General features: G+C 39.3%; 3 protein-coding genes and 2 long non-coding RNA genes across 5 annotated transcripts; 1 reads left to right on the forward strand and 4 right to left on the reverse strand.

Moving 5' to 3' along the window:
- Positions 1–4,657: 4,657 nt before the first annotated feature.
- LOC143419131 (uncharacterized) lies at positions 4,658–5,629 on the reverse strand. The gene is made up of 3 exons (XR_013099110.1): positions 5,335–5,629; positions 5,124–5,208; positions 4,658–4,788 (listed from the first exon to the last, which is right to left on the reverse strand). It is a non-coding gene; the product is annotated as an uncharacterized LOC143419131 (long non-coding RNA).
- Positions 5,630–6,814: 1,185 nt separating this feature from the next.
- LOC143419132 (uncharacterized) lies at positions 6,815–10,726 on the reverse strand. Its single transcript, XR_013099111.1, has 4 exons — positions 10,636–10,726; positions 8,202–8,461; positions 7,442–7,530; positions 6,815–7,327 (listed from the first exon to the last, which is right to left on the reverse strand). It is a non-coding gene; the product is annotated as an uncharacterized LOC143419132 (long non-coding RNA).
- Positions 10,727–19,244: 8,518 nt separating this feature from the next.
- On the forward strand, positions 19,245–29,909 carry LOC101476121 (uncharacterized). Its single transcript, XM_004571777.3, has 2 exons — positions 19,245–19,497; positions 27,038–29,909. Exons 1-2 carry the CDS (start codon positions 19,326–19,328, stop codon positions 27,814–27,816), a joined length of 951 nt encoding a protein of 316 aa, XP_004571834.2. The 5' UTR covers positions 19,245–19,325; the 3' UTR covers positions 27,817–29,909.
- Positions 29,910–41,710: 11,801 nt separating this feature from the next.
- Positions 41,711–50,942, reverse strand: LOC101475827 (uncharacterized). Its single transcript, XM_024802842.2, has 12 exons — positions 50,801–50,942; positions 49,546–49,902; positions 49,229–49,453; positions 48,202–48,555; positions 46,515–46,724; positions 44,362–44,619; positions 43,493–43,753; positions 43,137–43,397; positions 42,920–43,001; positions 42,766–42,826; positions 41,987–42,210; positions 41,711–41,902 (listed from the first exon to the last, which is right to left on the reverse strand). Exons 1-12 carry the CDS (start codon positions 50,907–50,909, stop codon positions 41,839–41,841), a joined length of 2,466 nt encoding a protein of 821 aa, XP_024658610.2. The 5' UTR covers positions 50,910–50,942; the 3' UTR covers positions 41,711–41,838.
- A 7,196-nt stretch (positions 50,943–58,138) lies between these two features.
- LOC111501121 (B-cell receptor CD22-like) lies at positions 58,139–63,965 on the reverse strand. Its single transcript, XM_076884595.1, has 10 exons — positions 63,664–63,965; positions 63,233–63,433; positions 62,803–63,135; positions 62,461–62,685; positions 61,646–61,900; positions 61,245–61,397; positions 60,946–61,030; positions 60,687–60,744; positions 59,029–59,285; positions 58,139–58,835 (listed from the first exon to the last, which is right to left on the reverse strand). Exons 2-10 carry the CDS (start codon positions 63,417–63,419, stop codon positions 58,772–58,774), a joined length of 1,617 nt encoding a protein of 538 aa, XP_076740710.1. The 5' UTR covers positions 63,420–63,433; positions 63,664–63,965; the 3' UTR covers positions 58,139–58,771.
- Between the last annotated feature and the right edge of the window lie 8,124 nt (positions 63,966–72,089).

Here is a 72,089-nt window from a genome sequence, read left to right on the forward strand (position 1 = left end):
CTTTAAGTTTGAGACCCACATGCAGTAATTCCTGCAATACTACTTCAGTTTCAAACTTTGAATTTTTAGCTTCTCCTCTTGATTTTTCTGCCTCTTCTTTTAATTTGACATTTTCAGCCTGTATCATTTGAAATTCGTCTTGCAGGTTAATCAGCTGTACTGAATTGTGAGGTGAAGCACTCGCCGATCCTCTTCTCGTTCTCCCTCGATTCATTTTGGCCTTTTAAACAAAGGAGCCAACGTTTTGTAGAGGAGTGAAGTGAAGTTTTCGATGTTTTCTTCGTCAACTGTCGTTTGTCCTGCACAGAGATGCTGTCTCTAGCTGTGTCTGGATACAATGAAACATGCTGTAACTAAGTGCTTGTGTTGCACAGTTCTACTGAACATTCCATTCCATGCATGCTCCGCCCACATGGTCAGGAATGTCAGGTGCTGCATCTCCAAATGCTGCTCCCGTTGCCTAGCAATAACAGCTGTTTACTTTTTGGGGTCTGGTTCATTGTTTAATAAAGAAAACATGTCCAAGTATTGGGTGCTGAGGCTCAGCGCATATTCTAGCCTGCTGTGTGGGTGGGCAGCTAGAAATCACTGGTGGGCAACATGAGTGAGGAGAAAACTGGAGCAGCCAAGCAGGGAGCTGCAGGTTGCTGGTTTGAGTCTCTGTTCAGATGCTGGTGTCTCCTCTCTCTGAGCTTTTAGTAAAGTCCCACACCCAGCTGCTCAAGCCAGGCAATTTTGTAAAAAAACAGTTCAATGAGCTGTCATCAGAAACAAATGCCGTGGCAACCACTGTGAAGAAAACACTGCAGGCTCTCTGACTGACTTTACAGCCAAAAACAGGGGCCCCAAAAGGTGGAGAAAAGTGCTGACGATTCTAAGGGCCCATGACTGACAGAGGCCCGAGAAAACAGAACAGTCAATACTTTTTTTTTTAAAAGAATATTTCTAACTAGTTACAATAACATTATATTTGCTTCACAAAGTACTTATAATTGTGTATATTTCCTAGCATTAGGTTTTTGGGGGGCAATGATGAATAAAATCCAAATTTGCCTCTGATCCCGCCTCCCCACTCCTTATGATTTGGTTTGGTCCAGGTGGATGCAATCAGGTGATGGTGATGAGTGAGATAGCACTGATTTTCTTTCCGATGTGATACCAAGTAAAATTCAGGCTGTTACTGATCCAATACTGATACTTTGTACAAAAAGTATTTACCTTCAGAATGAATACAAGACAACTCTGAGTTGGATTATTTTTTTTCTACACGTACATACATAAATACATGCATACATAGCAAGTAAGGGAGGAAGAGAAAGACCAAAGGCAGACGTGTACCTGAAGGACAGAGGGCCATGACAGAACAGGTCAAAATCCACTGATGTAAGAAGCTGAGAGTCAGAGGAGAGAGAGGAAACAAAGACAGAAAAGGATTCATTCAAATAGGAGCTAAATGAGGTTCTAAAATGTACTGAATCATATGATATTTTTAGTTTTTTGCGCCATTTAGGTTGCTATTTTTACCATTTTCTTCTTGGAGCAACTGTAACCCACATAATTTCCTTAGGGTTAATAAAGTATTCTGATTCTGATTGTTTCAGGATGACCTGCCATTATCCAATGACACATCTGCTTACCTGTATCTGTTGCTCGTTTCTCCTCCTCTTCTTTTCTCTTTTTTCTAAACTGAGGACCTGATGGATTTGAACTTTTCTTGTCCATCTTACATTGGTTTTAATTTTGCACTCCAGTATGAACAGCCATCCCTCAACCCATGGATCAGCACAACATAACCTAATAGACCTACACCTTAGTTCACAGATTCACTTTGTCTAAGGTTTATTTCTGAGATTTCGCACAACCCAGGATTCAAATCATGAATAAATAATGGGCTTGGATTTACAACATTATAAATGAAATGTGCTCTATATGGAAGCAGCCGGCCCCCCTCCCCTTTCGAAGGGTTGTGTGTGAGACTTTAAATAATCAAACTTTAAATTTTAAATTGTTATTGAGCCCTTTACCCCGAGTCCTAAAGTGTATATTTATTTTCTTACTCTTCTTATATATATTGTTTGTTTACTTGCACTGCTGTAACTGGAGCCTCGTTGTCTCGTCTCTCCATATACTGGACTGTAGCGGAGATGACAATAAAGTTTACTTTGACTTCAGCAGCGAGCAGGCGCACCGAGGGCTCTCGCGCTCACTTTTCGTGTATAGAATTTTGAAAAAGAACATCGGTGCAGATTATAAGTCTGTATCATGATGTCTGGTGTTTTTGTGTTTGTTGGTTTCTTTTTATTCTGTTTTATTTTGCGAGTTATTAGACGCTGCTCCAGACAGCCCTCTCCTCCCTGTTCCGCAAGCAGCAAGCTCACCTCGCAAACGGAGGGCGCCCTTACTCCCAGCAAATGGGCGATAGAAAACCAATCGGTGCCTGTACCATTCCCAATATGCGCTGGCTGACGTCGGGGCAGCATGAGTACGAGCATTTTTTTTTTTTTTTTTTGCCGATGCCCGTGATGCCGCCCCCCACCACGATGTCACCCCGGGGCGATACGGGCGACACCGCCCATGTCGCCCGTATCTAAAACCGCTACTGGTTGCGAGTATCATCATCATCATCATCATTTATTTATATAGCACTTTAAAAACACACCTGGTAGACCGAAGTGCTATACAATACTAATATGCACACAGTAATAAAACCAGACATAGCAATAAAATAAAAAATAAAAAAACGTGTGTGAGAGAGAGACCACGTGTGTGTGTGTGTGTTTGTGTGTGTGTGTGTGTGTGTGTGTGTGTGTGTGTGTGTGTGTGTGTGTGTGTGTGGTGTTGGGGGGCCTTGCATACACGTAAGCTTACACACAGTCAGTGTACACTACTTCTACTACTACTACTACTAATAATATTAGTAATTAAAGCAGAAAATGTAAAAAAAAAGAAGAAAAAAGTTAGAAATGATTACAAGACTCATTTTATTCAGTCAGAGTTAAAACCTGCATAATAGTATTAATCAATAGAGTTAGGTGTCAGTGCACAAACTGTGTGTGTATGAGAGAGAGAAATGTCTTTATAGCCTTCATTTTTAAATAATGCTACGAGTAGACTTGGTGTCCAGTTTAGAGGTATTTTAGCCTGCCTTGAAGTTACAGTTTGCAGGCGTTACAGTTATTATCATGTAATATTTTAAAACATATTTAAAACTGTGCTTTACTAAAATGCAGGATCTATCATTGATAGGTAACCAGAGAAATAACACTAGTGAAATTAACAGTCCATATATCCTCTGGTATGTCATGTGTGCTTTTGCATGTGGTAGAAATAATCATAGTGGGCCACCAGGGCATATTTTGGTCCCAGTCCAGCCCTGGTCACTGTATAGTAGGAATAAATTATTTCATTATTTACAAACACCTGCTGGCAGCAAAAGGAAACTACTATTTGATTAGCAAAAAAATACTCAACTCTTTAGATTATATGTCATTTATTTTTCTTTTTTCTTTGTCAAGTAGAAACTTTTATAAGCATGTTAGCTACTGTTTATAGAGCCACTATATGTTTTTAGCTTGCACACAAATGCTTGTGTCTACTAATGCTATGTGCACAAACATTTCAGATGCACATTGTTGCTATAAAATGGCATCCTTTGGCCTCACATCTAACTTTAACAGTAGAAGACAAAAAGCATGCAATAAACTGCTAAACCTTGCATTCACTGACAGATCTGGATTAATCTACATTAATCTAAGAACTAATTGAAAAATCTATAGCCATGTTTAGATGTGCTTCACAGTCAGAAGAATTTGTGCTTTAAACCTTAAATCAGGGGACTTTTCTAAATGCATCAAGCATTTGAACAGACTAAATCATAGGCAGATTCATCCAGAAATAGTAAAAGAAAAAGTTGTGATTTTCGATGGAAACAAACGCCCTTTATCATCACCTTTCTACATGCCACTGATTTTGGTTTGTCTCCTCTCTCTTTTGGGACTTTTGTATCATTTTTCTTCTCCCATATTAATTGTGTGTATGCTGGTGTCTTTAATGAAGCTACAAGCCCAGCAGTACATACTTCTCTCTCCTTTAGGAGGTAACACATGCATGCAGAATAAGGATAATTTTACCCCAAACATCAGGAAAGGTGTTTCCATGCACACCAATCACATTAATAAACAGTATAAGCCACCTGTTTTGATCAGAAAGAAATTGTGATGTGAACGAGCTTGATTGGGTTAGAATCATCCAATTGGCATGAAGCATTTTTATTTCGGTCACATTCTTAATTGATTTACTTGTGTCCATGTAAACATGGCTTGCGATACATACAAAATGATCCTCAAATATATAGAAACATAATCATTGATTGTTCATGATAATATAATGTTCATCACTGATTAATGACGAACGTGTACAATCTGTAAGCTGCAGACAGTTATATCATAGTATTCTGCATTTAGAGTTGACAGGATAAGATAAAGATAGTTTTGCAGAAATACAATTTGTACCCCATGAGGTGGCCTTGGCTGCTACACCAATGTTCTCTGATTCTATGCAAAATAAAATATTATTATTATCATTGTCATTTTTGTGTGCTCCAAAACACAAACGCAGCACAATATACCAGAAATATCTATAATGTATGGAAATTGAGGGGGTGGTCAGCACATCACAGAGATGTGGGTTTTAAGGTTCTGGTTACTCAAGCAGAAACAATGATTGGTATGATTATCCAGGAAGTTGGTGATTGATGTTGCTCAACTCCAAATTAATTTGTTGTGATATCTGCAGGCAGACGGGTAGAAGAGACACAAGAAAAAAAAAAGTGTCAGTCAGATTTTAAAATTGTCTTTAAAATTATGATGTAAGCGTATTTCTGGACAAACTTACCAGTAAAAATATAATACAAAAACCATTTATTAGATCACTACCCAATGTAAGGTTTACGCCACAGCTGCCTAATCAATAATAATATATGTTTTAGTTAGTTTTTGGCAGATTTCTGCATGATTTGTTTCTTTTTGTTTTTATGATAGATGGTCTAATAAATGTGTTAAGCACTGTGCATGCGTGCATTATATTCACACTTATATCTTTTTAAAAAGATATTAAAACATTACCATGGAAAAATTAGCTTACGACTTGGCTTTCCAAGTCGGGTTTGTATCGTACAGAGGAGCTGGATCTGCTGCTGCTTCTTGGTTTCTGTAGGTATGATATTGATGTAATATGTATGTTGACCAGTGATCAAAAAAAGACAAACATTATTTAAAAAAACAACAAAAAAAATCTACTTTTAGTCAGATAGATGTTGTGTGAGAAGGAACTCACCCTGCTGTGGTACTTGCACTCCTAAATGTGAGCATCTCTGCTTCTTCCTCCTTTTCCTTCCTGTGACTTTTGGTCAGAGATGGTCTAATTTGGGTGTGAACATGATCTGCCTGATGTTGGGAAAAGTGGACACTAGCATAGACAATGTCATTACCATGGAAAAATGGTAATGTTGGCCATAGCTGCAGACATTAGAAACATAACTATTTTACACGCATGGATTATATACAGAGAGAACTTAAGGTAAGTACAACTTATAAGGAAATTTTACTATTTTGATTTTTCTGAAGCAGAGAGACATATTGCACATTACAGTTATTGTTGGTTTATTTCCTGTTCATGTTAGCGTACCTGGGTCGTTGACCCAGTGTTTTGGTTTTTATGTGTTTTGGAGCCTTGTTTTACGTCCTGTGTATCTTTTATTTGCTAGTTTAGTTTGCTTATATTCTTGAGCTTATTCAGTATTTATGGTTTTGGTTGTCTGAGTGAGTAACTGGGCCTGTTTATATTTTGATCTCGTCCTCTCTCCTTTGTGTTTCCTCGCTCCCTCTCTCCTCTGCCCTTCCTCCACTCCTTTGTCAGGCTCATGTCAGTCTACGTCTCATGGTTTCCTGTTTTATTGTGACAGTCTTCCGTCCCATGTTCAGTGTGAATAGTTTAGCTTTGTCCATCTCTTTGTGTCTAATTTGTGTTCCCCATATGTTTTGCCTCCCCTCGCCATTCCATGTGTATGTAAACCCTCTGTTTCTCTAGCCAGGCTACCTGTTTAGTTCATGTGTTTTCCAGTGCGTTTGGTTATCCTGGACTAAATGTAAGAGAAAACGCATTTAAAATGAAACACAAAGAAGAGCATGGTTTGCTGTGAGATTGAAAAGTAATAAACAGTTACTGCCCAATCAGTTATTACTTTAAGACAAGCTGGAAAGTAGAGATTGCAGCAGTCACTTTGAAAGTGTTTTCTTTTTTTTCATTCATTCATGTATTTGTTCATTTCCAGGCACAACAAATACCTATATTGAACATAAAATGCACAAAACAAAAAACAAAAATTGCCTGAAAAAGGAGTGGGACGAAGAAAACTTATTAAATCCCACCCCTATACTCACTCATCAACAAAAAAACAAAAAAACAAAACAAAACAATATACTTCCCGCAGCTACGCCCATTATTGCATACAGTCCCATCAACAGCCCCGGGCGCATACAAGCATCTAAACTGCAGCTCGCAAGCAACAATTAGAGCCTTCATAACTGAATACAGAATATATAAATTATAAATTACATTACCACAGGTAACAGGCAGTAATAACTACAAGTAACAAACACACACATACACACATACATATACATACATATATATCTACACACACATGTACATATATGTACATACATACGCACAGTCTTTTTTTTTTTTTTTTTTTGAATCCATACCAGCAATGGTAAGAGAACAGACATTACAGAGCACACTAAAAAACCATCATTGAGTATACTGTGACCAGACCAACTGTTTGTAGAGAAATTTAAATCTATGAATATTTTTGCATTGTTTCAGTTGTAAACTCAGACTGTTCCAGATTTTCACACCACATACAGACACACAAAAACCTTTACGGGTTGTTCGAGTTCTGGGTAATTTGAATTCTCCAAAGCCTCTCACATTATAAACCTTTTCTCGAATTTCAAATCTAGTTTGTAAATTTGCCGGTAAAAGTTTAGTAAAAGCTTTATACAAAATTATGGATGTATTGTAATTAACCAGATCCTGGAATTTAAGTAACTTTGCCTGAAGAAAGAATTTGTGAGTATGATCTAGATAACCAGCCTTGTGAATTATACGCAGTGCTCGTTTCTGTACTGTGACTAATGGATTAGTTGTATTTTTATATGTGTTTCCCCACACTTCCACACAATATGTATGTATTCTTACTTAGAGTCTCACCTCTTCACTGTTATCTGGTGTCTCTACAGGCTCAGGAATCTGCTGCTTGGAGGCTCTGTCATGTTCATTCATTAAAATCCATTTTAAAAGACAAACAAAAGAACAAAACTCAAAGTTAAGATGAACAAATTTTAGACCACAGAATAATTGACACTAAAGATGCACTCACATGAACCACAGGATGAGAGATGAGTACGAGAGCCAGAAGAATAATGAGGAGACTAGCAGGAACCATAAGAGATGCCATTGTCCATGTTCCTAAAAAAAAGTGATCAAATGCAATTATTAAACCTATTAGAAGTCATTCATTAGCTGATCCCACGTCCTCATTTTAGGTTTGACAGTGTTTTTTTAGTAGATAAAGACGAATAACTTAAACATGAATTGAACTGTGGTTTGGGCCTTGGCGATGGCTCCTGGGCCTGGCAGATCCACGTGTACTAATGAGAAGTAAAGTGAAAGAAGTAAAAGAATTGAAAAAAGGGAGGGAGTGTGGGGCACGAAAACGAGAATGAACAGCTTGTAGAACTGGGGGCTCAAATATGTATAAATAAGAACTGGAAGTGGTGTGTTTGGGGGCGTGGAAATTCAGAATTTATCTCCAACTAGTGTGTTATATATAAATATCAGCAGGATAAATCCATTACAGCATCTGTATTCCACTATTCATAGAACTTAATCTAAGCTAATTTTAATTACTGAGGATAAACCATTGACTGCTGTGGAAGCTCTTAGATATAATTCCCATTTTAAAATCATAAACAGAGCATTTCATGAGACAGCTACATGCATTTTATTACACTGAGACAATCAACATCAACATCTTCTCACCCCACACAGGAATTTAACAAGAACTGGCCATTATTAGAAAAACACAACCAGGTGATGGATGTGGTATGAGCTTAATCAACATGGCTGGTCTAACTTACCTGCTACAGCCTTCAGCTTTAAGGTGGAGTTGTGACGTCCTCTGGTGTTCTGCACTTCACAAAAATAACTCCCACTGTGCTCAGATCTGAAGTCAGTGATGGTGAAGCTCTGTCCGGATGCTTTAGGTGAGTCTTCATCCTCCTTATACCAGGTGTAATTAGCTGTGGGTTAGCATCACTGCTACAGGTCAGAGTCACTGAACTGCCCTCCACTATCTCAGCAGAGGGACTCACTGACACAGAGGGAAGCTTTGGAGCATCTGGGAAAGAAAACACAAGGAGGTATTAGCATGTTATTAATTTGTTTAATGCCATAGCAGCTGCTCAGTGAATTTGAATGATTTTAGTACAGCAGTCACTGTCCTCATCCATATTATGACTTCATGTTCCAGTGGCATCACAATTCATCTTTTAGAAAAGGAAAAAAAGGAATTTTAAAACTTTCATAGTGGTGCCACTAGGAGAATGTTAGCAACCTAGAAAACATGGACAAAGCTCAACACAAGTGTCGCTGGTGGCATTAGAGACAAGTTGATGAACAAATAATTCACAGTGTACCCTCACTGAATGTATTGCATGTATTCAAATAGCCAGTTGAGGTTTTTGAGTTTGCATGATGAAGATGTGATTCCATGTAATTGCAAATTTGTACCACAAGGTGGGGTAGTTAATCTACAGTAGTGTCAAGTCTCATCTTGATTTCAAGAGAAAAACGAGATCTTTGTGGACAGGCAGATGTGGACGGGACAGTGGCTCCTGTCAAAATGGCTACAGTAATGAATGTTGCACTTGATTAGTATTGCAGTTCTCCAACTAAGAAATAAGGGGACTAGAGCCTCTCCCAGCCACAGTGAGAGGCAGGATACACAATGAAAAGTTTGCCAGTGTGTCTCATAACCAGTGTTGGGTAAGTTACTTTAAAATAGTAACTTAGTTACATTATTAGTTACTTCTCTCAAAAGTAACTCAGTTACTTCAAGTTACTCGTTACTTTCAAAGTAACTAGTTACTAGGGAAAGTAACTTTGGTTTTACTCAGAATTCTCTTGTTAATGTGTTGCTTCCATAACTTTGCCAGTCTTCTAGCTTGCTTACTTGCCACAGTGCACTGTGCCACCTACCAATAGAAAGGAAAAGATAATGTGCATATTTCCAGGAGAGAAATCCCACGCCTGGACCGTTGTTGACCGCCGCCATGATTCTAGCCTACGTCACAGTGTCATGTGCGCCTTTTACATCCAACACAAAAACTGCAGTCGTGGTGCTTTCGATTGTACTCAGAACTCGGAAATTCTGCCTTCTGAATAGGAAGATGTAGGCAACACCAGACTGCAGATGAGCTGCATACAGGGCTGGACTGGGACAGAAAATTGGCCCGGGCATTTTGACTAGAGACCGGCCCACCATTATAGGAAAAATCATAAAGCCTTTGAATGAAAATAAACACTGTTGTGACAGTGATGTTCACTGTTTTGATGGTATATATGCATCAATCTATCAATCGTTTGTTGTAAGATTCAGATAATTATTTTTTAAAAGCTAGACATTTTAAATGAGAATAAGAAAGAAAAGTATTTCTTTGTGCCCCCCTTTCCCTGTTAATGCCCTACATGCCCCCCTGGCCACACTTTGCTAGATCCGCCCCTGCACAGTTACCAGCTGTCAGCTACATAGAAAAGGATCCTGGTGTTATTTGTCTCTCAGAAACAGTTCATAACTTCCCTTCAACTCATTCATGTCACCTAAAAGATAAACCTGTTTCTCCATCACCTGTTCAGCTCTGATGATCCAGTAAGGACATCTCCTGGTTTCATCTTCATGTTTCCCTCTCACCAGATAACCAAACCATATCATGACCACCAGCTTTTTTGCAGCTGTGGCTCCAGCAAACATCAGCTGATACTAGAAATTAATATTAAATAAATTCTAACAATAGCTGATCAAGCTTAAACGTGCTGCTGTTGTTTAGCGCGACATCCGCTGGTTTCCTCTTTCTGCGCAAAGTGAGCGATAAACAAACAAGAGAGAAAAGCCCATCAGCTGATCATTGATCAGTTTTCATGACTGAAGTAGAAACGGGAGAGGGAGGGAGGAGAATGAGAGAAGAAGAGGCAGCTGTGCAGCAAAGACACAGAATAACTCCAGCTTTGTGCCTTTTTCATTGTAGCTGAATTACGGGACAAACTGTTCCTTTTCACCTCAATAAGAAAGGCGTAATATTTTCTCTGAATACCAGACGGGACGGTTGGCAACTCTAATAACTTATGAACAAAATAAAGTTTAACATCGTTAACATCATAGCACCACCCAGCTGTATAGAAACTCCGTCATGCTAGCTAGCATGCAGTACGGAAAAAGTCAGAATAACAAAAATAAACTCCACCTAAACTTGGTTCATATCTGACCCAGAGAGACTGCAGGTCATAACTTCTTACCTGAAGTTCAGTTCACACTTGGACCTGCGGCCGCCTCGGGTCTCTTTTCCTTCTGCGTCCCCTTTCCTTCATCCACCTGCTGGCCTCCACCACTTGCTAATGTTACTGAATCTGTGGAAGCTCCGCGACAACCACCACACGAAGTAACGAGTAACGACCCTATCTAAATCCCAGTAACGACTAACGCGTTCCTGATTTTGGCATAATAACTAGTTACCGTCCTCGTTACCACAATAATAACGTAGTTACTGTAACGCGTTATTTAATAACGCGTTAGTCCCAACACTGCTCATAACAAATAGCGAGACAGGCAATTATCTCAAATCCACATTTTCAGCCAATTTAGAATCCACAGTTAACCAAGTGAACATGTCTTGCCTGCAGGAGAATATTCAAAATCAACACCAGTTAGTTTGGATCCAGGAACTTCTTGCAGTAAGAAAAAAGTGCTAAGCAGTGCACGCGGAGGCACTGTTCACGACCAGGCAAGACAGGTAACTGCTTTGGGCCCAAGGACAGTAGAGTGCCCTTGGGAATAGACAAACTTGAAATTACAGCATTGGCAGAGTGAAAAGTACAATGACAGATGGCTGCAAAGGTGAGGGTGAAAAAAAGCAAGACGGTGAGTGGAGCAGGTGATTTAAAACAATACTAAATAACTAAATTCTGCTAGTATGTAATGTAATGTCCACCAGCATCACATTATTTTCTTTTGTTTACTTTGACATGTAACATTATTTAGCTAAGCTAGCAGAGCAGCTTGGTGTGTCCATGTGGCTGTCATGTCACCACGCTAAGCGCATCTGGTAAATGACTTGTTAGTGTAGCTAGCAGCTTGAACATCACCTTGGTATTGGTAAACACAGTCACTGCCATTTCTAAGCTCATGTTATACTTGTTGTTTTGTAGGACACCAGTAATGGAGTGATTTTAAGGATGAACTCTTGGAAAACATATTTTTGAAGTCAACTGATGAAAGCTGTGTGTGACGGAGCTAACCGTCAAGGTGAATGCTAAGTTACTATATTTAGATGCGTGTACTCGTTTAGTGTAAATTCTTCTGCTATATGTGCAGGGTGGTGTGTCTATTTTATTGTATTTTGCATATCTACCTGTGCAGAATCCAGTGCAAGTTTAATTCTCTGCAATAGAACTACTACATTACTCCTATCATATTGGATTAAAATAGTTATGTCCAAAAACATAATAGTGATTTTTGCTTAGGGTTTCAACAGACAATATGAATATAAACTCCTTTTTAAAAACATGTCCCAACTTTTGGGATAATTGATGTAGTATTCTTGACAGTAATACATAAATCTCTAAAGGGAGGGAAAGTGGGGAAAACATTACAAAAGATAGATGTATTTGTAAGGGTATAAAACAAAACTGTATACATTTAGTTACACTCACATTTCACATCAAGAGAGATGTATTCAGGTGTTGATGTTCCCAGCTTGTTCTCAGTTGTACAGTGGTACTCTTCAGAGTCAGAGGGCTGGATGGTGCTGAAGGAGAGCTGTGGTTCTTTACTAAGTTGTGTTTGATTCTTGTACCAGGTGTATGTAGCTGCTGGGTTAGCGTCACTGCTACAGGTCAGAGTCACTGAACTGCCCTCCACTATCTCAGCAGAGGGACTCACTGACACAGAGGGAAGCTTTGGAGCATCTGGGAAATGTATCTATATATATTAAAAAAAAAACAAAAAAAAACACCCAGCTCGCCCCTGCGGGCGGTGTTATCCTTCAAGCTCGCGCCCCAGGGTGGCTGTGGCTACAATGTAGCTTGCCATCACCAGTGTGTGAATGTGTGTGTGAATGGGTGGATGACTGAATGTGTAAAGCGCTTTGGGGTCCTTAGGGACTAGTAAATCTTGTTCTTACCGTTCAGCTAACTCCTCAGGATTTGCCTGGCCCTCTGCAGGTACTTGGTGGTTGCAGCTTTCCTAGCGGCCTCTTCATGGTTCCCATTTGCCTGTGGGATCACCAGGTACTTGTAACTGGCCTCTATGTCTGCAATGTTGCTTTCTGGTAGTTCGATCCCCTCAGTTCTGACTACCTTCCCTCTCTTTGTTATTATTCGACTACACTTCTCCAGTCCAAATGACATCCCGATGTCGTTGCCTTATATCCTGGTAGTGTGGATCAGTGAATCGATGTCTCGTTCACTCTTGGCATACAGCTTGATGTCATCCATGTACAGGAGGTGGCTGACAACCGTAGCCAGTCTTATATAGATAGATAGATAGATAGATAGATAGATAGATAGATAGATAGATAGATAGATAGATAGATAGATAGATAGATAGATAGATAGATAGATAGATAGATAGATAGATGAGGGTTTTGTTCTCCTTGTACCAGGTGTGTTTAGCTGCTGGATTAGCATCACTGCTACAAGTCAGATTGACTGAATCTCTCTCCACTATCATACCAGAAGATGTCATTAACACAATGGAGGTCTTTGGACCATCACAAATTTTAGGTAGATTGTGTGTTGCAGGACGTGGGGCAAGGTATTGTGATAAACCCCTTTAAAACATTCAAATAAAATTGTAAATTGTATTATTTTTTAACTGCTTCTTCACGAGCTATTACTGCTCAGTGTGTCCTAATGCATGACCAGGACTGAACTATCAGCCATCCAGGACCTCTACAGACAGGAAGGCCCTCCAGGTCGACTCTGATCCCAGCCACACACTGTTCATGCTCCTGCCAGGAGGTACAGGAGCATCCACACCCACATCAGCAGATTCAGGGACAGTTTCTAACCACAAGCCATCAGGCTACTGAACTGCTCAAAGTATTTTTACACTAGTTTAAGTGATTTCTATTTATTTATTCTGCTGTTGTTATATTTTTAGATATTTTCTTTATTTATATACATTTTCTTTTATTTTTGCCTTAATTACTTTATCTGCTATTTTGCCGATTATAATGTGCAATGTGCCACCTTCATATGACAAATAAAACTTGAAACTCAATGTTAATAATGGCAAGTATGAAGAAGGTGGGCATCATATGGACTTCTTTTTATTTTGCATTTACATAAATAATTCTTTACTCACATTTTACATTAATGAAGATATATTCAGATATCCTCCTTCCCAGCACATTTTCAGCTGTACAGTAATATTCTCCAGAATCAGAGGGTTGGATGGACTGGAAGAACAGCTGTTTTTCTTTACTGACCAGTATTTGAGCCTTCCTGTACCAGGAATACTTAGGTAATGGGTTAGCTTCACTGCTGCAGGTCAGAGACACTAAACTGCCCTTAATGATGTCACCAGGAGCCGTCCTCATCACTGAGGGAACCTTTGGAGCATCTGGACAACAAAACATACATGAATGTGTTATTAGCCTTTAACTGTGTGTCATTGTCCAGAGCGATGATGGTTGAGCTGCACCAGCTGCTGGAAATTCTGTAAACGCTGTCATCATGATTAACATGATTAAAATTTTTAACTCAATCAACCCATTTGGAGCACAGAATGACTCAAAATCCTTCAAATGTCTCTGTCACTGCATTACGGACAGTTTGTTCAAAGTTTCTCCATTCTGTGCTCCAGATGGGTTGATTACATAAAAAATGTTTAATCGTGTTAACCATTATGATGCCGTGTTAGTGTTGAAAGCCCTAGCAAGAGCGAAAAAGATGATAGAGGGGTTCTGAAACTTCAATTTTTTGAACTTTTCAGGGACAGAGATATGGACATTACTTTTATTTTAGTGCAGTGGTGGTCCTAGCCTGTTTGGCGCCCTGGGCGAACACTCCCTCTGCCCCCCCCCCCCCCCCCCCCCCCCCCACACACACACACACACACACACACACATAAAACATATTATGGATTGTGCATCAACATAAAACTTGTTGGAACCATACTGAATTTCACCAGGAAACACACACATGCATGAAGAGAAAGAGATTATGCATACTATGCAAATGACTACCAAGAGAGAAATGACAATGACTAATTAATATTGTGCTTAACACACGCTCTTTTCTACTCCGGAATATTCTCATCAATTTTCTTGATATTTATTTATAATCACCTCTGTTAATCCTTGATATTTATAATTGAGTGATCTGTATATATTAGTGATATTTCTTGAATGTGTAAAATCTGTAACATAATGTATTGTTTGGAGTTTAGTCTGTTACTGTTACTATTTTTACCATTTCTTCTTGGAGCAACTGTAACACACATAATTTCCTTAGGGATTAATAAAGTATTCTGATTCTGATTCTGATTGTTTCAGGATGACCTGCCATTATCCAATGACACATCTGCTTACCTGTATCTTTTGCTCATTTCTCCTCCTCTTTTTTTCTCTTGTCCATCTTCCATTGGTTTTAATTTTGCACTCCAGTATGAACACCCACCCCCCAACCCGAGGATTACGACAACATAACCTAATAGACCTACACCTTATTTCACAGATTCGCTTTGTCTAAGGTTTATTTCTGGAATTTCGCACAACCCAGGTTCAAATCATGAATAGATAATGGGCTTGGATTTACAACATTATGAATGAAATGTGCTCTATTTGGAAGAAGCAGGCCCCCCTCCCCTTTCGACGGGTTTTGTGTGAGACTTTAAATCATCAAACTGTAAATTATTAATTTTAAATTGTTATTGATCCCTTTACCCCGAATCCTAAAGTGTATATTTATTTTCTTACTCTTCTTATATTTATGGTTTGTTTACTTGCACTGCTGTAACTGTAGCCTCGTCGTCTCGTGTCTCTATATACTGGACTGTATGTAGCGGAGATGACAATAAAGTTTACGAAAAGTGAGCGCGAAAAAACATCGGTGCAAATTATAAGTCTGTATCATGATGTCTGGTGTTTTCGTGTTTTGTTTTTTTTTAAATTTTGTTTTATTTTGCGAATTGGTTATTAGATGCTGCTCCAGCCAGCCAGAGAATCCCCCGCCACCCCGCCCTCTCCACCCTGCGCAGCAAGCAGCAGGCGCACCTCGCAAACGAAGGGCGTACTTACTCCCAGCAAATGGGCGATAGAAAACCCATCGGTGCCTATGCCATTCCCGATATGAGCTGGCATGATGTCGGGGCAGCATGAGCACGAGTAATTTTTTTTTTTTTTTTACCGATGCCCGTGATGCCGATATTAGAATACAAATCAGTGTAAGCATGTAACGGTTATGAGCAGTATGAGGAAGGAAACTGTTCTTGTAACAAGAAACAAAGGCACTGATGAGCAGTCAGGCTTGCACCACTGTAGCCTAACCTTCATTTCTGCTTGCATATGTTTCTACAGTAGAACAACTGAGGCAATGGCTTTGAAGTATCGTTAGGCTCTTTTTCATCTTTGTTTTTTGACCAGTAGGCAACAGGTGAAATGTCTTGCCCAAGGACACAACAACAGAGACTGTCGGAGCCAGGGCTCAAACCGGCAACCTTCCGATTACAAAACGAACTGCCAACACTTGAGCCACGATAACGTATTGAAATTAACACTGCACTATACATAGTATAGGGATATAATACAGATAAATACTTATTGGTCAGTCAGTACCTGTGACAGTCAGAGTTGTTCCAGGTGAAATGTTCCCCCCACACTGTAAAATCTAATTAGTTCACAGAACTCAAATAATCTATGTAAACTCGTTGCCTCAAAAAGATTGAGTAATGTTTGACTTAAGATGATTAAGCTAGGCCAACTTACCCATTTTGAGTACACTGTAAAGCCTCTTTAGTTCCCAGAACTCAACAAAACTATGTAAACTTGTTGCCTCAAAAACACTAAGTATAGCTTGCTTAAGATGACTGTTAGGACAACTTATTCATTGCAAGTCTGCAGTATTAAGAATAATTTGATATTTCTGACTGTACAATACTAATTGTTTACCTACTTACAAACATTTTAAGTTCAACTAAATGAAAAAAACAATTTGTGGTAACCTGAATATGATTAAAAATAATTAACAACACTTTTTGTAATGATGTTAAAATCAGCCCAACTTTTATTTTCAAACACAACAAAGTACAACAGCCAACATACTGGACACTGTTCTGCTGAACAACAAACAATTTGCCATCACTGTTATAATCTTACAATGAAACAAAGTCTCAGATTTAATTATTCTGAAAAGTTTAGGCCTTCAACAACTTTGTTTTATACTTACATTACTTATATAATAAAAATAAAATATTTGTTGTTCTGTCACAAGTGAAGTCTCTGATTTAAACAACACATTTGTTTTGCATTCCAACAAAGGAGCTGGAATGTTGTAATATTTTAAGGATGGCTTGTTTCCAGTCCAGGCATTACAGCCTGAATGACTATCATGGATCGAGGTGATCCAAATTTAAGTGCAGAAGAAAGTCTATAACTTCCCTTAAGTACAGTGGCAGTGGATGTGGGTTGGAGACGCAATGAGCTTGAACCTGCAGGCGACCATCTTCACTGACCACACCATCTGTGACGGAGGACTCATCTCTTCTGTTGTCCTTCAAGCAAACAATTATATTTTTTGGAAAATGAACTTAATTGCTTTCTTAAAACAATTTTTCTGCATTTGGTATAGAACAGATTCCAATTTAGACAATCTCAGGCCCCCTCCCCACCGGAGAGGTGACATTCAATGTCTTACTTGTCAGTCTAGATAGCCCTAACCACCACCCAACATACAATAATGTCATGAAAGCATCATTTTAAAAAGGGCTATGCAAACATGGCCAATAACTTTCATTCTAATGACAGGCTCCGACAACCGCAGCCGACAAATTCCATCCTCCTTTTCCCCAGATTGCCCTTTCTGTATTGGATTATGGGTGTATAGTATTTAATTCTGCTGCCAGAACAAGTCTTCATAAGTTAAATAGTATCCAATATCAAGCGTTAAGACTTTGCTCAGGTGCATTCAAAACAACATCTGCAGCAGCACTACAGGTAGAAATGAGGGAAATGCCATTACAAATAAGAAGGGCAAGTTTACAAGGACATGGTCAAGACCATCCGGCAAAAACTGTTTTCCATACATGCTGGGAAAAAGAGAAAATGAAATTGAAGAGCTTTGGGTGGAGAGTGGGACAGAAAGCAGCTGACCTTACTCTGGACAAGATAAACACAAGTCAAACAGTGCCACTGCCTACAATACCACCATGGATGCTCCCTGATGCAGTGGTAGATTTCACATTGTTAAAAAAAAGAACAAGGAGAAGGGTTTTATCTTAAATTCACATACAGCACAAGAATATTTTAATCAGTATTATAGTTATGTCAAAATCTACACAGATGCATCAAAGAATACAGCCAACCAAAGTGGGATAGCATTTATAGTTCCTGAATTTAATATCAAGGTGGGAAAAGGATCAGTGACGATTTATCAGTGTACACAGGTGAAATGGTTTCCATATTGTTAGCTATCCAGTGGATTGAGGAAACGAAACCACTAAGGTCTGTGATATGTTCAGACTCGAGCTCATCACTGGCCAGCCTGCAAGACAGTCACTCAGACTGCAGACCTGACATTATTCAGACTTATTATGATGGGGCTTGTAGTCACATTCTTATGGGTACCAGCGCATCGTGGAGTTAAAAGAAATGAAATGGCAGATAGGACAGCAAAAGTCGCAACAAGGAGACCGATGGTAGATATGGTTATTAGTGTGAGTAGGACGGAGCTCAAGAGTAGAATACGATACAAAATGAAGGAAAGGTGCCAAAAGCAATGGGAGGAAGAGAGGAAAGGGCAGTGGTTGTACAAAATCCAAAGGAAAGTGGGGGGAATGAGAAGTACAGGATGAAATAGGAGAGAGGAGACGATTATATCTCGACGGAGATTCGTACACACTGGTTTAAATAGCACATTATTATTATTATTATTATTTTTTTTTTTTTTTTTTCTTTGGCCTGTCCCGTTTGGCTCTTTTGCCCTCAGAATTGTTGTCTAAAGGCAAAGAAAGATGCCCAACGGATTTACTTTACCAAACTGACCATCCCAGCCTTGCCGTAATGGTCCATTTGATTCACCTTTTATTGTTTATTTTATTTTCACTTACTGAATACGGGACAGACTTGACTGGGGGAAAGAAGGGGAGAAAGAAAGAGGGAAAGAGAAACAGCTGAGAAGAGGGACGGGGGAGAAGGGCAAAAGACAAAAACCAACAGAACGGGCAGAGAAAAAAAAATGCATATATCAATCACCTGGATCATAGCACATTATTTTTAATAGGTAAACACTGTACATGGGAGTGTGAATGCAGTAGGGAACAGGAAACAACAGAACATGTTTTATTGCATTGACAGAAGTATAATATTAAAAGGAGACAACTGATCAAAAAGCTGGACGATATGAAAGTGAAGTTTGACTTGATTGATTTATTTCACGTGAGCTTTATAAGTGACAGTTATCAGGCTGTATTTCGGTTTTTAAGGCAGACCCATTTCATCAGGGTTATTTTATTTTATTTTATTTTATTTTATTTTATTTTTGTCATTTCGGGCCTCACTCCACACCAGTTGGTGGCGGTAATGCACCATTTTGCTTTTTGCCAACCGCCAATAAACCCTATACAGAAGAAGAAGAACACTCGCGCTCTACCGGAACCTCACCACGTGACACAGGCGGAAGTAAACAAACAAAGGCATCAACACCGTCCCACGCGTGTGTGTCTGATCACAGAGACTGCTGTATTGAGTGTGTGAGCTGCCGCACTAACAATGCCTTCAGTTCAGTATCTGAGAGAGTTTATCAACGAGCGACTAACTGCTGCTGCTGAGCAAATATTCTTGGAGTTTGAAAAAACGATCGTCCGGTACGAGCAAGAGATCGACCGTCAGCGCAGACTGATGGATATCACCTGGAAACCCGAAATAAAGCTGCACAGGACAGGTGAGTGTCACTCTGATGGAGGATCCTAATCACAGCTCTGCGGGACATTTATTATTGTGAAGGCTTTTTGGAGACGTAAGTAAGCAAAATGTATTTATATTCCACTTTTCACACGTTTTCAAACCCCCCGCCGTCTTTCGCTACTCAGGTTACACATGATTTATAAGTCACTTAGATAACTTCAAAATGTTATTGTTTGGCTTTTTTCAGTATTTTATTTGTTCCTGAGTAAATCGGTTTGGCTGAGATCAAAGTTATAGTTTTTACACAGCTGAATAAAGGTCAAGCAGACAACTGATTATCAGTAGTATGAGATGCTCGAGAATATACTGTATAATATAGGCTACGGTATCCTGTTATAGTTTGGATAGCAAGGAGTTTAATAAACTTCACCGAAACAATCTGCAAATTTCATTAAAATTTAATAAACTATCATCTTGTCTTTATTGTTAGTTAGCACATACCTTAAACATTTAAAGCTGTAAGCTAATGATAGTTATATAAGAGCAGATGCATGGTGGTGCAATAAGCTGTACGTTGTATGGCCAATGGATGCATGATCTGATTAGTCGACTAATCGCAGAAATAGTCGGTGAGTAGTCCATATCAAAATAATCGTTTGTTGCACCCCTAATTTATATGCCACTTTTGACAGATAAAAATAAATAAAAAATTATATTGGGAACTACAGTGAACGACAGAGAAAAACTGCACTGTAGGCTCCACCGAGCGAGATACTTAGTGGTGAGATATGTCGAAGAAGGACGGCTTCACCCCATTCTTGGATCGCAAGAAGTCACTCGGAGACACTGAAGTCCAACTTCAAATCTGTATTCCGCAAAGCATCTCCATATGGAGGTGTTAAGCAAGCAACCAGTGCCACTAGTGATGTGTCGGTGGCGAACGAAACGGCTCTTAGAGCTGGATCTTTGAAGTGAACGACGCGTACAAGCTCCGAAGCGCATACAAAATGCAACAGAAGTCCTCCAGGATGCTAGGCGCAGTGTTGAGCTTTTGTTACCTAGTGGCTACACAAGCCAAGAAGTACCAACGACCCGATTTGGTGTGTGGTAGCTGAACCACTTCTTCGCACGCTTTGAGGTGAAGGGACCAGAGGCAACAGCAGCAAAAACATTGGACAGCAGCAGCAGCCCAAGCCTCATAGTGCAGGAATATGAGGTGAGGCGCACACTGAGGGCAGTGAACCCCAGGAAGGCCACCGGACCAGATGGGGTAACCGCAAAGGTCCTAAAAGAGTCTTTCAGCTCTCCTTCTTGTTCTTTCCTCATCTTCACTAAGATTTTCAACACTTCACTGTCCCAGTCCTGCATCCCGCCGTGCCTAAAGTCAGCCACAATTGTCCCACTGCCAAAGCATACTAACATTAGCAGCCTCAACGTTTACCGACCAGTTGCTCTAACACCTGTTATAATGAAGTGCTTCGAGAAACTGGTCCGACGTCACATCATGTCCTGCTTGCCACCCACACTCGACCCGCTCCAGTTTGCATACAGAGCTAACAGATCAACTGAAGATGCCATCGCTACAACACTCCACACCACCATCTCTCACCTGGAAGTGCAGGGCCGTTACGCCAGGCTGCTCTTTGTTGACTTTAGCTCTGCTTTCAATACGATACTCCCGGACAGACTAATAGTTAAACTGCTGGAAATTGGACTTCCGTCCACCACCTGCCGCTGGATCAGAGACTTCCTCTCAGACCGTGTACAGAGAGTTAGAGTGGGGCCTCATCTTTCCTCAGCCCTCAGCCTCAACACTGGCTCTCCACAAGGCTGTGTACTGAGTCCCCTACTGTACACTCTGTACACACATGACTGTGTTAGTTCCCACCCAGACAACACAGTCATCATATTTGCAGATGATACCACCGTGGTGGGGCTCATCTCAGGGGGAGATGAGACGGCGTACAGAGCTGAAGTTCAGAGGCTGTCAGATTGGTGTGCAGTCAACAACCTGGACCTCAATACCACCAAAACAAAAGAACTGGTAGTTGACTTCAGAAGGAGGAAGTCCGAGCTGCAGCCTGTTAGCATCAACGGGGAGTGCGTGGAAACGGTCTCCAGCTTCAAGTTTCTGGGTGTGCACATAGACACAGACCTCCAATGGAGCTCTAACACCTCTGCGGTCTTAAAGAAGGCCCAACAGCGTCTCCACTTTCTGAAAATCCTCAGAAAAATGGACCTGAAGAAGGAGCTGCTGACCGTCTTCTACCGCTGCTCCATTGAAAGTGTGCTGACATATTGCATCGGTGTGTGGTTCTCCAGCTGCACCACAGCACACAGAAAGGCACTCCAGAGGGTCATCAATATGGCCCAAAAAATCATTGGACATCCTCTTCCCTCCCTGAAGGACCTGTACAGCACTCGCTGTCTCAAGAGGGCATGCAGCATCCTATGGGACTGCACACACCCAGGACACCGGGTGTTTAAGCTGCTGCCGTCTGGCAGGAGGTTCAGGCTGCTGAGGTCTCAAACAAATAGACTCAAGGACAGCTTTTACAACAGGGCAATAGCCCTGATCAATGTAAATAGCTGACCTGACTGGATACCTCCCTGGACTTTTTTAGGGGGGAGGTAACAATGTTTGAAACAATAACAATAATATTTATATTTATAACAAGGTGCAATAATAATTAATGTGCAATAATAACAGTGTGCAATACACATACACTTATTCTTCTTTTTATACTAAGTTAATATACTGTGTTGTGTTGTTTGTTGCATTGTGATGTGTCATATCGTGTTGTGTTGTGTTATATGTAGTGCCGACGTAGGACAGTTTTTCCAATTTCATTGTACTACTGTACAATGTATGACTGTGCAATGCCAATAAAGAGTTATCTTATCTTATCTTATGGTAGTAACAGGCAAATGAACTTTTTTTTTTAAATTATTTGAATATATATAAGTGCTTGTGCATAAATACACAAACAATACACATGTGCTTTCAATTGTGTAATTTAAGTGATCTAGGTAGCTCTGGTTTGGAAGTTCAGTTAACGCTAGAAATGTGTTTTGGAGTTTGTACGTGCCTAGTCTCTAGGGGCCAGCATATACAGTATATTTATATATAAACATATATAAATAAAACCACTGTATTAATATACTGCAACAACATGGGAATAGAGCAGCTGCGAGAGAATTCGACATTAATGAGTCAATGTTACGGAAGTGCAGCTTTTGGCTTTCCCCATATTTCAAAAGTGCTTCATCTCTTTGCTATGACTGTCGCCAGGCATAATTTGCAGACGATAATGGTTGTAGCCGCTGTGATGCTTTCGACCAAAACAGGCGCAGCTTGATGACATCATCAACATCCGCTATCGCGGTAGAGCAATTTAGTCAATATCTCTATCGTTGGCCAAATTTATATCGTTTCTATCGTATATCGTTCTGCAAGTCTTGAATTGGAGGCTGGCTTGATACAAGTGCTTGTTTTGTGGTGTAATTTTATAAATAGAATAGAATATGGCCCACACTTCAACTTTTGCTTGAGTGTATTGCACTTCTTAGTTTTAACACCAGGGGGAGCTGCTGTTGATCAAGGCAGTTGCTCCACCCAAAAGGACAATCACAGAAGAAATTTACCCCAAGTTACTAAACATGGCAGTACCAAAGAAGTGAAAGGTAGAAAGTGAGTGCAGAAAATTTCAGACACGGTGGGAGAGTGAATATTTCTTCAAAGAATTCAAGGGGAAGTGTGTTTGTTTGATCTGCACTGAAACTGTGGCAATTATGAAAGAGTATAATGTACGACGTCATTATGAAACCAAACATCAGGCCTATGCATCCTATACTGGTGCTGAGCGAGAGCAGAAATTAAAGCAAAGGGTAGTGTAAGAGCCAATTAAAGGTTAATTTTATTGGTACTGGTAAAATGATTAGAGGAGAAATATATATGTTTGATGTTAAGAATATAATTCTAGTTGATTTTAAAATACTGTTTGTTAAATGTATAGAATATAGAAGTGCAACATTCTAATGCGCTTTTTAGTATTTTGGGCTTCCGGCACACTGTAATTACGTAGTTGGGGAGTCGGATAAGCTGGAAGCAACACAGTTTTTTGACCGAGTCTTGCCATGTAAATTAAAAGTTTCAATAAACATATTTTTTGCAAGAAAAGTACCTGGACTTGCTCGCGTTTCAAATGCATATTGCTGGACTGACTCCTAAAGGTGGTACAGAAGAGTGAAATAGAGACGGAGTGCCGCCACTACAGGTAGCTCTCCTGCGGGGTCAGCAACAGTATTTTTTTCAGGCTCAAAAGGTCCAGAAAGAGGCTACAATAAGCCAGCTATGAGGTCGCCCAACTCATCGCAAGACATGGCAAGCCTTTTTCAGTTGGAGACCTCGTAAAACACGGCCTTGTTAAAGTCACCGAAATAATGTGCCCGGAAAAAGTGCAGGATTCAACAACGTCAGCATGTCCAGAAATCCAGTTATGCGACGCATTGAAGACTTGTCAGCCAACATTAAACTGCAACTGTCTGATAAAGCTGTGCTTTTGATTTTTACTCCATCGCATTCGATGAGAGCACCGATGCCACAGACACCGCACAGCTGCTATTTTTTTTGCGGGGAGTGGACGAGAGCACGAGCACTTTAGGTGAGTAAAAAATATATTCCACAGTACCCGTGTGTTAATGTGCAGGTACACATGCTTCAAATATCAATAATGCGCATCAATTCTGTCACTACCCTGCTTTTGCGCACCACTTTCTTATATGCGTTTTTCTTGTTAACACACAGAGTACACACCGCTGTGTGTACACACCATCTGATGCAGATCTGCTCCTTGATCAAGTGACATTTGTCTGGATTTATGGCACGAGTGGCAATCAGCAGCAGGATGGCCCGATTTACATACCCAGCGCAGCTGATACTCACCAGAATAATTTACTAAAATTATATGGACTCCTGTTATTAAGTCCAGTTCAGTCTGTTAATGTTGATAATCATTTCAAACGGACGTTAATAGATGTTTTGCTAAGCCTAATAACTTAAATAATAAACTTGAAATGTGCCCGTCCCATTTTCCCCTTTATTGTTTTTTCTCTGTGCTGTAAATCTTCTGTCTAAGAAGAAATCTGAGGCTGCTGTTCTGAGAATGAGGTACCAAAGCTTTTTCTGAATAAATCAATAAAGATCCATTTATGGAAAGCTGTGATGAAGGCAGTTTTGTCTTTAATTATATTCAACAATATAACACACATTTGACCACTTTTAAGTGATTTTTCTAACTTTAATACAGTAAAGTTAAGGTTATATACCTCATTTCTAGTAAGTGGCCCAGCCCCTCCTATATTTTTATGTTTGTGGCCCTCAGTGAAAGAAGTTTGGACACCCCTGACATAAACCTTTCAAAATAAAGGTGAAGATCCTGTTGAGATTCAAAATAAACTGAAATTATGACAAAATACATTATTTTCAAACATCACAATTCAGAATATGCATGAAACAAATTACTTCATGTTTTTATTTGAGGTAACTTTAAATGGTGCTTACAGTCACCACATGGTAGCTCAAACAGAAGGATCAGTCTAAACAAATCCAGGACCTTATTCCTAAATGAGGGGCTGCCTCTGTAGCAGGGACATGGTTTAGTTATGAAAAGTCTGACATGGACCTGAAAACTGTACTATGCAAATTATGGTGCAAACTGGTCCAGACCACAGACTCAAACATGACAAACCTCTTCTACCACCTACGCAAGAGTCATGTGACAGAGTATGGAGAGAGTTTATAGATGAGAAGCAAAAAAGAGGTGTTTTACATCGGGATATGAGATTTTGGTCATATCGCACATCCATAGTTTAATGTCTCAATGCACTCTGAAATGAAAGCAGAGCACAAATAAGCACTTGGAGTTAAAAAAGAAATCATGAATCAATTAATAGACCAAAATGTATTCTAAAATTTTGACTCATCAAAGTTGCCCCCTTTGGCAGCTATAGCAGCTGAACACAGCCGTGACATTCTTTCTCCAATAGAAATCAAATATTCTTCCATATCTGTTGCTGAAGTTCCCATAAATGTGGACCTTGTAGTTGCTTTGCTTTCACTCTTCTGTCCAGTTCATCCCCAACCAGCTCGGTGGGGTTTAAGTCTGGCGACTGTGCTGAGCACTCCGTGTTTTCAAGCTTACCGTCTTGTTCTTTTTTTCTGAGGTAGTTCTGGCACACCCTGGGCTTGTGTTTTGGCTCATTATCTTGCTGACCAACTAGGTGCATACCAGAGGGTACCGCATGGTGCTGCAGAATGCTGTGGTAGCTGTTTTAGTTCAGGAAGCCTCTCAATCTGTACAAGTCACCGACCCTGGATCCAGCAAACAGCCCCAGACCATCACACTTCCTCCTCCATGTTTGAGGGTTGATGCCACACACTGTGACCCATCCTTTCCTCTCATCAACGGCCCACAAAGATCCTGCATGATGAACAGAAAATTTCAAGCTGTGCTTGAATCTGTTGCCCTGTGAGCCGTAATTCACGCAAGCTGTTAACGCTCAGAAACTTGTCCTCTGATTCAGTCGTGTCTTTGGGCCTGCCAGACCTCTTGCAGTCAGAGTTTGTTTCTTTTGATGTTGAATGAAACTGTACTCACTGATACCTGGTCTTTTTTTGCAGTGTAGGAGAGACCTACATTTTTCAGTTATATGATGTTCTGTCTATCTTCCATTGTTAATTGCCTTTTTCTTGCCAACACTACTTTCTGCAGTAAAATACTGTTGCTCTGATGCTCCAGAGGGTATGTAACCACAGTGTGTTCCAGCACTGTTTTTATGCAGACAGAGGTGTCTGTAAGTAATCCAGAAAAGTGGGAACCCCTATAGCACGTGTCAAAGTCAAGGCCCGCGGGCCACATCCGGCCCGGCGTACATTTATATCCGGCCCGCGAGATCATTTTATATAGATATACTATTATTGTTATGCATGGCCCGGCGATATGAGGCGCTAATAACATACAAACTACAGGTCCCATAATGCAGCGCTGCAGCCTCCTTGCTGAATGCTAGGCTAACTGGGAACCTTCCCGCGTCAATCAAGTCAAACTTCTGTTATTGCAAAGCTGGCTGCTCACAATGGTCGAGAGAAAAGTTGATTCTGAAAGCAGAGCCTTTCAGCGCCAGTGGGTGACTGAATATATGTTTACAGACATTGCTGTAAACATATAGTTAGTCTGTCTGTTAGTCTATCTGGTTATTGTTCCCACTGCTCTTGCACATGTGCTACAATCAGCTGATTTTAGTTTGCCATATGCCATTACATTTATTTTCATTGCACAAAAGGAGGAGACCATGATGGTAAAGTAGAAACTGCATCCAGGACAAAACGGCTGCTAACACAACTATGGCTCTGTGCAAGCACCTGTGCAGACAGCATGCTAACGCTAAGCTAGCCAACAGCCATAGATATCAAGCATAATTTAATTATTTTTTTGTGTTGTCTATTTGGTCAGTATGATTTTTTTTCTCTATTATCACTTCACTTTTCTTTTAATTGTCTCCTTTTCCCCCTCCAGACATCCCACAGCAGCATGTCTGTAAGGAGGAGGAAGTTGTCGCTGACCAGCAGCTGTGGAACCAGGAGATGAGCTCCAATCTGGACCAGGGGGAACCAGAACCTCCACAGATTAAAGAGGAACAGGAGCAACTCTGTAGCAGTCAGGAGGGAGAGCAGCTGGCACTGAAGGAGGAGATTCATGCCTTTATGCTGACTGCTGCTGAGGAAAAAGACCACAGTGAACCAGAACCAAAAAGAGACCATCTCAACTGTGTCAGCTCTGATGTAACTGTGAGAGAATATCAGGGAGCAGGGAAGAAAGGTCACAATAATGTAGAATACCAACCTACACCAGACAGTCAGTGTAAGTCTGACAAAACTAAAAAGTCTTTAAAATGTGATGTTTGTGGAGAAGTCTACAAATATAATTATGAAATGGATATGCATTATAGAATCCATACAGGGGGGAAGCCGTTTTCCTGTAAAACATGTGGGAAAAAGTTTGTACATAGGAATTCTGTAGTGAAGCACATGAGAATCCACACAGGAGAGAAACTATATCATTGTAAAATATGTGGGAAAAGGTTTGTACATCGTTCTCTAGAGAAGCACATGAGAATGCACACAGGTGAGAAACCATATCATTGTAAAACATGTGGGAAAACGTTCAGCCGTAAAAGTAATTTAACAGAGCACATGAAAATCCATACAGGTGAGAAACCATATCATTGTAAAACATGTGGGAAGGCATTCAGACGTGGTAGTCATTTGTTTCGCCACATAAAAATACACATATAGAGGTGTACTCTTTTAACAAGATTAACAGTTTAGCAAGCTGTGTAGAGCGCAAAGTTGAACAAGTCAGCGTGGTAACTAATGGTAGACACAGCATGGTAGGAAGGAGGTTATGGTTAGTTTCATTTTAAAAGTAGGTGGCAAATTTTGACAAACTATTCTATTATGCTAGTAAGCACTCTCTGCTTACGACCAAAGTTTTAGGAGTGACAGCGGTGAGAGAGAGAGAGTTTTGAGATGTGAGAGATTTGTGAGAGATTTGTGACACTATAGTATGGAGTAGAGCTGGGCGATATGAGATTTTTTCATATCACGATATGTTTTTTTCATTTCAGGCGATAACGATATCTATCACAATATAAGCCAAATAACTATATTTGCAAGATTTAAATGTGCCGTTGCTCACAAGTAAAATGTGAAATAATCAGCAGCTTGTTTTTATTTAAATATTTATTTCCCATAATAAGTTCAACAGGGTAGATGTACCAAAGAAACATGAGACTTTTTCAGATAAATAAAGGCAAATATTGCAAACTATACAAAAGGCAGCCGCTAAAGCGTTTAAGTTTCAAAATAGAACAAACGAAACAGACTAAATTGTCAATTCCACTTAGAAACAAAATATTAATTCTAAAAATAAATCTTACTTTATTTTACAGAAGAACAGACAAAACTAACTTTTGTCAATATCAAATAAACTGAGAACTAAAAGGAAATTCTCAATCTCTCCTTGTTGTATAGCTTAGCTTTTCAAACAGTTTTAATAGTTACTTTAGTCTGACAAAAGCCGAATGACGAATTAGTGCTTCCAGTCAGAGACTGAGGCTACGTCCACAAGTACACGGGTATTTTTGAAAACGGAGATTTTCCGTTTTCGTTTTAAAAAAGAATCCTGTCCATACATAAAGGCAGAAATGAAGGAAAACGCTGCTATGAACATGCCAAAGCAGCAGGTGGCGCTAGATTCCTAACCGTGCAGAAATGTTGGCCAATCAGAAGTCTAGAAGCCTCGGTGGGAAAAAGTAAACAAAGCTGGGGCATAGAAGCAGAACCGAGTCGTATGTGTGGACGGACAGTAACTGTGTGTATATGTAAGCATTTAAACACTGCAGAGAGTACAATTAACAGTAACAGTATTGTAGAAATTCATTTCACCGAAACAATAACGTGGCGCACAGTGTGACGCATGCACCAGTTTATTGTCTTTCCAGACTTGCTTTCGGCACAATTTACAGTGCACACTACTCTGTTTTTTGTCAGACTTGAAATAGCCGAAATACCTTCAAACTACGGAACTTCTATGGCTCTTCCGTTCGACAATCTCTCCGGCATTGGAACCATTATCTGTTTTCTCTTCGGTCACGCTCGGTTGATTTTTCTAGTTGGCACACTCATTTCCTCCATTACCCGCTGGCTGCTTCCCAAACAAACACACGTGCGGCTTGGCACTTGTGCTGTACGTAACAAGTCACGCGACATGACGCTGCGGCTGTGATTGGTTCGGCTCTGCGCTACTTAATTTGGATTGGCTGACCTTTTTTTTTTTTTTTTTTTTTTAAGAGGACAAGAGCGGCGAGGTCTATCGCGATAGTTTAATTTCTCTATCGAGTAAAAGTTATATCGCGATACATATCGTTATCGTTCTATTGCCCAGCTCTAGTATGGAGTATGTAGTTAGTGTGTTGTGTAGCTGTTGGTTTTGTTTTGTGTGTCAGAACAATGATGCCGAATGTCACAGTTGCTGCCATAAAGCCACCAAAGGCAGATTACAGTGTAAACGCTGTCTCCAGGTGGAAAACAGGAGGAGTGATACACCACTGGCTGTCAGGCCTGCAGGTATCAGGCCTGTGATGTTCTCCTCTGTCTTACAGTGGAGAGAAATAATTTTTTGGAGTGGCACAAATAATTTGTGTGGCATCTTATTTGATGCAGAATCAGAGTGTTCTGTAAATAGTTTAGTCTTTCCTGCATTTTTAGGTAAATAGTTGCATGTACCTTTTTTATTTGCAAAACTCATGTATAGGTTTATTAAATTTACAATTTCTATTTGCATTTCATGTTATGAAAATGATTTGTGAAACATGCTTTTTGTTGTTGTTACAGTAAAAAAAATATATCTGATTTCATGTTGTTGTTCTTTTTTTTTTTTTCTTTTTTTTTAATCAATTGTACTAATGAAAACATAACTGTAAATTCAGATGTGAGGTTGTGCTGAAAAGAATGATACCAAACAAGGCAATTAGACATGCTGAGGTCAAATCAACCCTGGACCTCAGATGGTTAAACTTTTTTTCCTAAAGTAACACAATAGTTACTTTTCCTTGTGGCTCAAAGAGTTGGTAGTTCGTCTTGTAACCGGAAGGTTGCCGTTCGAGCCCCGGCTCTGACAGTCTCGGTCGTTGTGTCCTTGGGCAAGACACTTCACCTACCGCCTACTGGTGATGGCCAGAGGGGCTGATGGTGCGATATGGCAGCCTCGCTTCTGTCAGTCTGCCCCAGGGCAGCTGTGGCTACAACTGTAGCTTGCCTCCACCAGTGTGTGAATATGAGAGTGAATGAATAGTGGAATTGTTCAGCGCTTTGAGGGCCCCGAAAAGCACTATATAAATGCAATCCATTATTATTATTTAATTACTTTTATAATATTGTAACTAAGTTAATAACTGAGTTACAATATCATAGTTTTTTGAAAACGTAACTACAGGGTGGGCCATTTATATGGATACCCCATAATAAAATGGGAATGATTGGTGATAATAAAGTCCTGTTTGTGGCACATTAGTATATGTGAGGGGGCAAACTCCTCAAGATGGGTGGTGACCATGGTGGCCATTTAGAAGTCGGCCATCTTGAATACAACTTTTGTTTTTTTCAATAGGAAGAGGGCCATGTGACACATCAAACTTATTGGTAATGTCACAAAAAACACAATGGTGTGCTTGGCTTCAATGTAACTTTATTCCCTGTACATAAAGTTTGTCTTTTGCTCAAATTTTTTTTTCTATAAAAATATGATTATTGAACAATGAACAAAATGAGATTAAATATTTTATTCGAGCAATCAGACAGGCACCAACAGAGCCCTGTGAATATAACGCAAGATGCGCAACTTTAAAAAGGTTTTGATCACAAATCACACATTTGAATCAGCGGGTAGAGAACCTTACTTTTTTCTACCACTGTCTGGCTGATATTGATCCCCCCCCCCCCCCCCCCCCAATCACCGGTTATCAGTGACGGTCTGCTCTCTCGTGAACTAGCAAAAGTGCCAAATACAGTACGAGCACGCCTGAGGGGGTGATTGGGGGGCGAAAACAGTCCCATTATATCACTACTATCCATCCGTATGTAGTGAAGTCGATTTTGGTAGGCTTTTACATGATGTCCGTGAATGCAGCACTAACATCCACACCTTCCCAGCTGATAATTAGAGGCCTTGTCAGAAACAGTAGCGCTTCTCTACCACACGAAGGCACTTGGCATTCTTTTCCCATCAAAGGTGGCCAATAGCGTTAGGCGGTTAAGCACCGCAGAGTGGTTTGATTTCTTCAGAAAAGCCGCTCATTTTAGTATTGCCCCTTAGACAGTGGATTGTGCAACACTGCTGCTGTGTTGTTGTAGCCTTGTCATTTTACAAACGTCTATGGACTGGCCTTGACTGACTCCTGGTTTTATGGTCTTTTACTCCAAATTGGGTGGGTGTATTTGTCACATTTAGGGTGTATTTGTGGCGATCGTGGCTCAAGAGTTGGGAGTTCACCTTGTAATCGGAAGGTTGCCAGTTCGAGCCCCGGCTTGGACAGTCTCGGTCGTTGTGTCCTTGGGCAAGACACTTCACCCGTTGCCTACTGGTGGTGGTCAGAGGGCCCAGTGGCGCCAGTGTCCGGCAGCCTCGGCTCTGTCAGTGCGCCCCAGGGTGGCTGTGGCTACAATGTAGCCTACCATCACCAGTGTGTGAATGGGTGGATGACTGAATATGTAAAGCGCTTTGGGGTCCTTAGGGACTAGTAAAGCGCTATATAAATACAGGCCATTTACCATTTTTTACATTTATATCTCTTTTACTGATTTGTTTCATGTTTTATATGTTTTGTTGCTTTGGTGGAGGTGCGGCCGCTCGTTGTGGGACTAGGCACGTGAGGTGGAATCGACCCCCCCGGATTCATGAGAGTGTACACACCGGGAATAGGTAGATTGCAGTGTGAGTGACAGTGAGGTTTGCAGTGGAATTAGGTGGCACCCTTGGGTTGCCTCCTCAAGTGGCCGGGCGCCACCATTTTGTTTAGTTATTATATCGAGCTCTTATTGAGTAACTGTCTTGCCGTCTCAGCCCTGCTACCTTAAGAACTTATCTGATTTTACAGTTCTCTGCTTTTAGTAGTATTCTTAATAAGTTTTGAGTTGTAAAACTGATCTGCCTCACCTCTGCTGTTAATAACGAGCCTGTGGGCTTTGGTAGCTAGTGTAAAATCCACATTGGCCATAGAAATCTTTCCTGGGGTGTAACTCTCCCCCCCCCCCCCCCCCCAGGTGGCGTTGTCAACATCCCTTATTCACCTTCACTAGTTATCCTCCTTCGTGCCACCACACATGCATCCATTAATCCATCAGCATACATCTGTTAAATCTACTAAATCACCATTGTCATAATGAACCCTTTGGAAGACCCTCTGGATCCTGCGTTTAAATGAGCACACCACATCAGATGTTCTGTGAGCCACTGAAACCAACTTCAGTGTAGTGTTTTCAGTGGATCCACCTCCCAGTTTTTCAGATTAGTTTTACAGTGTGGGCTGGATTAGCTGACCCTGAATCCTCCCTTAGTTGCACTGCAATTGTCCAAGAGGGCTGGAGGCTTCCCATGATGCACAGACTATTTTGTCTTTACTCACCTCGTTTCATCTGCTGCACCCGGTTGGGGTGAGAGAAGGAAGACAGTGAGGAAAGCTGGGCATCACTGGTCAAGAACTGCTCCAGAATCTAATTGCCAACTCCATTCCTGAAAATCAGAGCTTTTAGCAATGAGGGCGGCGCTTCAGAAAGATTTTGAGAACATGCATTATGCCCTCTACTTTTTATACAGTGAATAATTTATTAATCCTGTGCGTTCTAGTCAAAAGCACGTAAGTGAGACAATCACACGATGGGGTGAGCAACAAGTGTCCAGAGCGCAGCGATGAAGACAGTGGAAGAAGTTTGAAGGAAGAGGAAATGCTGTCTCACCCGTTTCGTAATTGATTTGTAAACTGCTGTTCACAAACGCTGTCCATCTAATCTGACTGAGCTGGAGCTGTTTTGCAAAGAAGAATGGGCAAGAATTTCTCTAGATGTGCAAAGCTAGTAGAGACATACTCTGGCAGCTGTAATTGCAGCAAAAGGTGGTTCTATAAAGTATTGACTCAGGGGGCTGAATAATTACGCACACTCCACTTTGCAGTTACTTATTAATAAAAAATGTTTGGAATCATGTATGATTTTCGTTCCACTTCTCACATGTACACCACTTTGTGTTGGTTTTCACACGGAATTCCAATAAAATTGATTCATGTTTGTGGCTGTAATGTGACAAAATGATGAAAAGTTCAAGGGGGCCGAATACTTTTGCAAGCCACTGTAGGTAAACTGAGACATATGTGAAGCATACAGTGGGTCTGTGTAATGGCTTATTGGGTAGAAACAGGGTCTAAACCAGGGGTGTTTTATACAATTATATCTGGCCCACAAAGTAATTTCATATCTCAATTATTAATGTCTCCTTGTATGTGGGAGCCGAATCTTGAGCCCTGCTGAGAAACAGTGTTGGGGAGTAACCGAATACATGTACTCGCGTTACGTATTTAAAATAGAAAATGTGAGTATTCCGTTTTTTTCTAGGGTTTTTGGGTCAAAATATGTCATATTGTGTGTGAAGCTGGTATACAGTATACAGTACTATGCAACAGTACTATCATCCCAGACTTTCTTGGCATTTTGTAAAGTGGTCTGGAGCAATAGTAGTTCCCCAGGCTTTCCTGTCTGTGTGTGTGGGTGTGTGTGCCATTTAACACTGACTTTTGACTCATTCAAGCATAAAAAAGTCCTCTAGCTCAAAATATGAACCAGTGTTTCGTCTGCATATAACAAAAAACTTAATTCAATTCAATTTTATTCATATAGCGCCAAATCACAACAAAAGTTGCCTCAAGGCGCTTCATAGATACAGAGAAAAACCCAACAATCATATGACCCCTATTAGCGAGCACTTTGGCGACAGTGGGAAGGAAAAACTCCCTTTTAACAGGAAGAAACCTCTGACAGAACCAGGCTCCGGGAGGGGCGGGGCCATCTGCTGCGATTGGTTGGGGTGAGAGAAGGAAGACAGGATAAAAGACATGCTGTGGAAGAGAGACAGGTTAATAACAGATATGATTCAATGCAGAGAGGTCTATTAACACATAGTGAGTGAGAAAGGTGACTGGAAAGGAAAAACTCAATGCATCATGGGAATCCCCGGCAGCCTACGTCTATTGCCGCATAACTAAGGGAGGATTCAGGGTCACCTGGTCCAGCCCTAACTATATGCTTTGGCAAAAAGGAAAGTTTTTAACCTAATCTCAAAAGTAGAGATAGTGCCTGTCTCCCAAATCCAAACTGGAAGCTGGTTCCACAGAAGAGGGGCCTGAAAACTGAAGGCTCTCCCTCCCATTCTACTTTTAAATACTCTAGGAACAACAAGTAGTTCTGCAGAGTGAGAGCAAAGTGCTCTAATAGGGTGATATGGCACTACAACGTTATTAAGATAAGATGGGGCCTAATTATTTAAGACCTTGTATGTGAGGAGCAGGATTTTGAATTCAAATCTGGATTTAACAGGAAGCCAATGAAGGGAAGCCAAAACAGGGGAAATATGCTCTCTCTTTCTAGTCCCTGTCAAGACACTTGCTGCAGCATTTTGGATTAGCTGAAGGCTTTTCAGTGAGTTTTTTCGACATCCTGATAATAATGAATTGCAGTCGTCCAGCCTGGAAGTAATAAATGCATGAACTAGTTTTTCAGCGTCACTCTGAGACAGGATATTTCTAACTTTAGAGATGTTGCACAAATGGAAGAAAGCAGTCTTACATATTTGTTTAATATGTGCGTTGAAGGACACATCCTGGTCAAAAATGACTCCAAGGTTCCTCACAGTTTTACTGGAGGCCAAGGTAATGCCATCCAGAGTAAGAATCTGGTTAGATACCATATTTCTAGGCTTTTCAGGGCCGAGTACAATAACCTCAGTTTGACCTGAATTAAGAAGCAGAAAGTTAGCGGCCATCCAGGTCTCTATGTTTTTAAGACATTCCTGCAGTTTAACTAATTGGTGTGTGTTATCTGGCTTCATGGACAGATAGAGCTGGGTGTCATCTGCATAGCAGTGAAAATTTATGCTATGTCTTCTAATGATGCTGCCTAGGGGAAGCATGTATAGTGTAAACAGAATTGGTCCTAGCACTGAACCCTGTGGAACTCCATAATTAACCTCAGCGTGTGAAGGGGACTCTCCATTTACATGTACAAATTGGAGTCTATTAGATAGATATGATACAAACCACTGCAGTGCAGTACCTGTAATACCTACAGCATGTTCTAATCGCTCTAATAGGATATTATGGTCAACAGTATCGAACGCTGCACTAAGGTCTAGCAGGACAAGCACAGAGATGAGTCCACTGTCAGAGGCCATGAGAAGATCATTTGTAACCTTCACTAAAGCTGTTTCTGTGCTGTGATGAGCTCTGAAACCTGACTGAAACTCTTCTATTAAGCCATTCCTCTGCAGATGATCAGTTAGCTGTTTGACAACTACTCTTTCAAGGATTTTTGATATGAAAGGAAGGTTGGAGATTGGCCTATAATTAGCTAAGACTGCTGGGTCTAGAGATGGCTTTTTGAGTAAAGGTTTAACTACAGCCACCTCGAAGGCCTGTGGTACATAGCCGATTATTAAAGATAGTTTGATCATATTTAAGATCGAAGAATTAATTAATGAGCAGTTTTGTAGGAATGGGGTCCAAAAGACACGTTGATGGTTTGGAGGAAGCAATTATTGAAGTTAACTCAGAAAGATCAATTGGAGAAAAAGAGTCTAACTTAACATCAATGGTACTAAAAGTAGCTGTAGATAATATTACATCTGTGGTATGATTATTGGTAATTTTTTCTCTAATGATAAAAATTTTATTTGTGAAGAAGTTCATGAAGTCATTACTAGTTAACGTTAAAGGGATGGTTGGCTCAAAAGAACTCTGACTTTTTGTCAGCCTGGCTACAGTGCTGAAGAGAAACCTGGGGTTGTTCTTATTTTCTTCAATCAGTGATGAATAATAAGATGTTCTGGCTTTGCGGAGGGCTTTCTTATAAAGCAGCAAACTATTTCTCAAAGCTAAATGATGATCCTCTAAATTTGTGACACGCCATTTCCTCTACAGTTTACGAGTCATCTGCTTTAGGGTACGTGTTTGAGAATTATACCACGGAGTCAGGTACTTCTGATTTGAGGCCTTAGTTTTCACAGGAGCTACAGTATCCAGAGTCGTAGGTAGTGAGGAGGTAAAATTATTAACAAGATAATCGACCTCTGTTGGAGTAGTGTTCAGATAGCTGCTCTGCTCTGTGTTGGTACAGGGCATTGAAGATGATAACAGTGGGTGGATTATATTCTTCAACTTAGTTACAGCGCTTTCAGAAAGACATCTACTTTGATAAAGTCTACTCTCCACTGCTGTGTAATCAATTATTGTAAATGTAAATGTTATCAGGAAATGATCAGACAGGAGAGGGTTTTCAGGAAACACTGTTAAATGTTCAGTTTCTATGCCATATGTTAAAACAAGTGTGATTAAAGTGGTGGGTGGGTTCTTTTACATTTTGAAAGAAGCCAATTGAGTCTAATAACAGATTAAATGCCATGTTGAGGCTGTCATTTTTAGCATCTACATGGGTGTTAAAATCACCCACAATAATTATTTTATCTGAGCTGAGAACTAAATCAGATAAAAAGTCTGAGAAATCAGAGAGAAACTCTGTGTAAGGCCCAGGTGGACGATAGATGATAACAAGTAAGACTGGTTTCTGAGTTTTACAGCTGGGGTGGACAATGTTAAGCATCAGGCTTTCAAGTGAATGAAAAGTCTGTCTTGGTCTTTCATTAATTAATAGGCTGGTGTGAAAAATTGCTGCCACACTGCCCCCTCGGCCTGTGCTTCGAGATTTCTGGTAGTTAGAATGACTCGGGGGTGTTGATTCATTTAAACTAACATAATCATTCTGCTGCAACCAGGTTTCTGTAAGGCAGAGTAAATCAATTTGTTGATCAATTATTAAGTCATGTACTAACAGAGACTTGGAGGAGAGAGACCTAATATTTAATAATCCACATTTCACTGTTTTACTCTTTGGTTCAGATGTGGATACTGTATTGTTCTTTCTTTGTAATTGTTTATGTTTAAGTCTTTTTTTTGCTGGTTTTTAGTTTGTTTTTGTCTTTTTGGAAGCTGACACAGTCTATATGGGTTTTTTTTTTGGGGGGGGGGGGGGGGGGTAGCAGGAGGAGAGAAGCTGCAGAGAGGCGTGTAAGACTGCAACTCTGCTTCCTGGTCCCAACTCTGGATAGTCATATTTTGGGGGGTTTAATAAATTTGTCCATATTTCTAGAAATGAGAGCTGCCCCATCCAAAGTGGGATGGATGCCGTCTCTCCTAACAAGACCAGGTTTCCTCCAGAAGGTTTGCCAATTATCTATGAAGCCCACATCGTTTCTGGGACACCACTCAGACAGCCAGCAATTTAAGGAGAACATGCGGCTAAACATGTCACTCCTGGTCTGATTGGGGAGGGGACCAGAGAAAACTACAGAGTCCGACATTGTTTTGGCAAAGTTGCACGTGATTCAATATTGATTTTAGTGGCGTAACCGGGTGTCATTACTGCCGACGGGAATTATGATTTTACTGAATTTACGTCACCTGCTCTGGCCCCTGGAAGACAATTGACCATGGTTGCAGGTGTGTCTAGCTTCACATGTCTGAGAACAGAATCACCAATTACCAGAGTTTGACCCCCTGTGTGGGGGAAAACGGTTAGACACATGAACGGGTTGGTGGTGTACCTGGGGCTTCTGTTTAGGACTATGCTTCACCCTCACTGTCACCCAGCCACCCTCTTTCCCCAGTTGCTTGGGGTCTGCCGGGGAACAGCTAGCGGGGCCTACGCTATCTTCGGCTGCACCAGCTACAGGGGCCTGGCTAGCTACGGGTGAATGAAGGGTGCGAAGCCGAGTCTCAGTAATCAGTAATCCTGGCCTCCAGAGCTGCAAACATGCTACATTTGTTACAGATATATTACTGCTAAAGGAGGCAGAGGAGTAACTAAACATCTGACACAATGAGCAAGAAAGTGCAGGAGGGACAGGTGAAGTAGCCATGGTGCTAAGCTAAGCTAAGCTAGCGAAACAGTACAGAGTAGGGGTGGGTTTTAATAATTGATTCATCGATTAAAATCGGGCAGCATGGTGGCATGGTGGTTAGCACTGTTGCCGCACAGCAAGAAGGTCCTGAGTTCAATTCCACCATCAGGCCGGGGTCTTTCTGTGTGGAGTTTGCATGTTCTCCCCGTGTCTGCGTGGGTTCCCTCCGGGTACTCCGGCTTCCTCCCACCGTCCAAAGACATGCAGCTTGTGGGGATAGGTTAATTGGTTAATCCAAATTGCCACTAGGTGTGAATGTGCAAGTGAATGTGAGTGCGAATGGTTGTCTGTCCCTGTGTGTTGGCCCTGTGACAGACTGGCGACCTGTCCAGGGTGTACCCCGCCTCTCGCCCTATGACAGCTGGGATAGGCTCCAGCGCCCCCCGCGACCCTGAAAAGGATAAGCGGAAGCGAATGGATGGATGGATGGATGGATTAAAATCGATTCTGGCTTGGACAACGTGATATCAATTCATTAAAATCCTGAATCGATTTTTCTTATATAAATGTATTTTGCCCAAAATGCCAGAATCTCAGGTGAAACGTCATAAAATTTCAACAACCACCAAACATTTAAGACAGTAAACGAGAGCAGGTACACGGCTTCTGCACAAAGACGTAAACACACAGCGCGGACCCGCGGATCAGAATCAGTGAGATGTCGCCTTTCTCACCCGACGGCACAGACACGGTCAGGGCTGAAACCCGACAGCTCGCTGATTCTGATGTTTCGGTGGGTCCGCGCTTTGTGTTTACATCCTTTTTGCGCTGATTCTAAAGTTGTTAGTTTTATCTCTCTCCAAACAATATTGACCGAACCAGCAGCAAAAGAAGATCCAAACTATGCTTCACATAAACATCGTCATGGATTCACTCTGACTTTTGCTGTTTTGCTTCCACCACGATAAAATCACACTTCATGCACAGCTCTCTCTCTCTCTCTCTTTCTCAGTGTACTTCAAGAACAGCTTCCCATCTAAAAATCTGTTTTCTGCATCATTCGCTTGCTTGTTACACACAAGACTACCGTTATTTACAGCGCTGTCAGGCCGCTGTTTTTTTTTCTTTTTACATACAGTACTTCCGAAAAGAAAACCTAATTTCTGCCATTCAATACTGAACAAATTTAAACTTTTTAAAATTATGCAAAATGCAAAATGCTTAGCCGTGTCTCTAATAAAACCGCTGTAACTTCAGAGGTAATGTTCATAAGTTGATTAATGATTTTCTTTCGTTTTTGATGTACTGCAGAATATTTTTATAAAATCCCAGGCCAGGATAATTAGTTTCATGTTTTTCTGTGTTTTATCTTCAGCTACTTTGACACAAAGGCATCTGCTGTGATGCTCACACCTTTTGATAAAGTCTTGCGAGTGTCAGCTTCCTTTTTATAGATACAAAAATATGTAAATGTACTGATCTGAATTATAATATTTCTAACTGTCTGAGGCAAATTTTCCCAGATTCAAATCAAATTGAATTGAATCGAATCGTGACTGAATCCATTCGGGACCTTGTGAATCGGAATCGAATTGATTCTAGAAATCAGTGACGATACCCAGCCCTAGTGTGAGTAAGGAAGTAGAAAATATCAAACACACCAATACAACACCAGAGGCCTGAAACACTGATAAAACACGTTTTCAGTTTCATGTTGTCTAAACTAAAATGAGTCTGTGTGACATGTAGTCTCAGTTTCCTGTTCTTAGCTGACAGAAGCAGCACCTGGTGTGGTCTTCTGCTGCTTGTAGTCTGTCTGCTTCAAGGTTCAGTGTTCTGAGTATTCAGAGATGCTCTTCTGCAGATCTTGGTTGTAATGAGTGGTTATTTGACTCGCTGTTGCCATCCTATTAACTTGAGGCAGGTTGTACATTTTCCTCTGAGCTCAACAAAACCCTTTCTCGCTGCTCACTGAATATTTTCTGTTTTTGCAACAATCTTCTGTAAACTCTAGCGATGCATGTGTGGGAAAATCCCAGCAGATCAGCAGTTTCTGAAACACCAAGACCAGCCCCCTCATGTTCAAAGTCCCTTAAATCATCTTTCTTCTTTCTTCTTCATTCTGATGCTCAGTTTGAACTTCATTGATGTCTTTATTGTATCTCCATGTCTAAATGACTGAGTTGCTGCTATGTGATTGGCTGATAGTCTTACGTGTCAGAAACATTATGCAGGGTGAACAGACAACCTTTGATAAAGTCTCGAAAGTGTCAGCTTCCTTGATACAAAAATATGTAAATGTATTGATCTGAATTATAATATTTCTGACTGTCTGAGGCAAAATTTCCCAGATTCAAATCGATTCGAATTGAATTGAATCGTGGATCGAATCGATTCGGGACCTTGTGAATCGGAATCGAATCGATTCTAGAAATCAGTGACGATACCCAGCCCTAGTACAGAGACAGTGAGTGAATACTTTGGCTATAAATTAGGTAGTGAGTACACAGAAAGTGTGCTTCGGATGAAGTACGTGAAGATTATACTATGAAAAAAGAATGTATTTAAAAGTTGTTAATTAAATTGTTAAGCAATTTGACTGACATGAAAAATTTTCATACCATCAAGGTATTTCCAAAAGTGCTACTATAATTTATTGTAATATATCTGAAAACAAATAGATGATAAATTCCTCTTGTAAAACCTTGACCAAATGAAACATGGTGCTCATGATGAATAAGATTTTCATACCAGATCACTCAAGGATAGTTGGGACTATGTAGGGAGTGTTAAAGGGAGAGAGCTTGCTGATTTGATGATAAGAAATATGATAGACATATCATTTGTGTACAGGACCAGGTGAAAGGAAAGAAAGATCAGATAATGTAATGAGTTCAAAACTGGAAATTAAAAGAGTGATGTTGTATGTTGTTAGTGCATTTGGACGCCGGTTAGAACGAGAGATATTCTGGAGTAAGTTGGATGAAATGGTGGGAATTTTCTCCAGTGGGTAGAGTTTGGTGATTGGAGAGGAGGTGACGAGAAGGTGTTGGGTTGATATACTGTTACGGGGGAGAAATGCAGAAGGACATCTCTAGAAGTGAGTATATTAGAGGGACAGCTCAGGTTGAGCAGTTACAAGAAAAAGTTAGAGAGGTTGAGATGGTTTAGTCATGTGCAGAAGAGGAATAAGATGAAGCTGCCCGGCAGGAGTAAAGAGGAAGACCTCAGAGGAGGTTCATGGATTACTGACGGAAGATATTCAGAGGGTTGGTGTGACAGAAGGGAACGCATGGGATAGGATGAGATGGAGGTAGATGATCTTCTGTGGTGAGCCCTAAAAGGATTAAATGATACAGCTATTAATACTACTGCCAAAGGACCTTCTAGGAAGTACTGATATATTTATTTTTAAAAAGGAAATTGAATTTTCTTTAATTAATTAAATTACAATAATTAAATTACATCAGTTACGAAAAATATTTTATTTTGTAATTATTATGTGTTTGTGTACAAATCCTGAATGGCTGTGGTTATGTTGTGAAGTCATTATTTGTTTTGTTTTTTAAGACACTTTGAGTAAACCACAGAGTCGTTGTTCATGAACGTTTGACTGTACTGTACAGTGTAAATGTATCGTCCCCATTTCCTTGACATCTTGTTCTGTGAAGGGAAAAAAGGATTTACATGATCAGTTTCTAATCAGATGTTTCCTTTAATTGTACGGCAATGAAAACTGTTTCTCACCCTTGGGCTCTACTGGAATTGTCACATTTGACAGCAGTGTATTCAGCTTCACTGGCCTCTTCATCTTTGTGTCCGTATAGCTGACCTGGGCCGATGTTGGAGTACAGAGCGTCTCCCTGATTCTGAGAGAAGTGGATGGTGCTGTAGTGAAGGTTATCCTGGTGACCTGATGGTTCTCCTTCTGCTACAGCTGACGGGGTGTCGTACACTGGATCCATGTTCACCTGATGAAACCAGAACTTGATACTTACTGTAGAAATACTTCAATAAGTATCGAGACTTTCTGGGGTTTTTTTTAATTGATTATGGTCAATACTTCTTTTTTGAAAAAATATATATTTAGACCACACAAGGTTTTAAAAATAATCAATGTGATAAACTATGTCAGAATTAACATGTTAGAGGATTAGAGTGGTTAGATACTTAAAATATTAGTACCTACATTTAAGTGATGATCTGTTTAGTGGTATTTTCAAAAAAGAAATCCAATATTCTTAAGTTCTTTTTGATTATTCAATTCAATTTGACCTCATCGGCCTGTTCCATTTATTGCCACAATGCAAAACAAATTAGAAATCCCATTGCACTGCATTCTAATATGTGTTGCTCATATTGATCAGCAGGGAATGTAGAAATGCAGGAAAACATATTGTGCTGAGATTACAATGCTCCAAAATAACTTGGCTTTATTTAAGATAAAGCTGTCACTCCAAGGTTACAGCTTTATTTTAAGGTGTGTTTTTAAAGTGTTTTTCTTTCACAGTGGAATACTTTCTCACCTGTTCTTCACTGGAAGGGTTCTCTCCATCTTTACTCTGTTGTGTGAACCACTTACATTTTCTAAATAGGAGACAAGAATTCAATGTAACAGCACATTTATGTATCAAAGAGATGACAGACTAATTGATTCATAAGAATCACAGAACTGCTCACCTAATGCACAGGAAAACCATGACCAGTGTGATAGCAAGGAAAACAGCAGTGATTGTACCAGTAACTGCTGCTTTCCGTGTACCTGAGAAGTCATAAAGGATAATAGAAACAAATCAGGAACATCAGAAAATTCTTATACATGACTACACACTTAAAAGGTGTTCACCTGCATAGAGACCATTCTCATACTAAAACCATTCAAAAACCTCTAACTCACTTGCTACAGTAATCAGATGTAAGGTGGACCTATGTTGTCCTCTTGAGTTCTGGGCGTTACAGTAATAACTCCCACTGTGTTCAGTTCTAAATTCAGTAATAGTGAAGTTCTGTCCCAATGCTTTTGATGAGTCTTCGCCTTCCTTGTACCAGGTGTAATTAGCTTCTGGGTTAGCATCACTGCTACAGGTCAGAGTCACTGAACTGCCCTCCACTATCTCAGCAGAGGGACTCACTGACACAGAGGGAAACTTTGGAGCATCTGGGAAAGAACAAATACATATATATATATATATTTGGGAGAGAGAGAGAGAGAGATACATAGATACTTGAAGTGAAAAATCGAATTTTACTTACACTTAACATCTATGAATCGAGAATTTGAGGTTATCTGTCCATACTGATTCTCAGACTTGCATGAGTAATTCCCGCTGTCCTCTGAGCTGATGGCAGTGAAATGATAGATGCTTACTGGACTTGCAAGCAGGGTTTGGTTCCCCTTGTACCAGGTGTGTTTAGCTGCTGGATTAGCATCACTGCTACAAGTCAGATTGACTGAATCTCCCTCCACTATCATACCAGAAGGTGTCATTAACACAACTGACGTATTTGGACCATCTGCAAGATAGATCACAAATTTTAGGTAGATTGTGTGTTGCAGGACGTGGGGCAAGGTATTGTGATAAACCCCTTTGAAACATTCAAATAAAATTGTAAATTGTATTATTTTTTAACTGCTTCTTCACGAGCTGTTACTGCTCAGTGTGTCCTAATGCATGACCAGGACTGAACTACCAGCCATCCAGGACCTCTACAGACAGGAAGGCCCTCCAGGTCGACTCTGATCCCAGCCACACACTGTTCATGCTCCTGCCAGGAGGTACAGGAGCATCCACACCCACATCAGCAGATTCAGGGACAGTTTCTAACCACAAGCCATCAGGCTACTGAACTGCTCAAAGTATTTTTACACTAGTTTAAGTGATTTCTATTTATTTATTCTGCTGTTGTTATATTTTTAGATATTTTCTTTATTTATATACATTTTCTTTTATTTTTGCCTTAATTACTTTATCTGCTATTTTGCCGATTATAATGTGCAATGTGCCACCTTCATATGACAAATAAAACTTGAAACTCAATGTTAATAATGGCAAGTATGAAGAAGGTGGGCATCATATGGACTTCTTTTTATTTTGCATTTACATAAATAATTCTTTACTCACATTTTACATTAATGAAGATATATTCAGATATCCTCCTTCCCAGCACATTTTCAGCTGTACAGTAATATTCTCCAGAATCAGAGGGTTGGATGGACTGGAAGAACAGCTGTTTTTCTTTACTGACCAGTATTTGAGCCTTCCTGTACCAGGAATACTTAGGTAATGGGTTAGCTTCACTGCTGCAGGTCAGAGACACTAAACTGCCCTTAATGATGTCACCAGGAGCCGTCCTCATCACTGAGGGAACCTTTGGAGCATCTGGACAACAAAACATACATGAATGTGTTATTAGCCTTTAACTGTGTGTCACTGTCCAGAGTGATGATGGTTGAGCTGCACCAGCTGCTGGAAATTCTGTCGCTTGTGCCTGTTTTTAATAACTGTGAAAAGATGCATACTATAATTTCTTCTACAGAGTATTTTGGCGTTGTCACTCATCCTGGTTAACAACAAATAAAAATGAAAGAAACATAGTATTTTCTAACTTCATACTATAAACTCATCAGCAATACACAATCTCAACCAGTGTTGGTCAAGTTACTTGAAAAAAGTAATCAGTAACTAATTACTGATTACTTCCCCAAAAAGTAATCCCGTTACTTTACAGATTACTTATTTTCAAAAGTAATTAATTACTTAGTTACTTTTTAAAAACACGATTTACAACCTGAATAGGTGATAAAGCGATAGATCTTTCAGCCCAATTCTACTTTTTCTGCATAATCCATCATACAAAATGTAATCAAATGGAAAAGTCTCTTTTTAAAACTTGTTTTATTAGTTTTAAGCTTTTAACTTTATGCATCAAGCAAAAATTTAATTATATGCAACATTCTCTGACTTGAATAAATTAGTTTAACATTTAAACCTATTTTCTAAACATTCCAGCACATAAAATAAAATATTTTTTGTGTTTACACTCACTCTTTCAAATAGATTCAAGTAAAACACAGCAGAAAATAAATAAAGTCAAAGACTCAGTGGTCCTGTTGCTCTATTTTCACCTGTAAAGCAGGACTGCGGTAGGCGGAGGGTTACCCTGGTGCAGGTGTGCCGCGGTCAGTTGAAGAATCCGCGAGTTTCTCTGTGAGTTTCCCATTACGTCATTGCGCACTCGGTGCTTGCTTGGAAGTTTAGGGTTTTAGTTTTCTTCCCACGCACGATGGACGCTAATGTTTTTGTCACTTTTTATGGAATCAAACTCAAAGTAAGGTCAGTACTTCCACGCTTTAAACACTGCACGCTCATACTCTCTTCCACAATTGATATGTGATCCATTGTTGATCTGCACACAGCTGTTGTCACTAACGGCGCACTCGCTTACGTCACTATCGTGAGACATTCTCGCAAAAAAATCACGGTTTTAGTAACGCAGTAACGCAGCGTTCCTATGGGAAAGTAACGGTAATCTAATTACCGTTTTTGCAATAGTAATCCCTTACTTTACTCGTTACTTGAAAAATGTAATCAGATTACTGCCCATCTCTGATCTCAACAAAAGTGAACACATACCTAGAGGCAAAATAAACCTGCTACAGGAAGCCAGTGCCATAAGTGTACCAACAAACACAACACAGTCGAGTCGCTGCCAGTCTTATCTTTACTAAAGATACAAATATGAGCAGCAAGAGTGCATGAACAAATTTTGCTGGAATGATCACGTCAAAATAGAAACTGAGTGCTGTGTTTGGAGAAAGGAAAGCACAAGGACAAAAACTGGTCCTCTGCGAAGCAGTCTGATAGTCACATAGGCTGAGCCTTTTTTTTGCTCAGCCTCAATAACTCTGCATCATCAGTGGACCAATGAATTTTGGATTATTCTCGTAAATTCTACATTAAAATAGCAGTAATTGATATCTGTGAACTAAATCTAAGAAGCAGTTGAGCAGTAAGACAAAGTTGTTTCACTGTTTGATTACAAACAGCCAAAGATAATTTTCAGGATTAGTCAAAGATCACTGGATAAGATGGGTGGATACGATCACTTTAATCATTTGACGTTTTTTTCTTGGTTTCTCTTTAAATATGTTTCATATACAATACTTATCATATTTACTACTTGTACTTTATTCACATAATTTACTCTGTCTGTAATATAACAACTGACGATCAAAGATGATCATTTGTTAAGTGGCACTGTGAAGTAAACTCACACACTGGGTTAGAGCGGTGACCCTCGTAAGCACAGGAGTAGCTGTCGGGACCATCAGCATATTTTGTGTATAAGGAAGAAGATTCTCCAAGAATTTCCTCTTCATTCTTATACCAGACAAAGGATGAATGACCAGAAGGAAAACAGCTGCTCTGACAGATCAGCTGTGGGCCAGTGGAGGACCAAACCACCTGTACCTGTATATCTGGATCTGCAAAGAAAAATGTCAGAATTTACCTGACTTAGATCCACCGTTAACAGGTTGCTTTTAAGTATGCAGTAGAATATTGCTCTGTATAAGTATTACAAGCAGTGTTGGGTGTAATGTGTTCCAAAGTAACACTTTACTGTAATCACATTACATTTGTCAGTAACACATTCATGTATTCTTTCTGCTTGCACTACAATCAGCTGATTTTCGTTCATGTGCAAGAACTAGGGCTAGAACTAGAACTAGAGCTGTCAACGTTGACACTTTGATGCGTTAGCGCCGCATTAACGCCCGTTAACGCCGCATCATGATTAACACGATTAAAATTTTTAACTCAATCAACCCATTTGGAGCGCAGAATGACTCAAAATCCTTCAAATGTCTCTGTCACTGCATTACGAGCAGTTTGTTCAAAGTTTCTCCATTCTGTGCTCCAGATGGGTTGATTATATTAAAAATTTTATTCGTGTTAATCGTTATCATGCCGCGTTAACGTTGAAAGACCTAGCAAGAGTGAAAAAGATGATAGAGGGGTTCTGAAACTTTTCAACTTTTTCAACTTTTCAGGAACAGAGATATAGGCATTACTTTTATTTTTATGCACAATATTAGAAAAGTGCAATGGTAAACTGAAAACTGCTCCAGGAAAGAAACAACTTCAACCCAGCAGCCAGAACCTGTAAATCAGCATCAGAATTAAGTTTCTACACATATGAAGAATGTGTCTTGGTGTCATGATGCGAAAGAAAGTGGTACAGAAATAGAATACAGACTATATAAAATATTAATATAATAAATATGAATATAAGTGCACACAACAGAAATATGCACTATCTACCTAAAGATATTAGAATACAAATCAGTGTAAGCATGTAACGGTTATGAGCAGTATGAGGAAGGAAACTGTTCTTGTAACAAGAAACAAAGGCACTGATGGGCAGTCAGGCTTGCACCACTGTAGCCTAACCTTCATTTCTGCTTGCATATGTTTCTACAGTAGAACAACTGAGGCAATGGCTTTGAAGTATTGCTAGGCTGTTTTTCATCTTTGTTTTTTGGTTTTGAGGGTATTTTGATGTTGTTTTGTTTTGTTGTTGGGTTAGTGTTTGTAAACACTAAAAAAAACGGTATGTGTGTCCTCATAAGGACAGAGATTTGTGTTGGTATGTGAAACTGTAGCCTAAGATTCAAAGTGTTGACTGGTAATAATGTGGCAGTGTGTTTTAGTTCATTTTACAGAGTAACGTGAAATTAATGGACTGCATTACTTTTAAGAAAAGTAACGAGTGACGTGTAATACATTGCTTTTTTTTTTTTTTTTTTGTAATAACGACCCCAACACTGATTGTAAGTTTACTAAGAGGATATATGGTTGTCATTCACATACAATATAGACTATGTACATGTTGAAATTAACACTGCACTATACATAGTATAGGGTTATAATACAGATAAATACTTATTAGTCAGTCAGTACCTGTGACAGTCAGAGTTGTTCCAGGTGAAATGTTCCCCCATTGAAACGATTGCGTTGTGAATTTGAAGCGGTATTCTGCAGAGTCAGTCTTTCTCAAGTCACTGATTCTCAGAGTGGAGCGTCCTTTCTCTCTTTCAAGGAGCTGAAAACGATCTGCATGCTGGGAGTCTTTACTAGGGTCCCATAGCAGAAAGTGAGTTCCCAACCAATAACTACGATCAGGTCTGAACCAGAATTTTGACACAACAGGATCTGTGTGATAGTATGTGCAAGAAATGTTCACTGATGAGCCTTTGAAGGCACAGATTCTTCTTTCAGTGTAATTCACTCTGTTGCAGTACTGATAATAGCCACCTGAAAAACAGAATTCTTTTTACGATCGCCATGAAAATACAGTTTTGCATACATTTACTGTCTTTGAACAGTCTTCTCCATGTTAAAGATATCTTACTACAGTACATTAAGGAACAGATGCACATAATAAATATTGCATCAGCGCAATCTGGGTTCTGGCATTTGAAAAATACTGTCTGTATTTAAAAAGACAGCACAGAGAAAAGACAGCGTTCATGAGGTGGGAACACATTTCTACGAGGGTCTTTGTCAAGGCGGAAAATACAGGGAGAATATTCAAATCAGGTACACAAACTTATTTACTAATGTTTGTTACACACAATTTACTGCTGACACACAGAATAAAAGCATGGCTTAATTTTTGTCTGCTCACAATTCCCATTTGGCTCATTTAGGAAATCTGGCCGTGAAACAGCATCATATCCTGCTGAGACGCTTTGTACTAATATGGGGAAAATGCATTTTCTCTTATATTCTGTTAAGATAATATTTTATTAATGCTGTACTGCCCTTACATATTTTTTTTATTACGTTCTGCTTAAAGATGATGTTCAGTTTTGATACTTTTCAGATCCAACTAATCACAAACAGCTAGGAAACATTTAATACACATCCCAAACAAGAGCTTGGGTTCTCAGGAGAGTATGAGTGGAAGACTGTGGCGTATACTCACACACAGAAGGAGAAGGAAAGGTCTCATGTGGCTTGATAGCACAAGAAATGCTGTCTCCAGAATAAAGGTAGCCTGAATAAAGTGATTCTGTTGAAGTCATGTGTCCATTCTTGTACCAGATGTATGAAGAATGATGAGGAAGGCAACTGCTGTGACACTGCATCTCTAATTTGTTGCACCAATAAGTAAGGCATTGAGATGTGTGAATCATCTGCACTTTTACACCTGGATTAGTAAAATGCAATATAACAGACAGTGAAATTTGCTGCACTGTTTCATAAATGTTAAGAATTTGATCCAACAGACAACAGTCTTACCTGTTACAGATAAACTGACTCCAGGTGAACCAGTATAGGTCCCCCCTGGCTGGTTTGTTATGAGCTTTAATCTGTACACAGCTGAGTCGCTCTCTCTCAGGTCTGTGATTCTCAGAGTGCAGTCGTTCGTACCACAGTGATACCAAACACGACCTGCATACTTTGAATCTATTCTAAGATCCACAGGTTCAACATTGGGCACATAAATGAACCAGAAGATATTCTGAACTGTGGTATTGATGCTGTTTATTCTTGGTGGGTATGTGTAGGTGCAGTGCATTACCACCGTCGATCCTTTAATGGCACAGATCTCAGTAGTAGTAAAAGTCACTTCCCATTCTCTCCAACTGTGCGCCACTGAAACATCAGAAACCACAGTCAAGATTAGCATAATTTTAAACGTCAAAATTGTATTTTGTTTTCATCTGAAGTCACAAAACTTTCTCCACAAGAAATATTTGAATACATAATGCAGACTTCAAACTGAGACAATACGGTTTGGTCTCTCAAAGATAAGCTGGATATTCCTAATACACATGTCTCAGTAATCCATCCATATATTAATAATGACTGAGAAAACAAATGTGGGAAATTTGACTCTGTGTTTTGGGCATTCCTGGCTGCTGGAGAATTTCCACCTGTGATATGGATGGGAAAATCCTAAATGCTAACAGTTAGAAGGGCGTGTCGTGTCTTTGCTTGGTTGGTTTCCCATGTTCGTTGAAGCGTGGAGCTGCTGAAGAAATGTGAAACTCTTCAGCATCAGACTGTGATGTCTTGATAATATGAATTTTGCTAAATGTTCCAGAAATAGCACATTGTAGTCAGAATACCATTGCACAAACTGAAACAACAAATACACAATTCAAAAAGGAAATCTTAACTATGGAAAAAAGTTTTAAAGAAAATTTACAAATTTACTTTGTGTTTGTGGTGAACAGGTAAAAACTGTTCACTACATTTTACATTAAATATTTCATTTTCTTAATTGAAAGGTTTCTATAAAAAGAACATGTTCAGTTTATGTAAGACTGGAAATAATTCCTTGTTGCTTTATATTTAGCCTGAAACCATCACTATTCTTATTACGTGCAAGCAGTTTAACCATCTCTGCAGGAAGTTCCGGTTATTTAATGAAATAATTACATTAAAGCATACAGTGTTCCAGGATGATGTCCAGTAAGTAAATATACTTACAACAACTATAATAACTGTACTAAAGACGTAAGAAGTGTATTTAAAAGATGTTCAGTACCTGACATGGACAGAACGATGAGAACAATCCCACTCACAGCTGTTGTTACACTCATAGTCATTCTGTTCGTCTCACTGTTAGAAAATGTCACATGGTCAGAGCTGCACATGAGATATAATCCACATAATGATCTAAAATAAGACATAGGACAGCAAACATGTGACCGTTGTGGTTTCAACACATTAATAAGACAGCTGTCAAAGTCTGTCTGAGCTTACTTCCTCTTTACCAGCCTGTAATATTTGAATATCCGGACATTCCCAACATGAAATTAAAACTTCTCATAAGCAAAAAAGAAAGTTCAACTTTGAGGCTGATGATCATTGCAGTAATGAAACTTTAAAAAAATAGAGTGCACTATCCACTTGACAGCTTCTTCTGTTTCCTGATCAGCAGATCAGGACTCAGAGATACTGCGACATGTAACTCTTCATTGACTTGAATTTAATGTGGTGTGCATAATACATGAGACATCTATAGTGGTGTGATGTGTTTGTGTTATTTCATTAATTCTTTAAAGTCATACAATGTGAATTATTTGTCCCAGACAGTGACAATGCACTGTCAGTACTGCTGCATAAATGCATTAGCACATACAATTATTATTATTTCTAATTAATAAATGCTCCGTCTCTACGCATTTTACTACTGCAATGGATTCCAAGTACTGACTTCAGGTTTCACTTATTATATGCTGCAACCAGAGAGCAGACAGACACTGTAATCCTGTGTAGGTGGCACTAAAAACAGAACAAGAGTTTCTTTCTTCTACTACTTTTTTACAAACTTACTAAACTGCACCCCCTCGTGGCAGACGCTGTGCTGTCCACGTCCAAATGTAGATTGAGAAAAAATAAAAAACAATTGTTGCTTCTACTAGCATTAACTGATTGTTGACCATTTGAATGTGAACAAACAAAAACCAAACAAAAGCTCTAACAGTGTTCAAAACAACTGTTTCAAAAATATTCAACATGCATAGAGCTGTGTATCACAACATCAGCTGTCCTCTTACATTTAACTCCAAATTTATCAGGTTTCTACTCCTGTTCAGCATATTCAGAAACCACCCACGGTGCACGCAGAGTGCAGCAGTGAATTCTGACCAACGTCCAGTGAAGTGTCATTTTTAATGGATCAAGACAACATAGCAAAGAGAGACAATAAAATCTAAAACAAGTAACAGTTTTTTAATATGGATCCAGGACACTGACTGAGAACTTGATTTACTCAGTTTCTTGCAGAGACTGTTTGTGGAGAGGCTGGCCTAGTTTATTATTGTACCTACAATTTATAGACTTCTCCTGATTCAGAGGCAGATTGGCTATAACTACAGACAGGTAGTTAAAAATGAAGTCAGTGTGGAAATGCCTTAAAAGTGCATTCTAGCTGAAGGCCAACAGATGGTGATAGCTGTGCTCGTAAAAATGAAAAAACAACAACCCTGAAAGTCTTTTGGAGAACATGAGAAAGCAGCTCTGTTTCTAGACGTGTAAACACTTCCCTGCAGAGTTTATGTTCTCAGTCACTCATTTTGAATCCATTAAATAAAAAATTGGAGTCTTTTTTTTTTAACTTGGTCATACTATGTTTCGCTGTTTTTTTTCTCATTGACTGTACTGGCCTGTCAATCACACTCATCAGTGCATGACAAAGGTACTCTACGCGTGAAACTAATGAACTGAATAAAAACCTACTGCTGTGATCTGCTAAATAAAACAGACAAGAGTTAATCACCCGGTTATCTTTGGGAGTTTCAACCAAAACAGTTTTGGTCGAAACTGACAGTTTTGCTAATGCACTTAAATTCAAATGCAGATGGTGAAAAGAAATGCCCGTACCAGTGTCCCTTTGGTGTCTGCTTAATGTGTAACAAAGCAAATGACAGATATTCAAATTCAGTATGTCTTTAGTGATTTGACGTCTATCCTCAATAACCTGCAATCCTCTTCATATTATATAAGCTATTATGTGCTTATTTGTACAACAGAGTCAAACACCACTGAGCCGATTTCTCCTGTATGAAGTTGAAGTCTCTGGTTTTCTTTTGTGAGTCCCTGCTGCCAAAACTGACTCAAAGTGTTGCGAGGTCACCGTCTGTCAAAGATCACTATTTATTCACTCTCACATTCACACACTGGTGCAAGCAAACCACAGTTGTAGCCACAGCTGCCCTGGGGCAGACTGACAGAAGCGAGGCTGCCATATCACGCCATCGGCCCCTGTCGCCAACACCAGTAGGTGTTAGGTGTAGGGTGAAGTGTCTTGCCCAATTAAGGACACAACAGCCAAGACAGATAGAGCTGGGGATTGAACTGGCAACCTTCCGGTTACAAGATGAGCTTCCCAACTGAACACCAATGGCCCAATGTGTCCTCATCTGCCAGAGAGAAGTTGTGCTGTTAGCTTAATTGGTTGAAATTTAGTTTTCACTTTAATTGATTTCCTGCAGCTAAGTTGACAAAAAAATTGGGTTAAACGTTGTCGGCATGATATTTAGGGCCAGATTCAGTGTATTCAATCATTCAATGCCATCAGGGCGACCATCCTGGGTGAAAACCTGACAGCGATGCAGGTGGATGTCTCTCTCGTGTCCTGGATTGTAGATATTTGACGGGAAGGCCACACTCAAAAAAATGAAATTGGGTGATTGTTACATGTACAAGAGTCAAACTTGTAATTTGAACTAAATAATTTAATGTTTCTATGGTGAACATAAGTAAATCATGTAGCATCAGCATGAAAATCAGCAACTTATTTTCTTCTTGTTGAGATGACATGATACAATCTAGTAAGAGTGGTTAGTTGCCTGGACTCACGAAATTCACAAGATCACATTAGATGTCAAACTGCAGGAAAATCGCTGGAGTTTTAAGAGGCAGATAACTACATCCACACCACATGTGTATGCTATTGCTATTTATTGTGGTTTAACCTGTCAGGGACAAAAACGTACAGAAAACTCTGCATCAAGCCTTGTAATCATAGCTTTCCTAGTTTTGCTAAGCCTGGATTGGCAGCTTGGTGGTGTGATGGTTAGTGCTGTTGCCTCACAGCAAGAAGGGCCCGCGTTCATATCTACAATCTGGCTGATTTGCAGTGTGTATTTAGAGTTAGGTTCATTGATGATTCTAAATTACCCATGAGTGTAATTTAGTGTAATTTAATGGTTGTTTGTCTCTAATGCCAAACGTGTTGATTTGACATGGTCAAAAATGGGTTACTGTACTTGGTTAAATCACGTGGAAAAAGGTGCCATGATTAAATTGTGTTCATCCAACAACATATTTTTTTGAGTGCACAATATGTGTTTCTTCAACACTGTGTCTGATCAGCAACACTATATGATTTATTTATTATATTTTATGTGGCGTGAATAAATAAAAGTATATTTACGGTGGCCCCTAGAGACAAAGCACGTACAAACTCCAAAACACGTACAAACTCCAAAACACGTAAAAACTCAAAACATGTGCACTGAAGCACCGCAGCAATTTCCTAATGTTGTAAACCTGCTCAACATTTGGCAATAAACCCCTTTCTGATTCTGATTCTGATTCTGAAAACACAACAGAAGTGCTCCAGGATGCTAGGTGCAGTGTTGAGCTTTTGTTACCTAGTGGCTACACAAGCCAGCAAGTACCAACGACCGGATTTGGTGTGTGGTAACAACAGGTAAATGAACTTTTTTTTTTTAATTATTTGAATATATATGAGTGCTTGTGTATAAATACACAAACAATACACATATGCTTTCAATTGTCTAATTTAAGTGATCTAGGCAGCTCTGTTTTGGAAGTTCAGTTCATGCTAGAAATGTGTTTTGGAGTTTGTACGTGCTTTGTCTCTAGGGGCCACCACATATATTTATATATAAACATATATAAATAAAACCACTTTTTTTTTACATTAGTAATTCCTTTTGTGCATAATTTTATATTATTGTTAATAATAAATTAATCAAAGCAACAAAACAACCTGAAGAGCCGGTTGGGAGCCGAAAGAGCCGGAAATCCCATCACTAACAGGAAGGGCCAGAGTCGGCTCTATTTTAACACCTGTCGGACAACGCTCAGGATTTTGTAGGAGTCTGTTGTGGCCAGTGCCGTCCTCTATGCTGTTGCATGCTGCAGCATCAGGTTGAGGGTGGCAGATACCAACAAACTCAATAACCATTAATACAATGTATTGTATTATTTTATTGGTACTTTAAGTAGACATTTACTGTTCCTATTGTCTGTGAGTAAATGTGTATTCTGATTCTGATTCAGTGACTGTCTGAAGACACATTTGCCTTCAAACAGCCACTGTAGGGGTTTACCAGTTAGCCTGATGATGTATTAGCAGAAATGCGCCCACGGGAGTGGGAAGTTCTTTGATCTAACATTGCACTTTTTCTTTTTTTTTTCAAAGGTGCGGTCTGTTCATTTCAACAACATCAGCGCAAAGTGCTGGCTCAGAATCATCGGATGAGGGAGCGAGTGAACAGACTGTAAGTGCAGCTTTCCCCCCTTTCTCACTCAGAACGGTGTGACTGTTGAGGTAAGTGAGAGGAGGTAACTGTTGCACCATATAAACCTGAAATCTGTAAAAGAGCAACAAACACTTTACTCTCCTCCCCTCTCCTACCTTCCCTGTATGCTCACGTGCCGTCTAGATCAGTTTAGTGTGGAAGAAGTGTTTGATAAGGATGGATAAATAAAAAAGGAAAGCTGAAAGAGGTAAAATAAACTAAAAAATAAATGCAACAAAATGTGTCAGACTACCCAATGTAGGAGAAATAAATAATATAAAGGCCTCGGATTCACGGGTGGTGACTGCTGTGAACACTAACCGGGGAGAAACACTGGAGGAAGAACAGCAGTCCCACCAACCGAGTGAGCAAGAGACGGAGAAAAGTGTACTTTACGTGCGAATAACAAAAATCGATGGAGGCACATAAAGAAAGAATAGAGGAGGAAAATCAAGTAAACTTGATTAACCTCGTTTAAAAAAACTGTCTCAATATCAGTAATTAAATCTATGTATAGAATTATATTTATTTTATTTTTATTATTAATTTTTGTTTATTTATTAAAATGGACTGATCACGGCGGGCCGTTTTTTAAATCGCAGTCCAGACATGACCGTTACTGAGCCGTGTTCGTAAATATCGCTGCAGGCTGTGTGAAACTGAAGCTGCATGAACGGATTAGAGTCGTTATTATATATCTGAAGGCTGTGGCATGAAGCAAAACAGTTTTATTAAAAAAAATTAAGAAGAAGAAAAGGAAATGACATGAAAATCGCTCTGCGTGCTCACTGGTGAGACACTTGAGGTTTGTGCCGATCTCCGTGCACAAATGCAACTAAAAACCTGAAACACGCTTCAGTTCTGCTCAATAAAAATCTCTGTGTTATTACTGAGGAGCAGAAAGCGCTCAGCTCTGCGTGAGGACTGAGCGAACAGAGAAAGCCACGTTTCAGCCGTGAACTCTCAGCTCTGAGACATCCACCCGTCACAGTTACTCTACACTTACTGACATTTCCCCATCTCCTCAAACACTCTATATACCCTTACTTACTTCTTGTTACCCTTACTCATTTCTCTTTTTTAAATTGCATTTTTAGAAAAAAAATCTCATATAATTTTTTTAAGTAAGAATTTTTTTTTGCCTTTTATTTTTGTTAATCCCTTCACCATTTGAATTATTTATTGATTAATCAATCATTATTTATTATTCCTCTTTTACTGTTCATTAAATTTTCTAAATTCACAGCCTCCCACATAACTCTTAACCCTTTCCACTCTGATAGACAACTTTGTTTCTTTAGCTCTGTCTTTATTGTGGCATGATGTGTTGCATTTTGTGCTCTTCACTTAATCAGATAAGTTCTGTTTAAGTGATTTCTTCATTCAGTGGGTCCTGCAGCAATCAGGCCTATGTGTAGCAAACTAAATTTAACTAGCTTTCCAATAAATAGAAAAAAGCCAGTTATTTCAAAATTTAACGGGGTAATATTTCTCATAATATAAAAAATATCTGTCATATTGTAGCAAATATACAAAAAGAAAGAAAGCATATGCAAAGACATCAGGAAGGGGTAAATACTTTTTCAGTGCACTGTATGTGACCTCACATGTACATGCAAGAATCCTTGATCAAAGCTGTCAGATAAAATGCTTGTAGTGGTGGACGCTAAAGTAACATAGTATAAGTATATTTTCTAAAATTTGGTTTCAGTCCAAAACAGCCGTTTCTTCATCCCGCTCATTACACAAACACAGCTTTACAGTATCATATGATGTGCAGCGCTTCAGATGCTTGAGGTGAAACCACACGTGAGTGGTTTGTGTATAAAAACAAAACATAAATGGAGATTTATATTTTGTACCATATCAGCACAGAGAGAAGGAAGACTTCACTCGTTACTGCAGTTGCATTTATAGCTGCTCCTCTCATTTCTTTAAACACTTCTTGCTTAAACTGCATCAGGTCGATCACATATGAAAAATTGTGTATTTCATCAAAGATGTTTGAAGATGGTTTCTTCTGTGGTTGGAAAATTAAAGCGAGATCGATATCCGGCTGTCTTCCTTCCTCCGCACACGCCTAATGTGCATGAACAGATTAAATCTCCTCTGGTGCGATCACTGACGACAGCTTTAAGAAAACACATTTAAAATGGTTGTTTTAAAACACACAACAATTTATTAATGAGATCATTCCTTGTGATAGCTGAGCTATTTTCTTTCCCATACGGAAAAGAAATAGTAAAAACTTATATGTGATTACTCATGAAAGTGGCCACTTTCATGTGTAAATCATATAAGGCTTACATGATTTACTCATGAAAGTGGCCACTTTCGCATTACTTTCATACATTGTTTTAGTAAGTATCCAAAACATACAAGTTTCATTATATAATTTTTCAAGGGATCTTATATGTGTTTTCACTCTTATATGCTTTTCATACAAGTTTCACACAAGACAGATACAAACTTTATAAGATTTATATATATCTTTTCCATATGGGTTACCTTCAGCTTTAAATTAAGTTTATTGTGTGAACTTGCAGTAAAAGAGAAACTCAATGTCTCATATCACCCAACTTGAAGTAGATAACAGGAAGTTGGTGAAGTGCAGCTGAATTTAGCCGTTCTGCTAGCAGAAAGCAGCTCAGCTCAAACCCTCTATTTAAGATGTTTGGGACAAAAGCAACCTGCAATTATTTAAATATGTAAATGCTCAGCACTGTTACTAGCTTGCTCAAAAGCAGCAACATGAAGTGGAGAAAGACACCAGAATTTGTAGAAACAATGTTTTTTTATTATTTTGTTTTATTTTATTTAATCTCAGTGAAACATTTCTAATTTTACTCAAATTACAAGAACGACTTGAATGATGGACAAAATCATGCTCCCTCTGATTCACTATAAAGGAAATAAGTTTAAAGATAACAAGAAACTGCTAAACACAGCTGTAATCACAAAACACATGAGCGCAGTTCAGCAGGGCACTGAAAATAACAGTAAATGGTCAAAGCACCAGGACTTTAAGATTAATCAGACCTACCTCCTGCTGTTCTGCAAAGACTCCTATATCCCATATCCACACAAATAAAAAATAATTCTACTCACAATTATGTTAAGTACATTAAAATGGGTTTCAGCAGGACAAATAAAAGGCTTTACACTTGTTTTAGTGTACTACAAACTTAAAGTACCCTTAAAAAAACAAAGAAAAGTAAACGAACATACACAAAATACAGTACAATTCCCTGAAGAGTGCATAGTGCCCAGAGAGATAGCTGCCTTGGGCTTCCTGTTAGCTGTAGTAAGATTTTATTTCAGTAAAGTTAGACTGATTTTTTACTTACAGCTGTACTGTCTGGCAGCTGTTGCCATCAGAATTAAGATCAGTCTGCACTTGTTGTCTTCCTAAAAAACATTAAATATGTACACTGAGGACACACATTCATGTTCATACTCTACTTTTTCCTGACTGTGCTATACAGTGCTGATGAATACTCTGCAGCCTGTTGATCTCTTAATCTGTAAAGGTAAAAACACACTCTCAGAAATATAAAGATAATATGATTTTTTTTAAACAGCTCATAATGCCAGTACCATTCATTAAGAAAAGAAAAAAGCTTAGTGTAATGCCAAAAATAAACAAAAGACACAAATATAACAAAAAAAATGCTGGAAATATTTCCCCAGCGTTTCACAAACTAAGTGTCCTCACCTTTGGGTGCTGTTTAATCTGACCACAGTGTAGTCCACATCTGTTACTTCTTCGTCCTTTTCTTTTCTTCTTTTGGTCTTAATGGGAAGAATGTTGTAGTAGTCGTGCTCTTCTGGCTTCTTTATGAAAGTTACACTGGAATAGCAAAGATCATCCTGCTGCTCCTCTGCTGCTCTACTCTGTGCTGGAGCTGAAGGGCCGCCACGCTCTGGTCGTCCATTTGGTGCAGGGTCAAACATGTAATAATATGCATTTTCCTGAAAAAAAAATAACCATAAAACGTGAAAGGTTATGGTTGGACATCCCTCTCTCCCCTGCCATCTGAGCAAAAGCCTTAATCACTGTCTCCAGGAAAACAGCAGACTTTACTTTTTATGAACTGTTCATGTACATTTTCATATATAAGAGAACTTAAGGTACCCACACACTGTGCAGTGTGGATCTCATAAACCTTGGGTGGATCATGAAGTTTGAAGCATGTAAACTATACAAGGCCGCATCATCAAACGTCCGTACTATAGCAGCCAAATTTAAACTTCCCACTGTGCAGTGTATGACAGCAGTAGGGATGGGTATCGAAAACCGGTTCTTGTTGAGAACCAGTTCCCACTGTTTCAATTCTTTGGAATTTGCCATTTTTGCAAATGATTCCCTTATCGATTCCAGTTTCCCCGAATGACGTCACCACGTTGCGGAGCGTCATTTACCTGGCAGGAAACATGGCGGCTCAAACGCTCAAAAGTTTGGTCATACTTCACGAGAACGGATGACAACAGGGCAACTTGCAATACTTGCAAAGTAGATATTTCATTTAAGGGTGGAAACACTACAAATATGCAAAAGCATTTGCTCACAAAAAACGCGATGACCTTAAATCAATGTCGTGTTTTTAATTCCGCTCCGGACTCGTGAATCTCAACCCAGCAGCAGCGGTAACGTTTGCACGTCCTCTCCCGTTAATGCAGCAGGTAAATAATCAACTAACAGTGCATATTATGTTAGCACGATCTGCCTTATTACAAAACCTGCCATCACTGTGCATTTAGGTGACCACAATGAGAAAGACAGACAGAGTCTGGCTCAGATGCTGGCAGTTCTCGCAGCAGTCTACCGGTAGCGTCTCCTTTCGGGCCAGGATAGACGAATGTCACCGAGCAGTGACTGAGTTTGTGGTAAAAGGCTGCCGCAGCAGGTGCCCCCGATTTTCGGTAAGTGAATGTGTTTAATTGTAGGCAGGGACATTACTGGATATTCTTGTGTAATTGCTACAGAATAATTTATGTTATACTTTGTTATTGCTACAGAGGAATATTTATTTTATTATTTTACATTTACAATTTTTTTTTCCTGGGGACCCTGTGACACCCCATTGAAGAGCCATAGGCTGTGGATCTCTTAAGATCTCACTGTTGGGTTTGTAAGGCCATGTTACTCCTAAATTTCTATCTTGTTCAAAGAGAAGATATAAAATAAAGTTCTAAGCTAATCGACCTTAGTGTTCTCCTTTTTAAAAAGAATCGTTAAACAGAATCGAAAATGGAATCGGAATCGTGAAAATCTTATCAATACTCATCCCTAGACAGCAGTATGCGACATATACAAAGAGATTCAGTTACATTAAAATTCAGGTACCTGATACCTGACCTCTTCTTCCTTACCTCTGGTTTGTTGTCTGGCCTCTCTCTGGAAGAATTTGTTTTGAAGCACCCTTTTCTTCTGTACAGAAGAATGAATGAACATTTTAATTAATTATTAATTCAATTCAATTTTATTTATATAGCACCAAATCACAGCAAAAGTCACCTCAAGGAGCTTTATTATTATTATTATTATTATTATTATTATTATTATTATTATTATTATAACTTGAAATCAATAAAGACACATTGATTTTAACAATATAACTGAACTGCTCACCTAATGAATATGATTCCACAGATGATTATAACAGCCAGAAATAGAACAGTGATTGATGCAATTGCAGTTGATTTTTTCCATGAGTCTAGGAAACAGTGACCAAACTGAAAACTTGTTACTGGATTACAAGATTAATGGTCTCATAAGAATGGACATAGAAGATAAAACATATCAGACCAAAGTCTTAATTAATGACACACTTTGAGTATAGTTCTTGCCTAACGGCATACAGCAGTTACAAACTAAAAATACTATAAACTACACTTGGGCCAATTTTAACAACTCCATTGTGTCACTACCTTGATTGTTCCCAATGTCAGGAGAAAAACTGACTGTGCTACGGGTCAGAGTCACTGGACTGTCGTCACCAATCTCACCAGATGGAGTGACTGAATTACCCTCCATTATCTCAGCAGAGGGACTCACTGACATAGAGGGAAGCTTTGGAGCATCTGGAAGGGATGTGGAAATAATTATGACAAAAATTGCAGCAAATTTACATTTGAATTTGGTGTTCAAACAAGTCAATGTGAAGAAATTGTACAAAATCCTATTCTTTAACTTTAAATATCTATACCCATTATAGCAGATTGTAAAGACAGTTTTAATCTTACAAACCTTCTTTTCTCCCCCTGTGACAATGTCAGAGTTTAAACCCCTGTTTCCTGTGTGGTATTATAGGAAAACTGTCTTGACTCACATTTCACTCTGATAAAGATGACTTCAGATGACATTCGGCCCACCTCATGCTCAGCAGTACAGTAATACGCTCCAGAATCAGAGGACCGGATGGACCTGAAGATGATTTGCTTTTTTTGGCTGATTGGTTGTTGTTCCTTGTACCAGGTATATTTAGCTGCTGGGTTAGCATCACTGCTACAGGTCAGAGTCACTGAACTGCCCTCCACTATCTCAGCAGAAGGACTCACTGACACAGTGGGAACCTCTGGAATGTCTAGAACAGAAAATATTAACAGGACATTTAGAAATTAAGAAATTTCCATCACTTTAATTTTAGTCTCTCAAAACCTCAAGTATGGGGAAAGACAAGCCTGTAATTATTGGTCACATTTGTTATTTTCAATATATTAGATTCATGCTTTGCATGAACAGACCATGTTTGCTGGATTTGTCAGTTGTTCCATAAATTGGATGTACACATGACAGTCCATGGACAGACCTTTGTAGACAGTCAGAAGCAGATTCCTGTGCATCTCTGACTATTACACTGCTAATCAGTTCCTCCAAAGTAAAATAAGCAGGATTAACTTCCAAAATGAAAAGAACTTTGATGTTCTCTGATCAGGATCAAACCACTCTTCAGCACAATGACTGTTCTTTTCTGACTTTAACTGAGTGCTTACCTCTAATTCATGAAACTGACTCCACTCACCTTTAAACTGTATGTACAGTATTGTGAATTTTACTGAACATCTTAAACAAAATTTCAGGGAACAAAGAAAGCTGAGGAGCTGAAAATCGTGATCATCGCATAACACAGTGAAGTAAACTTACACACAGGATCTGAGCGATAATCTTCATGTCCTTTGAAAGCACAGGAGATGATGTCTCCAGGATTGAACAGATCTTGATAAGAACTTTGTTCAACCTTAAAATGATTGTTTTTGAACCAGACAAAAGAAAGACGACCAGCTGGACTGCAGCTGCTTTCACACTTCAGCTCTGCCTCAGTCTGAGACTCATGGACTGATATTATTCTGCTCACCTTCACCTGCAGAGCTGAATATGACAACACAGCAGACATCAGACTTAAATACTCAAAACAATAAATACACCCATTAACACAACAGAGCAACTGAGCTGATTAAATATCCATCAGTGTGTGTTGATCAGTACCTGTGACAGTCAGAGTTGTTCCAGGTAAACTACTCTTCCATTCAAATCTTTGTGTTTTGAATTTGAAGTGATACTCGGCTGAATCACTCTCTGTCAGGTCTCTGATGCTCAGAGTGGAGCGTCCTCTCTCTCTTTCAGTCACCTGAACACGACCTGCATACTGGGAGTCTTCTGTGAGATCCTCAGATCCACGACCAGAACAGAACCAGGACTTTGATTGGATTGGACTTTCATAACTGTTGTAAGTACAAGAAATGTCCACTGATGATCCTTTGACTGCACAGATTCTTCTGTTACTGTAATTCACTCGTTTGCACCGTTCACCATTGACACCTAAAGAAAAAGATGTATCATTGACAGGAAGAACATGATATTAATAATAACCCAGATTAAAAGTTTTTATTTCGATAAAATCTCAAAGTAAACTTACAAACTAATGGAGAGTGAAAATCCTCAAATCCTTTTAAAGCACATGAGTAGCTGTTTGAAGTGTCATATGGCACGTCATAAGAAGAAGAGCTGGCTCCATTCACTTGTTGTCCATTTTTGTACCAGACATAAGATGAAACATAAGGATTACAGCTGGTGACACAATCCAACTGCCGTCCAGTCGACATACTGACCTGAACATCTTGACCAGTGGACAAGAAACAATAAATAAGATGTCAGTCACTCTCACACTGAGGGAGACAGAATAGGGAATGCATTTCACAGATCTATCAATGTGTGGAAAAATAATAACTTCCTCAATGTCTAAACATGAAATAATTTAAAGTTTGTTTTTGTTGTAATTAATTTAAAACCCCCAATAATACTAAAAATTATAGCACTTATATTAAATATAAGTGTGTTGATCAGTACCTGTGACAGTCAGAGTTGTTCCAGGTAAACTACTCTTCCATTCAAAGCTTTGTGTTTTGAATTTGAAGTGATACTCGGCTGAATCACTCTCTGTCAGGTCTCTGATTCTCAGAGTGGAGCGTCCTCTCTCTCTTTCAGTCACCTCAGCACGACCTGCATACTGGGAGTCTTCTCTGAGGTCCTCAGATCCACGACCAGAACGGAACCAGGACTTTGATTGGATTGGACTTTGATAACTGTTGTAAGTAGAAGAAATGTCCACTGATGAGCCTTTGAATGCACAGATGCTTCTGTTGCTGTAATTCACTCTGTTGCATGAATCACCTCGGACACCTGAAACATAAAATGATATTTAAGTCAGATTTAGAAAGTAGTTACTGTGAGTTTGACTGTTTTTATTCAGATGTATGTAATGACTCTATGAGATGGTTTTATGTAACTGAAATAAACTCACACACTGAAGGAGAGGAGAAATCTCTTACAGCACAGGAGTAGCTATCTGAAGGCTTTAGATAGTCTCTAAACCAGTACAGGCCTCTAGTAGAAATTTTCTGACCATTTTTGTACCAGATGTAGGATGGACTATCATGTATTTTACAACTGCTCTGACAAGTCAGCGTTGCCCAGTTGGAATTTGATGATCCGTTCACGTGTACCTGAAGAGCTGAATATGTGAAGACAGAGCAAAAATCAGAGTGGAGGCTCTGCTCTGCTGTTCTGTTTATCCATTTGCAAACACATACAGTTATATTCATAACAAGTTTGGACAGATGTGTAAACGAAAATTTTACCTGTGGCAGTCAGAGAGACTCCAGGTGAAACAGTAAGATCACCTTTGTTTGTTATGTATCTGAACTTGTACACAGCTGAGTCGCTGTCTCTCAGGTCTCTGATTGTCAGAGTGCAGCTCTTCCATTGAGAACTGTACGACACTCGACCTGAGCCTTTTTTTAGATCATCAGGGTTATATTCAATACGTTCAGTGAGCCAAATTTTTTTTGACAATTTTAATGGCTGGTTGAAGGAGCAGCCTATGTCCACTGTTGATCCTTTAAAGGCACAGATCTGAGTAGAAGTGTAAGTCACTCCATTATTACTCTGAACCACTGTAACACAGAACACATCAGAATCAAAATCAAATCCTCTAAAGTAATTTACATTTGTTTGCACCTTCCAAAATAAAAATGAATCACTTTAATGCTGTGATAAGGTTCTGGTTAAAGGATTATTATGCACTGGGAAGAGGCAAAAGGAACAATTACTGATGAACTGATCTTCCTCTACTTCTTCTAAATGGTAACTCTATGCTCTAAAAAGGTTGCAAAGCTGCAAAGCTGTGTAGGTCCATTAGTACAAATAACACAATTTGAAAAATTTGGGTTTATTGCGAACCTTAACATTTTCAATTTGTGACAACCGGAAACAGCTCTGGTATCAGGGTGTAACCGTTGATATAAGTCAAAAATAGAGATACACAATACCTGATAAAGAGAGAAGAAAGAGAACACATCTGCTCGCTGCTGCACTTAAACTCATAGCTGCTCCTCTCATTTCTTAAATCACATCAACATGACAAATACTGTTCACTAGTTAGTCTTCATGAGACGCTGAGGTGAGATGAGATCTCTTCTGTGGTTGGAAAATATAAAAGTCATATTAAACTGTCTTCCTTCCTGGTGTACACGCTCAGTATGGGTAAATAGATGAAAACCTGTAAACTCCCACACTGAAATGAAGAAGTGGTTCTTATACAGTGCAGCACGCAGAATGAACTTCTTAAAAACAAACACAACATATTTGAATCACTTTTTAATTTTACGTTTCTGGTCCAGTTTATTAATGAGATCATATGATCACAAGACCATAAAAATTTTCTATACATCATTAGCTTTAATGTAGGTTTACTTTATGCAAAACTCATCTCGCAGAGAGCTGAGAGCAAATCTTTAACACAAAATGTCTCCTAGATAAAAACAACATAGGGTGAGTCAGCTACAACTACTTGAATGACAGTTAGCAGTCTTTCTGTTAACATGCTGGCTTTAGCTTATCAGGCTTCTGATGATAATACCAGCTTACCTGCATCATGTAATTATCTCTCTAAAAGTCCAAAAACAAAAGCCACCTGCAGTAGATTATATATTTAAATTCTTAGTGCGCTTCATGAATGTTCATTTCTTGCCTTATTGCCACAGTGTTACATTAAAATAAGTATCCATAATGTAACTGAAATTTTAACATGGATGTCAAAATAAATATATCCTGTGTGGGGCCTGAGTGATTCACATACTTGTTAAGAACCCCGCTGTATGTGATTCAGGAATTTATTTTTCAAGACAATAAGAAACCATTAGGTGTAGATTTCAGAGGGGGCAAATATGACATGCCACCACCTAACATTTTGAATACAGAATACGTCCAACATGAAATTCATGTACATGTTAAAATAACCACAGAACCAGCCTTTTCAATCTAAAACAGTGTCACAAACCACCACTATGCACACAATATCAGAATGCAGGGTGGTCTTGTACTTGCTCTTCTACTCTCAGTAGGCAGCCAAGCAATTGTGTATTATCACAAGTTTATGGACCACAAGCAATTACCACACTTTTATCAGATAAAAGAGCCTTAAATATTAGTCCCCGCAAATCTGCCCTTTATTTTGCACTTTCGGATTCTTCGCTGTTTCCACCAGGTCATCCCTGTTTCTGTTTCGCTAGAGTCTGAGGAAAACCATTTTTTAATTTGGATGGATTACATTTATTTTAATCACATGGCCAAAATAATGCATAATAATTCTAAACAATATGGCTGATCAAGTAATAATGTGAGCTTAGAATGTTTTATTATATTAATCAGGTTTTGTTGACTGAGGAGTACAGTGCAGATGATTTCTCTACTCTTCCTTTACTTCTGGTGTAGACAGAAAAAGAGAGAAGATGATATTATTGCCATTAATACAGATTCACATAGTAGAAAAGCTAAAAAGCATTACATAGAAAACACCAGCAGTTTGGATCAGGATATTTAACAGGGTTTCTTCACACTTAATGCTAAGCTCATTTGTCTAAACAGAAGAGAAAAAGGGGGTTTCAACACATGTTCATGTTTTACCACCAAGCAGTGTGGAAACTGAGTTTAAAACAACATGTCGAGTTCTTTTCCTTAACATTAAGTTTTAAGATTGCTTGTTTTTCTTTTCTAGTGAATTAAAAACTAATTTATTGTGAACATATTATAGCATAAGTTGTATCCGTAGGACCTGTTACTTTAACAATATTTATTATTATATAATATAGATTAATTTGTCCACTTTCAAAAACCTACAAGTCTTTTCCTTGTGGATTTAATCCAACAACAAGAAACTGGTTGTTTAATTAAAAAGAATTCATTTATTGGACTACCCAATCATGTCGCTGTGATGTCTGATGTTTTCTTTATTCATTTGTACAAAATAATAAATAAATTATTGTATCACTCATTGTTACTGTGGGACCCAACATACAGACACTGGGTCTCTCAATGATAGAACACACAGACTTTATTCTTGCAGTGATTAACACACACTGCACACCACAGTCATCACTCACACACCCCTGGTCCCAGCGACCTACTGAGGTAGCCTCAGTAGGTCTCAGTTTTCAAAAATACCCGTGTACGTGTGGACGTAGCGTAGCAACAGGTGGCGCTATATTCCTAACCATGTAGAAATGGTCTAGAAGCCTCGGTGGGAAATAGTAAACAAGGATGGGGCATAGAAGCGGAACAGAGTCGTATGTGTGGCGGGACAGTAACTGTGTATGTAAGAATTTAAACACTGCAGAGAGTACAACTAACAGTAATAGTATTGTAGAAATTCATTTCACCGAAACAATACCGTGGCGCACAGTGTGACGTCAAAAAAGGCGCACACCTTTGATGCTGCGTTTTCTCCGTTTTTCTCGTCCACACGTAAATGCAAAAACGAGTTTTCAAAAATATCCACCCTGGCCGGAGTTTTTAAAAATCTCCGTTTTCAGTGACCGAAAACGCCATTTACGTGTGGACGAAAGGTGCAAACGCATAGAAAAATCTGCGTTTTCAAAAATACCCGGGTACGTGTGGACGTAGCCTGAGACAAAATAGAGGAATCACAATTAGCTGATGACTGGCAGCTGTGGCCGCCCGACTCCTCCGACACTGTCTCCAAAACCTCTGCTTCACCCATTCACCACACCCACCCACTCTAATTATCAAGTTAAGTTTGCTGTTAGCCAAATTTAGGTTACAAATTTGGTGTGATAGTCATAATTTTAAAAGCATTAACTAACTTTTTGGTCAGTTGGAAGGTTGATCCTAGAACATTTATGACGAAACAGGAACCTTACATGACTGGAACAAAATTTGTTTTTGTTGAACCACACAAAAGAAAACCAGCTGGACTGCAGCTGCTTTCACACTTCAGCTAAAAATAGTTACCCCCAAATCCTTGGGTGGATCGTAAAACTAGTGAATAAATGTTTGGTTTTGATTTAAAGAAAATAATTCTTTGTAAAGAAAATCCTTAGTTAAAGTCTATTAAAATGTTTGTGAACTCTAAAATGTATACTTTAAAATACAATTGTTTATAAAAAAAAGTGTTAAATGCAAAGAAGACACATTTTGTATATTTAAGAACCACAGTTAAATTAACACAGTTAACCACATAGTAAATGGCTTTACTGAAGTGTATTTTGTTATTGTGTGGATGCATCCACACTATTGAGTTCCTGTTTCTCTTTATTCTTTATTATTATTATTTTTTGTTCCTGTTTCTCTTTATTCTTTATTGTGTGGATGCTTTAAGCATCCACACAATAAATAATAATAATAAAGAATAAAGAGAAACAGGAACTCAATAGTGTGGATCCACACAATAAGCAAAATTTTTGTGCTATTTTCACCGTTCAAATTTTAAACTATTCTGCTATTTCTGCTAATGTGTGCTATGACTTTTGGTATTTTCTGCTATTATACTTTTTAAAATATTAAGCTTTTTTCCTTTAATTTGTCCCATTGAAATGAATGGGAAACTTCTGCAAACTTCTGCAATTCTGCTAAATTTTGCTTGTTTTTGAAACTTAACTACTTCCTGATACTTTCACCTAGAACAACCATTCAAACTTTAAAATGTTCACAAATTATTGGGCTATTCAGCTATGATTCAGCTTTTTCAAATCTTTTACCGTTTTACTTTTATGCCTCTTAAAGTTTTGAGTTGCAAAATTGTGATTTTTCACAAAATACATGCGTTGTTATGGTTGCTATGCTCTTGGCTTCCAGTGTGACACTGAAGCTTTTGCAGTCTTCTCTTCATGTCCGAACAACTGTTTGCTACTTGCTCAATTTTCACTCAACTTCCACAAATTATACATCAAAACGTAGGTATTTTTGCTGGCTTTCAGAAAATGGCACTATCATTGTTGTGGGATTTATAGAAATTTCGCAAATCTCCTCAGACCAACACAAGGTCTCAAAACTCTCCATATAAAGTCAATGGACAGCTTGTTCTGTAATGAGGGGCATATTCGAATCGTCATATCTCCTTAACGAAGCAAAGTTAAGACATGAGGCTTGTCCCGGTATATCTTCAGACACTCCTGACGCTCACAATTCAAGAATTTCTTTCTCACCTATTACCGTTTTGAAATGAGTTGGACTTGTTTGAGGGTAGGAAATTTGTCCTTCGCTCAGATTTCTTCAGATTTCAAACTCTGGAAATGAACCACTTTTTTCTCTCGTCATAAGTTTTTGTTGGATTTCCACAGAGACCTGAAAATTTCCATGACTGTTCACCAAAGCCTGCTGTCTCTTACGGTGAAAGAATTATATCGATACTCCAAACAGATTTAGAGTTACAAAGCGTTGTTTGAGGGCAAGTCAAGGCAGTTTTTGCTTCGCTCTACTCAGTTATGGTGCATTAGAAGTCAAATATCTTTAATAATTCATATTTTAATGATAAATTGTCAACACTGGAAGATTCCCCCATCTCTTCTGAACAAAACGGTGTAAGAATGACCACTCTAGCCCCTACGGTTAGGAAATTATGGTCATTTGTTTCAGGGAAGTCGTCACTATGAGAAATAGACTGCAATAATCCTGTGCCTCTCTGTGCCGGGTGTGTAAAAAGATGCACCTTTTTTGGCGGGAAAACGTAAACAGCCACTCTGATTGGTGGATTCAAATTTAGCAGCTCCAAGGCTGACCTAGAAACTTGCTTCTCTCTCCCTGTGTGTGTGTGTGTGTGTGTGTGTGTGTGTGTGTGTGTGTGTGTGTGTGTGTGTGTGTGTGTGTGTGTGTGTGTGTGTGTGTGTGTGTGTGTTTAGTGGGAGAGAGAGAACCCTACCCATATTTGGCAGCATGTCATTGTAGGATTTAAATTGAACATAGTTAGACTGGTAAACTGGATTAGAGCCTGTGTTTGTGTGTCCCTCTGTGCATTTGTGTTTCAATAAGTTATTACTATTCTGCTAAATCATAGTATTTCTGGTACTTTTCGGTACTTGTGCTAAATACAGTATTTCTGCTAAATCATACTATTTCTGCTTTTCATAAGATTTGTGCCTAACATAGTATTTCTGCTAAATTATACTATTTTTGCTTTTTATACTATTTGTGCCTAATATAGTATTTCTGCTTTTTATAGGATTTGTGCTTAATATAGTATTTCTGCTAAATTATAGTATTTCTGCTTTTTATAATATTTGTGCTAAAACATAGTATTTCTACTAAATGTAGTATTTATGCTTAATCATAGTATTTCTATTTATTTCTGTCAGGTCCCCAGGCAGCCAATCCTCTGTGAGGACTGAGACATTCAAATTTTCAAATCAGGGCCTGCACGGCTTCCCAGCCAATCATATATGTGTCCTGAGGCATTCAAATTTGCATATTGGGGCCTTCATGGCTTCTAAGCCAGCCAATCATATCAGGGCTGAGGAATTCAAATCCACAAATCAGGGCCTGCACGGCTTCCCAGCCAGCCAATCATATATGTGGCCTCAGGCATTCAAATTTGCATATTGGGGAATTCGTGGCTTCTAAGTCAATAAGTCATCCATGTCATATATCTCTAAAAATTCATATTTTAATGATAAATTGGGGAATCTTCAAGTGTTGACAATCACTTCTGAACAAAACGGTGTAAGAATGACCGCTCTAGCCCCTACAGTTAGGAAATTATGGTCATTTGTTTGAGGGGTGTTGTCACTATGAGAAATAGGGCCTGTTCTTCGTACCGCGCTAAGTGAGTTAGCTGGATTAGATTGTTGACGATTTCGCGTGATCCTGGATCGTTCGGTTCCCCGAAGCCCATCCGGGACTTGCTGTCATAGCAACAGAGCCGTAAGCGTAAACCTGCTGGGGAAGAGGTTTACTTTATGTAAACAGGATTAGATCGCGGCCACAAAGGTATGTCCGCGTCATTCATACGAAAGCAACAGCGATATTCCACCACTGTTTCACCATAAATAAATAACATCAATGTAACTAAAGATAATGCAGCACTTCATCCTTTTATTGATTTCACACAGATACATACAGGTCATTTCCTAAAAAAGGGAAATGTACTATTAACATTCTATTACATGTATGTGATTATTACAGATGTAATTCATATTTCAGAGTAGCAATTGTAAATTACTTCGTGTAATCAAGATGAGAGACCACGGCTATAAAAGCGAAGGTGGATTTGGGAAGCCTGTCGCAGTCATATCCTGTCCGTTTACGCGAGCAACCCATTGCGGAAGGTGCAAGATTGATAAGGAGAGTCCTCAGAATTCAGCGCATATTGCGGGACAGACAGGATCCTTTAGCTCAGCGCGACAGTGTGCTCATAGAGAGATATCGATTTTCCCGTGAGGATATTATTCACTTAACCAACTTGTTGACGAGGGGGTGCAGGACCACCACCTGTCTTTTTTTGCTCTGCCCTTTTCTTGGTTGCTGTTATGAACAAACAAACAGAGTATTCCAGGGTCTCTTTCCAAGAGACGACAAGCAATATAAGTGATAAATATTACCATTCTGTAGAATATTCTTATATTTCACTTTTACTTGTTCCCATGTTCTAGTGGGTCCTGTTGTGGCTCTAATGTGAAAGGGGATATAATATAACATATTATAATATAATATAATGTAATATAATATTGGATAATATGGTGTGATATGATAAATCTACCCTACCGCCTACTGGTGTTGGCCAGAGGGGCCGATGGCGCAATATGGCAGCCTGGCTTCTGTCAGTCTGCCCCAGGGCAGCTGTGGCTACAACCGTAGCTGCCTCCACCAGTGTGTGAATGTGAGAGTGAATGAATAGTGGCATTGTACAGCGCTTTGGGTGCCTTGAAAAGCGCTATATAAATCCAATCCATTATTATTATTATTATTGAATTACTTACGAGTTT

The sequence above is a fragment of the Maylandia zebra genome, linkage group LG6, assembly GCF_041146795.1.
Source record: "Maylandia zebra isolate NMK-2024a linkage group LG6, Mzebra_GT3a, whole genome shotgun sequence".
In the NCBI taxonomy this organism is placed as follows: domain Eukaryota; kingdom Metazoa; phylum Chordata; class Actinopteri; order Cichliformes; family Cichlidae; genus Maylandia; species Maylandia zebra.

What these genes read in the sequence shown, in the direction of transcription:
- LOC101476121 (XM_004571777.3), top strand. Translation starts at nt 19,326, where the DNA reads ATGCCTTCAGTTCAGTATCTGAGAGAGTTTATCAACGAGCGACTAACT. An exon ending in AATAAAGCTGCACAGGACAG is followed by an intron (nt 19,498 to 27,037) that starts GTGAGTGTCACT and finishes TTCCCCCTCCAG; the next exon opens with ACATCCCACAGCAGCATGTC.
- LOC101475827 (XM_024802842.2), bottom strand. Translation starts at nt 50,909, where the DNA reads ATGTGCAGCTCTGACCATGTGACATTTTCTAACAGTGAGACGAACAGA. An exon ending in TCGATTCATAGATGTTAAGT is followed by an intron (nt 43,398 to 43,492) that starts GTAAGTAAAATT and finishes GTTCTTTCCCAG; the next exon opens with ATGCTCCAAAGTTTCCCTCT. An exon ending in AATTCCAGTAGAGCCCAAGG is followed by an intron (nt 41,903 to 41,986) that starts GTGAGAAACAGT and finishes TTCCCTTCACAG; the next exon opens with AACAAGATGTCAAGGAAATG.
- LOC111501121 (XM_076884595.1), bottom strand. Translation starts at nt 63,419, where the DNA reads ATGTCGACTGGACGGCAGTTGGATTGTGTCACCAGCTGTAATCCTTAT. An exon ending in TGACATTGGGAACAATCAAG is followed by an intron (nt 61,031 to 61,244) that starts GTAGTGACACAA and finishes ACTGTTTCCTAG; the next exon opens with ACTCATGGAAAAAATCAACT. An exon ending in TGTGGAATCATATTCATTAG is followed by an intron (nt 60,745 to 60,945) that starts GTGAGCAGTTCA and finishes TCTTCTGTACAG; the next exon opens with AAGAAAAGGGTGCTTCAAAA.